Below are 72,089 nucleotides of genomic sequence, written 5' to 3' on the forward strand. Positions count from 1 at the left end.
GTAGTTCTGTTTCTTTACTTGCAGATAAATACTATTCCTGTCAATTAATAAGACTAAACCCTTCTGGGTGAGATTTCCCCCCTGCTCCAAAGAACAGATGACTCAGCTGACAAGATGGAGTATGGTTGAAACTAAGTAGAGACTAAGGTCATTAAACCTCATGGCACTGGAGTGGACAGAGGATCTTTCAAGAATTACAGTGCCTATTGTTCAAAGTTGTTTGCAATGCTGTGTTATTGTAGTAAAACCTATTTGCTTGTTTAATATTTTGTGAATGAAATCTTGCGGAAATTAGCAAGGGTTAAATTCCTCACCTGGATCAAAAAGGTGCATAACAGAGAGACCATATGTGGAAGCAGGAGCCCCAAGATCAAATTGATTTTGGGAACCTAAGTCCATGTGGAGTGCATGAGAATTTGGGGGTGGGCTCTATGCTGGCACAAGTTGTGGTATTTAGGGTTGGGGTTTAAACTGGTTTTACTGGGGTTTGGGGGTTGGAAGGTTTCTTTATGACATTTGGATTGCATGTGTTTAATCCAATGACTTTAAAGCAAATTGGCCAAATTTGCTTTAAAGTCCTAACAGTGTACTTTTATTACTAAGATGTCAGAATGTTTTTGAACATGTTTTAGTTTTCCTCTTCTAAATAGGGGGGGATCTAAACATAAATCTAAATAGAAGAAAAGATAAAATGGTGACTTGATTCTTATCATGCTACAGAAGTACAAGAATAGTAAAGAATGTCATTTATGTTAGATACTATACTTTCGCTCACTCAACCTCCATTTCTTCCAGTTGGAGAGGTTGAAAAGATAAAACTACATTTTCTAGACTCCCTTGCAGCTAGGGTTCTGAATGTTAATTTGTTTCGGCTAATTAATGCACCCAAGAGAGATCTGAAAGGTGGAAATAAGGTAGAAACCCTCTTCCTGTGGTTCTTGGCCATTGCTTCTAGCATGTAAGTTTCTGGATGTGTGAACCTTGCACACAGCAGCATTCCAAGGTCCAGTCTCCAGCTTTCTGGGTGTTTGTTTATTTTTTTAAATTTATTTTATTTATTTATTTTTGGCTGCATTGGGTCTTTGTTGCTGCACGTGGGCTTTCTCTAGTTGTGGTGAGCGGGGGCTACTCTTGGTTGTGGTGTGTGGGCTTCTCATTGCAGTGGCTTCTCGTTGCGGAGCACAGGCTCTAGGCGCCCGAGCTTCAGTAGTTGTGGCTCATGGGCTCTAGAGCGCAGGCTCAGTAGTTGAGGTGCACAGGCTTAGTTGCTCCGCGGCTTGTGGGATCTTCCTGGACCAGGGCTCGAACCCGTGTGCCCTGCGTTGGCAGGTGGATTCTTAACCACTGCGCCATCAGGGAAGTCCTTTCTGGGTGTTTAGAGGCAGATGTAACTTTAGCAAAAGTCATTCCTATTTGTGAGGCTGACGTCCTATTTCAGATATGGGCCTTTGTGGCCACTCATATTCTGTGACTCTGCCCCCTTCTGCCCATAGATGACTAGACACCAGTGCAAATGTTTAGTTAGGCCAATCAGTCTCTGTCTCCTGTGTTTTAGAATTAGAACACAGATTTCAGTTCTGTGGCCCTCAAGTTTCAGGTGCATAAGGGTCATGAAGCGCTTGTGAAGAAGAGTCCAGTTGCTCCCCTTCTGGTGGGTCCCTGAAATGTCCATATTCCACCAGCACCTCCATGAGATTCTGATGCAAATCACACTTTGAAACTTGGCCCTAGCTGCTTGCTGGACAGGTCAGCTGAGAGGCCGTGTGGAGCCAGGACTACAGCCACTGTTGTGTGCCTGCAGAAGCGGAGAAAAGTGAGTCTGTTACTCTACATAAGCTAGCATGAGGGAGAAGGAGAGAGAGAGGCAGAAGGAGGGAGGGGCAGAGCAGAAAAGAAGAGAGAAGATGCCTTGGTTCCTGACAGTCCTGGTTTGCAGATAGACCCTTCTGAGTCCTCATCTTGGATATCACGTTCTTACCTAGTTTTAAAATATCCCCTTTTCGTTTAAACTAACTGAACAGTCTTCTCTTTTTCTTATCCTTCTCAAAGATAAAATGGCGAGCCAATTCTTATGTATCTTATGACTTTGAAGACATTTTGGTTATATCGCATATTCTGAGTATGAAAAGTTATTTTTAAAGGTCAGTTTCACATGTATCTCAATTGTGAAGCCACTAGTGCCCCACTTGCTCCAGAAAATGGAGAATGAAGACTGGAATTACTCTACCTTAAAGTTTGGTGTTTCCACATGGGCTATAATGTTATATCAGAAGCTACAATGTGTTCAGCATGTATTGTTACCAGTCTTCTGATTTCTGCTTTATAGGTGAGGCCAGTTAGGCTCAGAGAGATGAAAAACTTACCCAAGATCACACAGCTAGGAGATGCTTGTTCCAAAATTTGAGCCCAGGCCACTCTCCCTATCTCCCCATGTTCCTGCTTCATAAACACAAACATTGGAGATACATAAGTGAACAAAGGAGAACAAAGTCCCTGAACTCACAGAGCTTATAGTCTAGTGAGGGGAGATGACAATAAATGAATATAAGTGCTTGGAAGAAAAGTCAGGTTGAAGAGGATACAAAGAGACTGAGCAAAGATGTGTGTGTGTGTGTGTGTGTGTGTGTTTTATGTAAGGTGGCAGATACTTTGATAAAGTATCACTTGAGCAGAGACCTGAAGGAAACGAGGGAGTGAGCAATGTGGCTATAGGAACAAGAGTGCTCAAATTAGAGGGAAAGGAAATGTTTAATATGTGGCTCTGAGAATTGACAGAGGTAATAATCTTTTTCTACATGCTAAAGTAAAAAATGTGAGCACTGTAAGAGCATATACTTTCTTAGTTATCTGATTTTACCCCCTTAATTTTATAATTCTTTCTCCCTTACTTTCTCATCTCTACTCTAACACAGTCCTAGCTTACATAGTTGAAAAAATATTTTAAGTCATTTTTACATGTATGTAAAATTTTCTGTGCACCTGTGACCTGCATTTGCATTAGCTGCCTGGTCGTCCTTTCATGGTGAAGAGAAAGCTAGTCAAAGGACTTTACAGCTAAAACCCGAATAGAGGGTGTATTAATTCCCTAGGGCTGCTGTAACAAATTACTGTCAGCAAGGTGGCTTAAAACAACAGAAATTTATTCTCTCACATTTCCAGAGGCGAAAAACGTGAAATCAAGACGTCAGCGGGGCCATTCTCGCTCTGAAGGTTCTAGGAAAGAATCTTTCCTTGCCCCTTCCTGGCTTCTTGTAGCTGTGGCAATCCTTGGCGTTCCTTGGCTATAATAGTATCACTTCAATCTATGCCTCTGATGGCACATGGCCTTCTTTTATGTGTGTCTCCGAACCTCCGTCTCCTTATAAGGATGCCAGTCACTGAATTTAGGGCCCACCCTAATCCATAATATAACCTCATCTTAACTTGATTACATCTGCAAAGACCCTATTTCCAAATAAGGTCACATTCACAGGTTCTGGATAGACATGAATTTTGGGGGGATGCTATTCAACCCCTTATGGAGGGGAAATCCTAAATATAACCTTCCCACCAATCATGTGGAATTCATCTCTTCCATCCCATCCCCAACCTCACAGATACAAATTGATTCACTTAAGTGTTTCATTTACAGTAGAAGTCAGCAAACTTTTTCGGTAAAGGATCAGATGATAAACATCTTAGTCTTTGTGGGCCATCAACTCTTCTGTTGTAGCATGAAAGCATTCACAAACAATACAAAACAAGTGATCATGACTATGTTCCAGTAAAACTTTACTTACAAAAACAGATTACAGGCTGGATTTGCTGGGGCTTATAGTTTGCCAACTCCGAATCTATAGCACTGAGAAACTGCTATCAAAAAAAAGAGAGAGAGAGAGAGAGAGAGAATATATACAGCTGCTTAAATTCCTACATTGGTAGAGATTCCAGTAACACTGGTTGAATTGTGGTTCGGAAAAAAATAACATTTTCCAAAGAATTATATCCACTTCTTTGAATAACTCCTACTTGCCCATTTGTCTCAGATACTGAAGAACATTAGAATGGGAGAAAAGGAGGAAAAAGTTTAGGTGTGCCAGGCATACTGGGGTTAAAATACTAGCTGAATATTACTGTGAAACAATGTGGTTTGTAGTATTTTGCAATAAAGTAAATGTTATTCCAGGAAATACTGTAACGGTCATACAGCTGTAGCCAAGTAGCACCAATTTAGTCAACTGAAAAATGGTGCACTAGAGTGCAATTTAATGTGTTATGGAAGATTTTTATGAACTTGGTAGTCTGGTTATGATCATGGTGACTGGACCCAAGAGAAGCCAAAGGGATTTTACTAGAAACTTGAAAATATAGACTGAGCAGATTGTCTTAGGAATAATCAGCACTCATATTTGTTGAATCTAGTCCATTACAAGAAATATTAAGACAAAACAAAGTAGAAATACTTAAACAACATTAAATGGGGACTTCCCTGGCGGTCCAGTGGTTAAGACTTCACCTTCCAGTGCAGGGGGTGAGGGTTCGATCCCTGGTCGGGGAGCTAAGATCCCGCATGCCTCGTGGCCAAAAAACATAAAACAGAAGCAATATTGTAACAAATTCAATAAAGATTTAAAAAATGGTCCTCATCAAAAAAATCTTAAAGAAAAATCATTAAATGGCAAGGGTGAGACTTATAGGGAGGGGAATTTTCCCTTTGGAGAATGACATACAACCAAACACCCTGAAGAGCTGTAGCACTAGTGGGATTTAGGGGGTGGGTGGAAGGCAATGGAAAGGGGATAAATAAATGATCTAATCCTCCTTGCCTGTGGCGCAGATTGCTATACAACTGCCTTGCCCCAAGCTTTCGGCAAGAAGTGAAATTTAGACACAGGATGGTTTTCAAGACCCAGGGCATTCTCCTCATGGCAGCAGCCACCTCAGTGAGGGGCCACCTGCCCCTTTGAGGTTGTCTCTCTGGTTTTTGGGCAGATCCTAAGATTCTCACCTCATCAGGATAAATGAGGGTGGATGGTAACTATGCGTCCTTCGTCACGTGATGCAAGCCCACACAGATGGTGTCATTGCCTCAGCTGATGTAGAAAATTTCAGTGGGGCTATTTTCCAGTGATGGATGCTACTTGTCAGTTGTAAGTGGATCTGAGTGTTCTTTTCATTCCGTGGAGTGGCCAGGCTGACCTGTGAAGATATTCTTTCTTTATCTGAGTTTCCTCCCACTGATGAGCGGGCAACGCGAGCCTAGAATTGAATATCTGTGATTAGTACTTGGGGCTCAGAGGAACGAGTGCATTCAACCTTGGAAACAGGGAAATACTGTTGCTCTCTTAGTCTAAGTTAAATTGGTAAAATAGCATTAAAAATAAAAAGGAAATATCATAGGTCAAAAGGAAGAATGGCAAGGACTGGAAATCAAATCTAGATGGAATGTGAGAGAAAGTGGTACCCTACCTAATGTTACTGTTACATCTGAAAGACTACCCTTGGAGCAAGGAGGATGAGGAAGTTAAACCGGAGACAAGAAGGACAGCCTGAAGAGTAAGAACTGTCTACGTGTCACCATATCGCTGTCTTTTAGCAAGGGTGCTCTGACCAGCTGGTGGAAACTTTCTCACCCAATCGGATGGCATTTTGATATGATTATTGTCATAGAATCTATTAATTGTGCTGAGTACTTTATGTTATGATATCATCCAATCCTGACAAAACCTTAGGTGGTTATTATCATCTCCACTTTACACCTGGGTTCACCAACGCTCAGGGAGGTTCAACAATTTACCTGCTCTCTCACACCTAGTTAGTGGCAGAGCTGGGCTCAAGCCAGGTCTGTCTGAAATGGAAGATCGTGCTCTTACCTCTCTGCTCTCCTGCTTCTCATGTATGTTTTCCTCAGGAGGTGGGGATATTAGATCATCACAGATTGATCTCACTAGCCTTTAACATCATTCAACTAACATATTTGGTGTTGAATTCTGTACTTGTCAACTGTATTGGTTGGGGTGGACCAGACTGCTGTAACAAAGAGACTGACCTCAGTATACAATGGCTCGAACGTAATTGAAGTTTATCACTCTCTCACTCACCTCCCAGAGCAAGGCTGCCCTCCACGTGTGGAATCAGCAATTCAAATCCCTTCCTGCTTGTGTCTCAGCTGTTCCCTAGAGTCTTCTTTATCTGTAAAGAGCTGGCAGAAGGGGAAGAGGAAGAGCGTGGAGGAGGTTTCAAATCAGACACCTTTGAGCTCAAATATGAGCTCTGCTATTTGCAAGCTATAGCCTAAGCATGAAACTGCCAAGCCTCAATTCCTCATCTGAGATTTAAATGAGGTGTTGCATGTTCAGTCCAGGGCTCAGCTCAATAAATGTTGGCCACTTATTATTATGTACCTGGCATCCTTTCCTAAAAACCACTCTGTGACATTAGTATCAGCCCATTTTACAGAGGAGGAAGCTGAGGCCAAACAGCAAGTAAACGGCAGAACTGGAGTGTCAAACCCATGCTCCCAACCATGGGATAACACCTTCTCATAAGTTAAGTGGGGGAATAATTGGCCTCTGGCATAAGAGAACTGAATTCCTTATGCTCTATTTAAATGTTTTCAATATTAACTAGATTTAAAATGTAACTGTCAAATCACTCTCCTTTTTTCATCTACCGTAGGTCTGAAGAAGGGCAGGCTGCCTTGAACAAATCGCACGGCACCAATAGCGTGCTGGCAAACAGCCTGTGGAAACACTTGCTGACACAGACCAAAGGTGAACTTGAAGAACTTTTTTATTTCCAAAGCAGATCTTTTAAAATACTTTCTTTTAGAGAGTAACCACAAGACAAGGTTATACTTAAAAAAAACAAGTTTGGGTGGAGAAGATAGAGTTAAAAAAAATATTTTTTTACAAGTCAGAAACCATATGGAATTTCCACTCTCACATAACTCATAATTGACTTTGCCTGGTTTTCTTGAAACTTGACCCTCCAAACTCAGCAAAGTCTGAAGATGAGTTGTTGTCTAGAACTGATACTCTAAAGGCTCGCCTGTTACACAGGATGAGTTGTTTAGGAAAGAGGGGAGACTTACAGACTGGAGGAATGAGACATCTTTTTCAGCCATCAGTTTTTGACCTGATATTACCTCTCAAAGGCCTAATAACTTCTCTATTTCTGGACTAAAAAAGTACTCTTCTTGCTGTTCTCTTTTGATGTTTTCCAAGGAAATGAGGACAATTAGTACATGACCCTATTAGCATCTCTATGCCATGATCTATACACAAAGCAGACAAGGTTGAACAAAAACAAAGAGGCTCTTTGACAACCTAATTATTTGATGACCTTAGGATTAATTTTTGAAAGACATTTGTTCAGCATTTCTTTAATGGGGTATGGTTGTGACTGAGAGGAGAAATTTTTTTTTTTTTTCATTTAAGGATATTTTCTGCTTTTGCAGAGGAGGAGCAATATACATTTTGCCAGTTACAAAAGAAAACTGTGGAAACTAGAGGTAGTTGGCATAAATTTTCAGTATATTCCTATAATGTTTGGGCAAATCTTTATGGATTGCTGGGCTATCCTGATCCTCAAGCTAGTTCCGAAGCAAGATTCCCCTTGTATCAGTTAGCATTTGCTGAGTAAAAAATCATCCCAAAATGTAATGGCTTAAAATAACCATTATTATTGTTAATCTGTGGGTCTACTTGGCAGGTCTGCTGATCTGGGACGGGTTTGACTGATATTGTCTGGATTCTTCATATGTTTCCTGTTAGCTGGTGGGTTGGTTGGGATCTGGCTAGTTTAGGAAGGTCTCTGTTGGCATGAATTATCTCTACACCAAATGGTCTCTCATCTTCCATCTGGCTAGACCAAACTGTTTCTTAATTTGGAGGCAGAAGTCCAAAGTAGAGAAAGCTGAAACACATGAAGTCTCTTATAGTTTGACTTTAAATTGGCATCTCATGATCTCTGCTTCATTCTTTTAGCCAGAGCAAGTCACTAGGCCAGTCAGATTTAAGATATGGGAAAATGGACTCTACCAACTAACAGGAGGAATTTGTAAAGCTGCATTGCAATGAGCAACGGATAAATGAGGGTGAGTGGAGAACTGGGGCCATATTTACAATGTCTACCAATGGCCTGTAACAGTGAATTCATGAAGTGAATGAAGTTTGTCTTTGGTAATTCAATGCTCCCTTTCCTATAGCATATGTTAGTTGAAAGTTTAATGGATTCAAAGTCCAAAGACCAGGTTCAAATCCCAGCTCTGCTATTTCTTTTGGCAAGTCATTTTTGCTCTCTGAACATTAACTTGCTCGTCTTTAAAATGTTCTGCTATCTGCCCTCTGAGGTGTTTTTGCTATATAAGCTCTCACTCTCCGCCTTCTGAGTTTTTTGTTTTTGTTTCTGTTTTTGTTTGCTATATAAACTCTTAATAAATAAGGTTAAAAAACCCTCTGTCTGAGATGTTCGAAGGCTTTATGCTGGTTCTTGGCAGCTGAAGCTCTTCCCCCACCCTTCCCCCAATCCCTCCCCCATGCAAATATCTTCTGCTCCACTTATGTTTGTCTTTCAAAATCCCTCCTCACACTCTGGTCTGGACCTTCCCCAGTTCTCACTTTATCCCTCCATCAAAAGTCAATTCTCCTAATTGTTTTTTTTCTTGCCTTGAGATTATTTTGCTAATTTGATAAATGACTTCAACCCAAAATGTTGTTGATTCTAGATAAAATTGGCATTTTAACATCAGCCTTCTGAGGAAATCAGAACTGTTTCTACATTTCTGTTAAGCTTCTCTGGGTTCTCAAAGAGCTTTGCATGCACCTCTTCAACATTTACGCCATTTCTTGATCACTGATAAGAGCTTGACTAGATGTGCAAAGACCCAGCCCTGCCATGGACTAGCTGTGGGATTTTGGACATATCACCTCACTTTACACTTTATTTTTCTCACCTCTGAACTGAGGAGGCCCTTCCAACTCTGAGAACTTACAATATTCTAGAATATTTACAAAGTGAAACATGGAGGGTCCAGTATTGTTTCAAATATTTCTTTATTTTGTGACTTAGTAGATCAAGTATTTTATAGGCAATGACAACTTAAAAAAGAGGAAATCATAATCATGATGAAAACAGCTAATGTTTATTGAGAAGACTTAGATTCCCGCTTGACAAAAAGTTGTTTACTATAAAAATCACCTCATCGCTACTTTACTGTTTTAATGTCAATTGAAGAGTTATCACACCACAATGAATGGTTATGTCTTATATGAGAAATATTTTCTATATAGATGAATGGATGATAGAAAGAGAAAAATAAAAGCAAGAAAGAAAGAAGGGAGGGAGAGAAGAAACTAACATTTACTCAACTCTTACTCTGTGTGTGGTTAGAAATGGTCACAGAAACATGATCCCTTGGCAGAGATTGAGATGTTCCCCAAACTCGAGGTCCTTTTCTTCTTGGGCCTTCAGCCAGCTTACATCCCCAGGCTCTTACACATGGCTGCATCTATGTGCCTGGGTTCCAGCAGATGGAATGTGACTGGAAGTGAGGTATCCCACCTCCAGTGACTTTAAAAGCCTCTCAAACTTGCTTCTCCAACTCTTCTCCTGTCTAGCTTACCTGGATGGAGCTGATGCCCAGGGTGATCTTGAAAGTCATTTACTGAAGGTAGCACAACTGCTAGCAACCTGCTACCTTGAAGGAGAGGTGTGCTGCCAAAGAGGCACGCCCGCCTTGAGCTAAAGCGAGAGTGAGAAGGAAGCTCCTGTACTGTTTGAGCTGTTACACATTTGGGAGTCCATGTGTTGCAACAGTTTAACATATCCTGCTGAACATACAACATTAATTTTCAAATCATCTCTATGCAATAGATGCTCTTTTTTTTTTTTATAGAGGAGAAACTGAGGCTCAATGTGAGGAGGTGACTTTCTCCCTTTCTCAGGTTATACGAGTGGCAAGGCAAAGTTTAAACTTGGGTTAGTTTAACTCTGCTCACACAGGGACTGAGAACATTCCATTTGTGTATAGAGAAGAGCCTGCTAGAGCTTTACTACTGAAATTCTCATCATACTTTTACATGTTGGAAAAAGTGCACCATTTTATGAATTAATGAGCTAAGATAGTAATTCCTGTCACATTCTGAACCTAATATGAGCAAGAGGCAGTGTGCCATAATGGTGTAAAAGTCAGACAGAATCTAAATCTGCCGTTTGTTGGCTCTGTGACTTAGGCAAGTCATTTAACTTCTATGGGTCTCAGCTTTCTGATCTGAAAAATGAAAATAAAAATAAAAATTAAAAAACACAGATTTGCCTAAGAATGACTGGTGAATGGTTACCTGTCAAAGTTTCCTATTCCTTCCTCCCTTTTGGCAATAGCCCTTTCTGAAAAAAAAACAATGTACCTTGCACTCAACTGAATCTTATAAAGTTACTCTGTCCAGTGTTGTAAAAACCTTCAAAAAATAGGGTTGAGTATTAAAAGAAATAATATTTTGAAGATTAAAAGAAATAATAAACGTGAAGCACTTAGCACAGTACCTGGCATATAATAGGTGCTTAATAATATCATGATTTTTAAAAATAAGACAAACTGAACCCTTATTAGCACAGTGTTTGGGTATTGTGTTCAGAGTTGCTCAAACATTCCGGGTTTCCTTTTCCTGCACTTTTCTATTGAGATGTGATTTGCTTTACTATTAGCATAAGTCATAAGCATCCTGCTCTGTTTTTCAGAAAAAGGAGGTGATTTGGGGGCTGCAGCCATGTTCTCATTAGAGAAAATGAGGGCAGTTAATGGTTAGTGTTCAAAAACAAGGAAGCTCTCTTAGTTGCTTAGCAACTGAAGCTGGGGGGTGGCCAGAGACTGTGTAAGCAGCAGGGAAGAGAAAAGCAGAGAGGAGTGTAAAAAATGAATTTAATGTCCAGGTCATTCCCGGGTGTGTGAAAAGAGATTTACTTAGCTCTGGTAGTTATAACTACAGCTTATTTGTTACATGACTGGAAAATTTAATGAAATATTTTAAAATTCAGCAGCGGTAAGTCACAGTGGACATTTTATTGTTCTAATGCTATATGTACACTGTTTATTTAACATGTTGATTGAAAATGAAATATGGGAATGATTTAGAAGTCATCTAGATTTGGAAATCCGTCCTTCTGCACAGACACTACTGCCACCATGTGGACAATGCAGGGAGCCTACTGGGAGATGAAGGGTGAAGGATGGGCATGAGAGAGGGTCCGTCTCTGGGAATATGACAGTGGTCTGTACCCCTTAGAATAATTTTGAAAAATTCAAGTACACTTTTAACTTTGTACGTAAAACTTTAAATTATAAGTTTGAATGGTTGTAAGGAATAGATTTTCCTGTGGTTGTGGAAATCGACATTTTAAAATAAAACTGCTGTAACACTCCTTTAAATGTATACAATGGAAGCTAAATGCCAAAGGGATTTGATGTACACCATCAGCCATTGTAATATTACATGAGCAAGAAATTTTAAATGAATAATTTTCACACAATTCTTTTTCTCCTTAAACTTGTATTTGAATTTTACTTCCCCAAAAGATTTATATTGTAATGTTTTATGCATATATATCTTATATATAAGATACAATGTTATATATATAAAATGCTATATATATAAAGTTTTATATATGTTCTCTGTAAAAAAATAAGTATGTAAATTAGATTTTAAATTACAAAATATTTCTGTGACTGTAGGTTTTAGTTATCTATATTTTTTACATGTACATTTGATTAAAAACAAATATAAATGTTGATCAACAATTATAAAAAATTATAAAGTAGTGTTTTACTTGGAAATTTACGTCTTAGTGAGGGATATAGGGATTTAAAAAAATTAGTTCAATTATCTATGATGAATATTCATTATTGCTAGCATCAGAGACGGGTCAGCATCCATATTCTCTGTTTTTATCATTTTTTCTAGTTTTAAACCTCAAGAAACTTTCATTCACAGCAGTAAGTAATGGGACTGGAAGAACTTTTATTAGGCAATGTAACTCAATTTTTTGAATGATTTCTAAGTTACTTGCTAAATATAACCTAATACTCTTTCAAGATATATTTTTTAATGATCAGTGGGCAACTGGCTAAGTTTGGTTCAATGCTATTAAGTAAGAGCAAAAGAATTGGAAGCTACCTGACCCACAAAAGGATTAGAAACCCAGTCATTAGAATCATTTACTTTCTCAGGACAGATACCAGTATTTAAAATTGTTCCTGTGATGGATGTCCCATAGATACCTGTATCCCAAACAGTGTACCTTTGTAAACTTTGGTTGTGTGGGAATTAAGCTTTTTTTTTTTTTTTTTTTTGGCCACACCATTGAGTTCTAACCACTGGGCCTCCAGGGAACTCCCCAAGCTCTTCTCCTTTTTTTAAAAAAATTTATTTATTTTTATTTATTTATTATTTTTGGCTGTGTTGGGTCTTCCTTGCTGCCCACGGGCTTTCTCTAGTTACGGCGAGCAGGGGCTACTCTTCGTTGCGGTGCACGGGCTTCTCATTGCGGTGGCTTCTCGTTGCGGAGCACAGGCTCTAGAGCGCATGTGGGTTCAGTAGTTGTGGCTCGTGGGCTCTAGAGCACAGGATCAGTAGTTTTGGCGCATGGGCTTAGTTGCTCCGCGGCATGTGGGATCTTCCCGGACTAGGGCTCAAACCCATGTCCCCTGCATTGGCAGGCAGATTCTTAACCACTGCGCCACCAGGGGAGCCCCCCTCCCCCCAAGCTCTTCTTTTTTAATGGGAAAAAGGGGAGACGGGAACAGAGAACTATAACAATACAACACAGAACAACATGACACAGCATCACAGTTATACCAGCATAACAGCTGGCCAGAGATTACCAGGGCTATCAAGTTTATCAGTTTTAGAAATTACCAAGATTATCAAATTTGGAAACAAATACAAATGGAATTTGAAGATACAAGGGAAATGTATTCCCTTTAAATTATTTATATATATATATATCTTGCAAAGTCTTTGCACATCCCAGGTTGAAATCACTGGTTTATCCCAAAAGCCAGTCTATGATGAAGCTTTCCATAAGTCTGATGCCAAATAGGACCGTGGTGGTAGGGGCAGAGGGGGGCATTGTTAAGTTTTCAAAGTGTTAAATTTGCTGACTTTAAATAACTCTTCCTTATTTTGCTGTAATGTCTTCTGCACTGAAAAAAAAAAAAAAGAAATATGGTGCTAAGAGATGTCAGTATTGATTTTGAAAGCCCATGCCATGTTGGTGTCTCACTTACAGTGCTTTTTAAATTGTGCCAGTTAGAATAGCCTGAATAGGCTGAGGTAGTAAACAAGCCCAAATCTCAGTGATCTGAGAACAAGTTTTATTTCTGCTCACGCTCTATGTTCATTGCAGGTCGGCTTAAGACCATGACAGAGCAGCCCCACTCTCGGACAGCTGGATCGTGGCACAGAAAATCATGAGCATTCTCTTAAAACTCCTGCTTCCAGGGACACGCATCACTTCCATCTACATTTCTGGAAAAAGTAAGTTCATGGGCTTCCCTGGTGGCGCAGTGGTTGGGAGTCCACCTGCCGATGCAAGGAACGCGAGTTCGTGCCCTGGTCCGGGAGGATCCCGCATGCCGCGGAGCGGCTGGGCCCGTGAGCCATGGCCTCTGAGCCTGCGCGTTCAGAGCCTGTTCTCTGCAACGGGACAGGCCGCAGCAGTGAGAGGCCCGCGTACCGCAAAAAAAAAAAAAAAAAAAAAAAGAAAAGTAAGTTCATGGCCTCTGCTGAGTTCAACACGGTGAGGAAGTACAGACTTGGTCCAGGAAGAGGCAACAGATGTTCTGACAGATAGTACAAGCCCCCCACAGCCATAAAAACCCCAACTCTAGGAACCATTGATTTACAGTCAACAGATGGTAATCATTTTCTAAAATTATTAAATTAAAATAGCTATTTTAATTCTAGAATTATAAAATATTTCCAACATAAAGAAAAGTATAGAGATTAATATCACAAAGATGTGAGTATTTATATCCCCAAATTACCAGCTGTTAACGTTTGCCATATTCCCTCAGATCCCTTTGTCACAAAGAGAAATAAAACATTGTAGGTGCAGGTGAAGCACCTCCAGTAATCCCATCTCATTCCCCTTCTAAACCCCTAACTTTTTAGAATTAACCCTATTCTGATGTTAGTATATTTTCTTTGTGCCTATTCTTTTATATATTTGTTACAAAGTGCTTTAAAAATATACGTGATGTAAAATGTATATATCTTTCTACAACTTTTTCCACTCAACATTATATGTTTTAGTTGTATCCGTGTTGATGCATATAGATCTGGTTGTTCATTTATTCAGCAGTAGCATGACATAATGTATAGATCACACTTTATCCATGCTGTTGGAACTTTAGTTCATTTATAGCTTTTTGCTGTTGCAATGGAATGATAAACACCTATATATGTATCTCTGTGTATAAGACAAGATTTATGCCCTCTAATTGAAACACTTCACCAGAATGGCCTTGCAGGGTCGAAAAGCTAATTGCTTTTGCATACCAAGTTGAAGCTTCACAAATGGTGGCTCCAAAGGGGCAGACTCAACAAAAAGTGACACTGTGGCCCAGTCTTCCTGAAACTATCTGGGCAGAGAGAATCAGAGACAGCTTCACAAGACTCTCCTGGGCCTCTGAATTGTGCTCAAAGCAGATGAAAGATTATCATCCTAGAAAACTAGGTTTTCCTGGGGGCTGTGAGTGGTGTGGTGAACATGGGATTGAGAACCAGCAGATTTGGAGATGCCTTGGGGTTGGATGAAAATGGCCCAGCGGGGAATGCCGGGGCTGGGAGTGGACTTAGTATCAAAAGGGTAATCAGGACCAAAGATTGGAAGGAAAAATGTACAGCTGAGCTGATGTCAATTTGAACAGATAAGGACTGAGAACCCATATATCCTTCCTGGTGCCCTGATGCCATGGGCTGTAGTGAAATTGCAATTGCTACTTCCTGCTCTTCCCATTCTACTAGAACCCAATTTTGTTCAGGTGTCAACCCTTCCCCTACAGAGCCCATATGTTTCAGTTCCAAATATGGGTGTAAATGGAATAAAGATAATCCTACATCCCTTGCCAGTAATTGGTCTAAAAATGGACTTGTAATAAAATTTGAGCCAATAAGAACTGAGGAGAGATTTTTCTGGGGGAACTCTGAGAAAGTTTTTTCTTACTCCTTTGGAAGAACTTCCCACACGTTGTTTTTCTCTTCCTTTGAACTTGGCTTGAGTGGAAATGTAATTGCTGAAGCCTGTGGATAACACTGGCATGTGGAGTAAGGCAGAACCAAAGGAGCTGAAGTGAAACTGAGCTTGAATCATGGTCCTACCTCTGTGCTTTTAATGATGTAAGCAAACCAGGCCCTTTATTGTTTAAGCCTGTTTGAATTATGTTTTTAAATACTTGTCACTACAAGTACTGCTTCTAGAGAGTGGCAGGAAGTGTAAGTTGAGGAATGGGGAGTGTGCTGAATTGAATGATATTATTCCAAATTGACTGAGATTAATTTCTGCCATAAGGTAGAATGAGAGATTAAAATAGAAATTAATTTTTTATTGAAGTATAGTTGATTTACAATGTTGTGTTAATTTTTGCTGTACAACAAAGTGATTCAGTTATACGTGTATACACATTCTTTTTTATATTCTTTTCCATTGTGGTTTATCTCAGGATATTGAATATAGTTCCTTGTGCTATACAGTAGGACCTTGTTGTTTATCCATCCCATATATAATAGTTTGCATCTGCTAACCCCAAACTCCCAGTCCATCCCTGTCACACTCTCCCTCCCCCTTGGCAACCACAAGTCTACTCTATGTCTGTGAGTCTGTTTCTATTTCGTAGATAAGTTCATTTGTATCGTATTTTAGATTCCACATATAAGTGATATCATATGGTATTTGTCTTTCTCTTTCTGACTTACTTCACTTAGTGTGATAATCTCTAGTTCCATCCATGTTGCTGCAAATGGCATTATTTCGGTTTATATTTTTAATGGCTGAGTGGTATTCCATTGTATATATATACACCATATCTTTATCCATTCATCTGTTGATGGACATTTAGGTTGTTTCCAGGTCTTGGCTATTGTGAATAGTGCTGCTATGAACATAGGGATGCATGTATCTTTTTGAATTATAGTTTTGTCTAGATATATTGCCCAGGAGTGGGATTGCTGGATCATATGGTAATTCTATTTTTAGTTTTTCGAGGAACTGCCATACTGTTTTCCATAGTGGCTGCACCAACTTACATTCCCACCAACAGTGTAGGAGGGTTCCCTTTTCTCCACATCCTCTCCAGCATTTGCTATTTGTAGACTTTTTAATGATGGCCACTCTGACCATTGTGAAGTGATACGTCGTTGTTTTGATTTGTGTTTCTCTAATAATTAGTGATGTTGAGCATCTTTTCATATGCCTGTTTGGCCTTCTGTATGTCTACTTTGGAGAAATGTCTGTTTAGGTCTTCTGCCCGTTTTTTGATTGGGTTTTTGTTTTTTGTTGTTGCGTTGTATGAGCTGTTTGTGTATTTTGGAAATTAAGCCTTTGTCAGTTGCATCGTTTGCAAATATTTTCTCCCATTCCATAGGTTGTCTCTTTGTTTTGTTTATGGTTTCCTTTGCCGTGCAAAAGATTTTAAGTTTCATTAGGTCCCATTTGTTTATTTTTGTTTTTATGTCTATTGCCTTGGGAGACCTAAGAAAACGTTGGTACAATTTATGTCAGAGAATGACATATCAGTCATATGTTTTAAATTACATATGATCAGTCAGATCAGTAGTCTATGATCTCTTCTAGGAGTTTTATGGTGTGATGTCTTATGTTTAAGTCTTTAAGCCTTCAAATAGATATTAATTTTAATCACAGAATATATACAAGCAGTCCTTGCTTTGCACAGTTCTGATATGCACGCATGTCAGTTACCATGGTTTAGTTACATAAACATGGTTCAAATTCCAGTTACTCTGGTGTGATATATTAACTGTGTATAACTGGATAAAAGTATCAACTTCACTGTTTCAGTCCACAAATCACTACATAAATAACAGATCCCGTTGTGATCAATGACCAATCACGTCAGTTCTTTCAAAGTCTGTTGTTCATGCACAAAGTCTGTTCATGCAGACAGAAAGGCATGTAGTCATGTTGCCTCTGGGTTTCCCAGTGATGCAAACACATGATATTTTAATAAAATCAACACTGGAAAGAAAGAATTGGCCAAAAAAGATGAAAGTGAAGCAAAGAAAGAAAAAAAGTGATAATGCTGGAGGTGAAATTTGAACTGAATATAAATGTAGTTAGAAAGAAAAAATTGATAGTGAGGATGTAGACTCTGCCACCATTTGAGAGACTATCGATATACAGTTAGAAGAACTTAATGAAGGTGAATTTATCAGTGTAAGCAAGGAAAGCGATTGGGATGAAAAGGATATAGATGCCCCCCAGAGAGAGTGATGCCTGCAAAAACGTCACATTAAATGACCTCATAGAGATATTTCATCAAATTGAAAGTGCAAAGGATAAAATTTGGAAGCTGACTCAAACTTAGGAAGGAGTATAATAATCCGTCAAGACATAGAAAAGATGATCAGTACTCACTGTAATTTATAGGATGAGAAGTTAGGCGCTATTCAAGCTATTCTTTTTGTTTTAAATATAAATTTATTTATTTATTTTTGGCTGTGTTGGGTCTTCATTGCTGCGAGTGGGCTTTCTCTAGTTGCGGCCAGCGGGCGCTACTCTTAGTTGCGGTGCACGGGCTTCTCATTGTGGTGGCTTCTCTTGTTGCAGAACACAGACTTGAGACACGTGGGCTCAGTAGTTGTGGCACACAGACTTAGTTGCTCCGTGGCATGTGGGATCTTCCCGGACCAGAGCTTGAACCCATGTCCCCTGCATTGGCAGGCGGATTCTTAACCACTGTGCCACCAGGGAAGTCCCCAAACTATTCTTGATAAGTTTTTTTTATAAAGAAATAAAACACTTTAATTCTCAATGTTTCTAATGTTTTAAATTACATACTAAATCAATATTAGTTTTACTACTTTTTCATTTCCCTAAATATTTATAGTCAACAGTAAGAAAGTTTTTAATGTTTTGATTAAAATGTTTAAAGATCACAGAACAACTGTAATTATGCATCCATGCCTTTGCACCAGCCATTCCTTCTGTCCCTCCTCCCACCTCTGTTTCTCTACCTGACAATCTCATATGCATTTCTCAAAACCCAGGTCAGATGTTAAGATTGCTTTGCACAGTTTCAGCTTGCTGTGTAAAGAGAGGACTGCCTGGGAAATAAAGTCACAGCTTTCTGCACACCCAAGTTTGTGAGTCTATAAAATTCATACATCCTGAAAATTTGATAGATTTGTATGGATGTCTCCTTCAACATCTTGTTAGAAGATTTTGCTTTCGCCTGATAACTGGCATGGCATAGGACAAGGGTGCTGGACTAGGTTATTGGGAGGCTTGTGTTCTGGTCCAGCTTTGTGGTTAAGTAGCAGTGTAATCCAGGCCAAGTCACTTAAGCCCCTTCCATTTCCCCTCTGTAAAATACAGTGAATATGAATTTTCAAGGTACTTTTGAACTCTACTTTTCTGTAATTCTCTACCATTATCAAAGAGAGATAAAGGAAGGGAGAGAAAAATGCACCCCCCCAAAGACTATTGCCATTTTCATAGTAACAATAAATGTTTATGGAGTGAATAAATGATTAGCATGATTTTGGTGAGGTAGGTGGAGCTATGCAAATATTGATGCTGGTAAGAAGCTGCTGTTTACTAGCAGCTATAGCTGCTAGTAGCTATAGCCACCTTGATAACTTAGGGTACCCTATTATGTATTCTTCAGCTTGGTTGACCATTTATTCACATACTCATTGGGCACAGTGCTAGGCACTAGATGAGAAAAACTCAAGTCCTGCTTTGGAGGATCTCCCACCGTGGTGGGGAAAACAATTCATGCTTCCCAAGGTAGGGGCATTTAAACTGGATTTTGGAAAATGCATATGAGATAGCCCAATAGAGAAAGAGAAATGGGGTTGGGAGGAGGGCATTTTAGGAAGAGAGGATGGCTGGTGCAAAGGCATGGATGCAGAAAATAATATGAAGAGCACTGAGAGTGGAGTGATCAACAGAGGATAGGTGGTGGGAGGATTTAGAAAACACTCTAGGTATTTCTAGTAGGAAGGTTTTAACGGAGAGAATTAGGTGCTTACAAAATTGCTGGAAGGGATGGAAATGAAGTAGGGGGTTGTTGTGCAATGTTTACATCATGTCACCACGGCTGCTACCCAGAGGTTGGGGGATGCTGTTTCCTCACAATGGCTGGGAACAGTGTGAAACCACTGCCAATATCACAGCTGGTACATAGTCTTTGACTGGACAGTAGAATAAAGTATGGCTGGTAAAAAACTCAGCCTGATGCCATCTGTTACTATAGTGTAAGAGGAAGAACAACTTCAGCTTCCTTTCTCTCCACCAAATCCTGCATGAGTGTATAACTGACAGGATCACATCTAGAACCTGGTAGCAAGGGGATCTGGGAAATGTAGTTCCCAGCCTCCCAGACCCTGTGATAAAGAGCTCAGAAAGGGATTGGGAATGAATGCTGAGGGTCAATAGACAATATCTAGCATAGCTGGGAAGCCAAGTTGGGACCAGACTGTGAGGGGACTGGAAAGGCATGCTAAAAGTATCAGAAAATGCTGCATGGGATGCCACTGAAAGTTAAAAGCAGGATTTTCACAATTCAATCGGTTTTATAAGCATTGATGGCATAGTAGATGCCATTCTTCTAAACGAAGAAAACCCCAAGCTCTATACCACAATAATTTATTAAATAAATAATATATGTATAACCATGCAATGAAAAACTCCTCTAAAGGTTTTTTAAAAATTATGTACAGTCAACCCTTAACACAGGTTTGAACTGTGCAGATCCACTTTTACAATTTTTTTTTTTTCAAAAATAAATACTAGAGGGCTTCCCTGGTGGCACAGTGGTTGAGAGTCAGCCTGACGATGCGGGGGACACGGGTTCGTGCCCCGGTCCGGGAAGATCCCACATGCCGCAGAGCGGCTGGGCCCATGAGCCATGGCCGCTGAGCCTGCGCGTCCAGAGCCTGTGCTCCGCAACGGGAGAGGCCACAACGGTGAGAGGCCCGCATACCGCAAACATACATGCATACATACATACATACATACATACATACTAGAGTACTACAACACAATCTGGGGTTGGTTGAATCTGTGGATGCAGAGCCAGGATGTGGAAGAGCATCAAATATGGAGGGCAAGGGGCAGACTGTAAGTTATACATGGGTTTTCAACTGCAAGGAGTGTCAGCGTGCCTAATGCCCACGTCATTCAAGCGTTAACTGTATTTGTGCTAACTCATCACCCATTTATTTATTGGGCGCACATTTTGTGGCAGGCATTGTGAATACAGATATAAAGCACCCATGGTCTCTGACATTAAGAAGCTAATGTCCTTTTTCTTTTCGGTAAAGACTAAGAAAGTTTTAGAGGGTTATTTGGTAGGTTAATTCATTGATTCTCTTTTAGAGGGTTATTTGGTAGGTTAATTCATTGATTCTCAAAGTACCTTCGGCTGAACCTTGTAAGAGGAACATCTTGTAAGATGCTAAGAAAAAAAATGGTCCCGCTATCAAACCAGGTTTAAAGAATTTGTATTTTATTTCCTCTTGCAAATTTCAACCTCTAATAAATCCTGTAGTAAAACATTAACTATTTAATTTTGTTTTACCAAAATTACCCACTGTTGACTCCTAATATGTATCAGCAGTTGAGTTCTTCAGAGCACAGTTGGGGAAAGACCAGCTGCTTGTATAGAAGAGCCAATCAAACTGAAGGCTACCACTGTGCTATTTACAAAAAAAGGGTTTAGATATGAGAGAATGAAAAAGAAAATTATTGTAGCTTCAGGTGTGATTTCATTTCAGAAGCATTTGCAGGACAGAAAGGACATTGAACTAATCAAACCAATCTTAATACTAAAAACATTAATAGCTATCAAAAATTAATTTCTTAAGGATGAGCTATTAAGTGCCATAACAATCATCTAGGAAGATGCAAATCTTGGACAGTGGAAGGTTATAGCTATTTTAACAGGATGTTAAATGGTGAGCTTGGCCACAGCAGCAAATTATAGTTGCATTCCAAAAAATTGATCAAGGAGGTTTTGCAAACCAGTTACACACTATGGAACCCCTTAACCTACAAGGCCTTGAAAGAGCCTTGAAAGGGTGGAGCAAATGGAAATAGAAATAGATTTTGTGGAGAGTTATGCTGTGGTCCTTCACCTGTGGCTCTAGGGAGGCCTCCCTAGAGCCACTAAGGGGAGCTGTGGGGTGTTGCTCGCCTCACGTCTTGCCTGCAGTTGAGACGCTTTCTCTTATATGACTCTGGCCTGGGGGATCTGGGTGGGATCGCAGCTTTGGCAGAGAGCGGGGAGGCCGCGTGAGTTTGGCTGGGCCTTCTCTCCAAGAATCAGACAAAGAGCACTGGATGTGGGCTAAGACGGCAGATAGAGGCAGCCTGGGGCTGTTCTAAATCCTGCCCAGTAGGCTATCTGGAGTGGATGCAGGAAAATCAGAGACTGGGGGAGAATATCAGCTGGAGGAAAATGAATTGCCTGCAGCACAGAAAGTTCAGGCAAGTGTTCCCAAGCTGAGGCTTCTGAGGAACTGTCCACACAAAACAGCTCCAACCTCTGCCAGTCCCACCGTATGAGAAGCCTGCTTACGACAGCGCCTGTTAAACCGTTGATATGCTGCGGCCTTTACCTCTCCCACTGCCCCTGCTTTGACCTTGCTGGGCACAGAAATCTAGGCCAGCTCACTGGGAGAGGAGAGATGCCCAGCAGAGAAAAGACAAAGGACCATCATCGGTGACCAGGCTACAGCGAGCCCCAGTGGCAGAAGTTTTAAATGCTCATTCTGCATCGTGAACCGAGACTGTCTTAACTTAAAATGACTATAGAACTTCTATTATTTACAGTAACAAGGAGGTCACAGCACCTGACCTCGTGTTCCTACAAGGGTTAGTGCATTACCCCCACTGACCAGGCTTAAAGGGACACTGGGAGACAAAACTAACTTGCTTCCACGATTACCCCATGAGTTCTGCTTGTTCAATGTACCCTTTACACCGTTAAAGACAACCGACACAGGCATGTGTGAGAAGATATTGGTAGATGCCTGCAATACAGCAGGGCCTTGTTATAACGTAACATGCCACTAAATACAGGCTGGTAAAATCCTAATCCTGTCGTGTGTGTAGAAGCAAATCTATTCTGGGTTATTTTAGACACATCTGTAAGATGAAGGCTAAAGACTGGGACAAGAAGTGATGTGTTGAATCTAACTGAAGGCTGGCAGAGGGGCGAGACCTGTTGCAGCAGGTCCTACGGTCCCTCCTTTCACCATTTTGGGGGTTTCCGGAGTCCCAAGTGCCAGGCTTGACGCTGGGGTTTCAAAGCTGTTTCCCCAGCACCTGACAATTTAGCAGGGGAGACTGACAACAGCGCAACCACTAACGGACTCCGGAGATCATACGAGCTAAGGAAAGTCAGAGTAGGTCAGCGTGGAGGTTCATTTACAAGTGAGGGTTAACAATAGAATTTGGCTTTGAACTACAGGTGGGCATTTGCTAGACTGAGAAGCATTTAACCTTGCAGGTAACATGAGAAATCAGGAGGTAGTCTCACCTGTGATTCTTACATTGGTGAAGCTTCAGAGTCATTTGGAAGCTCCAAACCCCCAGTGATTCTATCTCTGGTAGAAATCAAAAGCTCAATAGTATAGTCCCACAACCCTCCCAAGCTCCCACATGATTCTGATACAGTAAATTTTGGCATTTGGGAACCACTGGAAGGGCTCAGCAAAAGGATCTGACTTGGGTGTATGAAGGTCTGGTTGGCTGTTCTGCAACGGTGAATGGTTTTACTGAAATCGGTACCCACAGAAAGCCCAACAAACACAACCAACAACTCTTGTTAAAATGAATTAACTTTTATTGCTATTTTATAAAGCTTAATACTTTGCTAAAGGAAAAAATTATATAGATAATATAGCCATTAGAAGAAAGAGCAGAGCTAAGTGATACAAAAAAAGCAGTAAGCAGCAATAAAATTAATACCTACACAAAACTAGCAGTGCAATAGATAAAGCAGAAAGCAGCTTTACACTGGGAAAAAAGTTATTTAAATACAGAAATAGCACCTTACAAAAAGGAACTGAGAAATGTAAACTTGGTAGGTAGATTCAAGTATAAAAGTTATACCCCCAACTCTTGTACCAGAATGAAAGGGTTTCACAAACCCTGGACAGTGTAGGGCACACACACACCTCCCTCAGTGCTGACTCAAAGCTGCATTTCCTTAGCAGGATCACTGACAATCTTTTTTTTTTTTTTCTTCTTTTACGAAATTATACAATGATAGACTCAAGATTGCCACGGCTTCTTCACCACCCCTAATATCCAAGTCTAGCTCAGCTGCTCCACTACCATCAGTTGCTCTGTAACAAACAAATTCATATTCCCGACGGAAACAACCACTGCATTATTATTTCTACACATCACAAAGACACATGAAGAAGTGGGTACTGAAAACAAAAGGAACCTGCTCTTGGTTTTCTATTGCTAAGTATGGTCACAGAATCATAATCTCATTTATGGGTTTGTTTCTTAACATCCCTCAAGAACTGTGGATCCTCTGAGGTTTATGTGGTCATATCATGAACAGAATTACAAAAAAAAAAAGGATAGCAGAGAAGTTAAAGTGGTGGGCATCCAAGAACAGTGAGGGGAAAATCGGTCTGTGTTTTCATCTAAATATAGACCTCTCAAGAGAAAATATTTTGTGGAAGGTCTGAAGCATTGATATATTTAAAATGCATGTATCCTGTGCAGATTTATATGCCACGTGTCTCATAATCTACTTGAAAAAGGCATATTTTTATTTCGATAGGGAACCCATCATATTAGTTCAGGGTAATCGTTACCATGCAATTAGATTAGCTGATGATGAGAATCACATTGTTTATCAGTTTAACTCTAGAGAATTAAACTCTAGAGCGTTCACAGTCTTGTGAACAAGGCGGAAAGAATATCATCTTGTAAACTTTAAAAGTTTAGTGTTGATAAAAATTTTATATAATAGCAAATTTATTTAATCTTGCTACCTGCCTCAAGTTTTCAAAAATCCTGTGGGGGTGATAAGGCTAATATTATCCTGTAGTTAATATAAAGCTACTTTATTCAGACTCCCAGAGTCTCTTAAATTAATATCTTTATTCTTTCATATAACATTTTCTTGGGTCCAAAAAATAAAAATAAAATCCTACACCAAGATTCCACAGCTAAGAAGTATAAAAAAGGAGAGAGGAATAAAGAAAGGAAGGAATGAAGGAAAGGAGGGAAAAATGAAGGGAGGGAGGAGGGAGGGAGGGAGGGAAGGAGGAAGCCATTTACTCTGAAGAGACAATGAGGTAAATAATACATCTAGGCATACAAAGATCTAGTTTGGCTACTTAATGAAACCCTAAAGTAATATGGTTTAACAAAGGGATACTGGTAAGTTTCCAGAATTATATTTATGCTAGAACAACGATCCCCTGCACTCTCTGTTCTTATTTTGCAGTTCTAGGAAAAATAACTCTGATTTGAATATTCTTGGATTCTGAACATCAATGTGTCCGTTTTCCCTCTTATTCTTCCCAACATGAAGAAAAAAAAGTAAAAGAAAATAAAATAAAGTATCACCTATTGTCCTACATCAATTTCTACGCTGTCACTCTTCAGAATTCTACTAAAAGGTCCCAACTAGGTTCCAATTTTCCATATAATTCCTTTCTACCATCCTGATTTATTCAATAAACAGCAATTGCTAGAAGACATCCCATACCTGACGTTCTACAGTTAACATTTAAATTAAAACACGAGGGCATGTAGTGAAGGAAACTGAACATAGTAGGATTTTTTTTTTTTTTTTTTTTTTTACAAACCAACAGTAAAACCTCACTGTTCACACAGTTATTGAGAAGCAGCTATCTGGCTGCTAGAGTTCATCTTAATTCTCAGGCCCAGCTCAGGTTAGCACAGTTCATTATAGCAAGGTGTGTCTTCACAGTTATTTTGGTCTTGACATTCCGTCATGTATATACACTTATCCACATTATTACTAGGTTGTAAAGTAAGTGCAGGGCAAATTATAGGAAAAAAGTACAAACATTCAAGTCGTCATACCCTGAAAAACATGTGTTTTGCTGTCGTTGTAAACTTTTTGCACTAAATCCCACTTCAGGAAAAAAATAAATAATACCATAGGATTCAAACTGAAGTTGGCTTCCTGATGAAGCCGAAGGAAGCAGTAGCTTTTTCAAACTGCAGAAAGGAAGTTTCTCTCACCACAGATCTACTCGGGGTGAGTGGGAATACACGTCAAGAACGCTCAACCCAGTTAAGTGCTAGACGGGCCTCCCCCACTTTAGAAAAACCACAAGGCTCCAGGAGGCTGTTCAGATCTCCTTCCAGCAACAAGATGATTCTTGAATGAAAACCACAACAGTCAGTTGGTGCTTCCACTGTGACACCACGAACAGAGTCTGGACTCTAACTGGTAAGAAATGCACGATTAGGAACAATTACTTTCAGGAAAATAGATGCTTCCTGAAGATGGATAGTTAACATTAGAACCAGGGGATGCAGGAGAGAGGAAGGATGCATGCTGAAGACCAGATGGTTTGCATTCTAGTTTCTGTTCACCATTAGGACATGACCTGTAACACAGGGAAATTCAGGCACCTCCATCCCACCCCTGCTGGGCAAAGCGTCAGGTTAGTCGGCCCCGCCGCTGGGGATTTCGAGCCTCCTCTGTGCTGAGCTGGTGTTTCGTGACTGATTCCTTTCTCTTCTCCTAAGGACAGGGTCCCCGAGGCTGCCAGGCGTCTTGAAAAATGTCTCTCGATGTGTGCGTCGGATGCTCTTGGGGGTCACTGGAACTGGTGACTAAAATAGAGAAGGAGCAAAAAAGAGTACATAAAAACAGAAGTGAAGTCAAATTGTACCCAGTCTCTGAACTGGAAGCCCCCTCTTTTTTTAATTGAAGTAGAGTTGATTTACAATATTGTGCCAACCTCTGCTGTAGAGCAAAGTGACTCAGTTATACACATAGATGTTCGTTTTTTATATTGTTTTCCATTATGGTTTATCGCAGGATATTGAATATAATTCCCTGTGCTCTACAGTAGGACCTTGTTGTTTATCTATCCTACATATAACAGTTTACATCCACTGATTCCACACTCCCAGTCCTGCCTCCCCCTTGGCAACCACCAGTCTGTTCTCTATGTCTGTGAGTCTGTTTCTATTTTGTAGATAGGTTCATTTGTGCCATATTTTAGATTCCACATATAAGTGATATCATATGGTATTTGTCTTTCTCTTTCTGACTTACTTCACTTAGTATGATCATCTCTAGTTAAATCCACGTTGCTGTAAATGGCATTATTTCATTCTTTTTTTATGGCTGAGTAGTATTCCACTGTATATATGTACCACATCTTCTTATCCATGGACATTTAGGTTGTTTCCAGGTCTTGGCTATTGTGAATAGTGCTGCTATGAACATAGGGGTGCACGTATCTTTCTGAATTATAGTTTTGTCTGGATATATGCCCAGGAGTGGGATTGCAGGATCCTATGGCAACTCTATTTTTAGTTTTCTGAGGAATCTCCACACTGTCTTCCATAGTGGCTACACCAACTTACATTCCCACTAACAGTGTAGGAGCCCCCTCTTGACCTGTGTCGCTGTGATCCCCAACGCAGGTATTCCATCCTCTTTGCTTTTCTGTCACACTCCTCCAATGTATCTCCTTCACAACACTTACCACAGTTGGAAATTAGCTGATTTATTCTGTGTGCAGAAAGGCAGCCTAGCGAAGAGGTCACAAGTGTGGCACTGACACCTGCAGCCAGGGTTTGGGCTCTGCCATAACTAGCTGTGTGACCTCGGGCAAATTACTTAACCAGTCTGTCCCTCAGTTTCTTCATCCGTAAATGGGGATGATAAAAGTACCAACTTAGCAGGGTTGCAACAATTAAAGGAGATGAGATTAATAAAGCACTTTAGATCGTGCCAGGCAAGTAGTATGTGCATGTGTCTTTGCTCTTTGTGTTTACTTGCTAATATTTATCCTCTCACGTTACATATTTATCCCTTTAATGTGCCCTAAAAGGGCAGGGACCATTATCCTGTTTACTGTTACATCTTTACTGCCTAGGTCAGTGCCTTGCACGTAACTGGTGATCAAGAAGAATATGCTATATTATAATCGCCTTGTTTAAAAACTAACATGTATCTTTCAATGTCTAACAAACTTTTGAGCCCCTGAATTACTTATCTAAAATACTTTTGGTCACAACGTAACTCTTTCTCTGGGAGAGAAATAATTACTCTGAACGATGCCTATTGAATAACAGGAATTCAACAAATGCTCACTGACTGAACTACAGATGGAGTTGGGGGAGGCAAATAAAGTACTGATTAATTTATATCGATTACAGACATTTATCTATGTACATCTGTATCTATTTTGAATATGTATATATATACACATCAAGGAAACAATGGATATATTAACATATAGCCATTGCCTCCTAAACAATGCATTTTATGAAATGATAGACGCTAAAAATCTTTGAGCTAGTATCAAGACTTTCGTTTCCCTGGATTGTTTCTATAGCTGCACAATTAAAATTCAGGACGGTCTCCGTTATTGACCTAATGAAATAAGAGCTTGGAGAAATCACCTGAATATTCAGCATGCGTCACAAATCCCCATGACTATGCTTCAAATAAGTTCCTCCTGAGTCTAAGAAACAGAGTGACACCTAAAACGAGTTTTGCCTCTAAAGCACAGGATCTCCCACCTTCTGTCTCCATGCTTTATGAAATAAGCAGATACCTCTGGGTCTACAATGGAAGCCAGGTAGAATCTGATGTAGCACCCCTGTCCTACGGTTGTTTGACTAAAATCTGATTAAACGCAGGCAAATGCTATCACGGAGTGATGCTCCTTCTTGTGCGGAGCTGAAATGAACCTTCGGGGCTCACCTGTTGTAATTGTACCACAGAGGCTGGATGTCCTCCATAAACGGGGGACTCGGGCTGGATGATGCTGTGTGATCTTGACATCACCGGACTCAGGTTAAGTGAGTGTGGACCCTGAAGCTGAGCATCTGTGGAGGGGAGTGTCGATGACTTTGGATTAACCAGGGCAGCAGGGCCGATGAGGAGGTGAGCTGTTGATCCAAGGCCAGGCAAGCCGAGATTCACAGGTCCCGTGCTTGGGAGAGCACTGGAAGCAGAGGACACCGGCCCGGGCATCGTGGGTGAATAGAGAACAGGAAAAGGGCCCAGCGTCGGCGATGGCAAGACCATGCATGGAACACTGAGCGGCGGCAGCTGACCTGAAGACGGTCCCACAGCACGGGGGGTCTGATTGCCAGATAAGAGCACACTGAAACCATTTAGTCCTGGAACAGAAGCAGAACAAGGTGAAAGTCAGGGCAATGTGAAGACACCATCCAAGCTCCCACCCCTCAGGGCCCTTTCAAACGGGAGCCCACTGTCAATCAACCCTCATGCCGCAGCCTGGCCACCCGCTCTGTGCTCTCCCAGCCCCGCACCGCCTCCTTGCCACAGTGGCCACCGCTGAATTCCCACAGTTACCTATGTGACAGTTTGGTGGATGCTTGAGTCTCCTGAGAGACTTTATTAACATGAGCTCCACTGAATCCAAATTGAGGAGGAAAGTGAACTTGGTTGGGAACAATGATAGCTTCCTTTTTACAAAACTTCTAACAGAAATTTATATTTCCCTCAATTAAGACCACAGGCAACAAATCACAACAGAATGAACGGTACCTTGAATTTATCACTAGTAAAAAGCACAGATGTATTCATGTAATGTTACCACGATGGCAGATGTCTTAAGAGTCTAACGGTCCCCACAACTTTGAAGTTATGAGAGGCTTGCACTTGCTGTCAGATCTTTTTATTACTATAATTTAAAAAAATTCCTTTTCTAACTGGATTTCAATATAATTGGCTTCCTCTGTAATCCTATGTATTTAATTCTCTGCATTTGTAAACATCCTGAGGAGGAATCCACAGCCTTCACCATAGAGTCCAAGGGCCCATGGCCCAGAAAAAGCTACTGATCCCTATGCTGGGCTGTCATTTTCATTCTGAAGAAGCCGGGTCTGTTTTTTTTATTTATTAAGGTATCAGCAACACTGAGTAGCGTGCTTAGACGAAGCCCTAACAAAATATTTGCTAAAGGAATAAAGAATGTTTTCTAGATAAATGAGAAATAACAAACACCTACCTAACCTGTGACAGGAACAAGGGATTGAAGAAAATCACTTTAAGTCTCTTTGCAAGAAAGCAGCCTCATGTACACAATGCATATTTTAAAAATTAGGTATCTGTTATATTTCAGCTTTATTTCAAGAGTAAGAGCATTTATTGAGTCTTACTAAGTGTCAGGCACTGTTATTCTAAGTGCTTTAGATGTATTATCTTGTTAAATTTCATCCAATTTTCATGGCACCCCCATGAAGCAGGTGCTCTTATTATTGCTGTTTTACCAATGAGGAGGGCTGAATACTTAAGTTCACGCGGATAGTAAGTGGTTTTAATGTCCAGCCCTCTCACTCCAGCCCTGCGTTCGACCACAAGGACATGTCAGCACCTCTGAATATTGAAGAGATCAGCATGTGAGCTGCACATGGTGGCCAGGACGTTCACACTGTTAAACTGAACCACTGCCAGATTCAGCTGAATTATAAAAACAGAATCACCTTTTGAATACGTTGTGCTTTTTACCAAGTAAAGTTGAATGCGTTAAAAATAAATTACCCGCCCTGTTTTCTCCTTATCCGTGAGGTTGGTGAAACTGAAAGCAGCCTCTGCCTTCCTTTCGTCGATGGAGAAAGCAAGGGGCTAGGACTGAAATGACTCAGAGGCAGCTCATCAATGCACCAGCTTGGTCGGGTGACATGAACAAACATTCAAACATCAAATTTATGACCCGAGTACCCCAAGGGACTCGAAGACATGACACCCCTTACCTGCTGGCGACTGCACGTAAAGATACTGCAGCAAAGAGGGCTCTTTGGTGCTTTCATTTTCTTTCGAAGGCTTTTCTATCTCTGTACTCCTAGAAGGATTTCCCCACTCAGAAGAAATGAAGCAGTCTGCTGTAGCCTTCCCCGAAACCTCCTTTGCAGCAGAAAGTTGTCCATTCATGTGAATGTCTTCATGGGGTGCAGGTCCCCTTTTATCCACGGTCTTGGAAGAGGCAATGTCCGTGGAATCTGAGGGTTTCTAAGCACAACCCAACCAGGAACCAGAAAAGCAAGTCAAAATCCCAGCAGTAAATTATAATAACAGCTTTCTCCAAATAGCTAACAAATAAACAAAAAGGTCAGACACAGCTGTGTGCCACCCTGATTTGTGTATGTCAGTTGTTTCTGTCATATTTATAGGAACGGCCTGAAGATCACTGTCACGTCATGCGCTTCTGTAGGCTTACGATTTCTTAAGCACAGAAACGACGGAGATTTTAATAATGGGAAACTGGGTATGGTGTTTAGACTGCGAAATAAATTTCTGAGCTGGAACACATAAAGGGTGTTGATGCTGCAGGCTTTTAGGGCTTGATAAGAATTGCAGGGCTGACCCAAAGCTGTCTTGGTTATCTAAGACACGTATATATAGATATACCAGTCAGTCTTTTCCTTCCGTTTTGCAACCCCAGGCTAGATACAAAATTAGAAAAATTCATTCTGGCAGGAGGAAGGCATAGAGGAGGAAGGGTCTTAATTAATGGACTGATTTCCATGAGGTGTGCCTCCCTGACCCTCTACAAACAGCGGCAGGGAGAGTGCTTCTGCTTCCTGGGAGTTTGACCAGTCATATCTCATTAACCTCCGAAAGGCTACTGTGGACAGCTCAGAGTTTTGTTCTTTTCATTTTGTGGCTAGGGAAACGGGCCCTCTGAGCAGTGACCCGAGCACTGACATAGACACTGAGGGCCAAACGGCACCTACATTCTTGACTGTGGACCCCAGGTGCACCCTGGATTAAGATGATTATTTCATCAACGTGTTAAAAAAAAAAAAAAAGTATAGCAAAAAAGACTGGGAAAGAATATACAAACATGTTGACAGTGATTGCCTCTATGTGGGGGGATCATGGGTAGGTTTTTTTCCCTTTATACTTTTTAGCGTTTTATGCAAAGTGTGATTTTTATAAAAATCACTTTTGTTACAGTACTGCTTCATGGCAAGATTATTTGGGGCGGCCAGTCCTGGGCTTAATTATACAAGTGACACATGCACCGCTTCCTATTCCAGACTCAGTAGCTTATCTGCGTGTCTCTATTGGGAAGGAACTACGGGTCGACGGGCCAATCAGCTAGCACGTCCACCGGAACCCCTTACCTTGGGCATGACGAGGGAGAGGGGGCCGTCTTCGTAGTCCCTGCTTTGTCTCTTCGTGGCCGGCTCTTCCTCCTCCTGGGGCTTCCTCTCCTCCCCTAGGCGCTTCTGAACTGAGGGCGTGGCTGAGCGCTCTGCTGTGCCTTCCGAGCCCCTGCTGTCCCTCTCTGACCCTGACCCCGGGGACGGCGGCTCTTGCAGGCTCCCACACAGCATGAACAGTGAGGTGGAGGGCACGTACACCAGGGGCTGGCCGGCCAGCAGAGCTGGCTTCAGGCTCTCCGCGTCCAAGGCGGCAGAGGCGAGGGAGACACCTCCTTGTCCGTTCAGACCATTCTGGGCAGAGAAGGCCTGCAAGTCCGTTGGAGCCACGGAAAGTACTGGGTGGGCCAAGGCATTAACACAGTATTCTGAGTCAACAGAGAGGCCGGGGAAAGGAGCAGCGGCCTCCAGGCTGCTTGACGGAGGTATCGCTCTCTGATTGGCAAAAGCTTCTGCCCTGGAATAAAAGAAACAGAGTGGGACCCATCCAGTTACCACATTCTACCAACTCCCGACTCTTGCTTTCCTAAAGAGAGATGTACCAAAGCAGGAGTGAGAGAATACTGCTCAGGATGCCATTAAAGCGCACTCTCTGAGCCCGTGAGCTGACTCCAGAGGCAGATGACCATATCACCTGGATGGATGGTTAGGGGTGGGGTAGGGGGATCTCAGGTGAGGGCTAATAGAGGCTCCTCCCCTGCCTCTCCCACAGCCAGTAGCCATCAGCTACCCAGCACATACCCCTTCCCAGGCACACAGATGCTACGATGACTAGCATAATAGGGTAATAATTTCACATAATTATTATAACACTAGGTACTCTCATCCATCCCCCCTGCCCCCATTTACTAGGGAGGAAAACAAGCTCAGAGGCTAATCCACCCACTGAAGGTCACCCAGTGGGGCCTCACAGTCACTGTGAGAGATCCTGGGTAGATAACAGAGTCTAGGCCAGACATTGATTTAAAGGACATACCTAGTTTGTCTCAAATCCTCTGTGAGATAAATGAAGTGGGCAGTGAGTGAGGAAATAAATTTATCTACAAAATTATTTTCTGTCATTCTTGTCCCATTCTGCTCCATATTACTACAGAATTTTTAGGCAGCACACATTCAAAATTAAGTCCCCTCAATCTAGATTATAAACGATGTCTGGGCCTTTCATAAAGAAAAATTTCCAAATACTAGAAAGCATGTTTATATTTTTAGTATTATTTTGCAAGTAGATGAGGAAGACTCTTTTGAGACTCCTTTAAGGACTAGTAAATAGAGAACAGGGATTTCCCTAAACCTCTGTGAGGGAATCACTGAGAGCAATTTTGCCCACGTTCTCGCCCCCTCTGGTGCTGGGAATAAGCGGAGTGCACGGGGCTGCAGAGGTGAGTAAAACTCTCCAACCACAGCCTCCCGGAACAAGTGATGGCTATCACTCAGCTCCATGAAACAACGTGCCCACGCTGATGGTCGCACCCACTGCCCTACCTCTGGCCGTTCACCTTCAACCTCCCCATCTCCACCAGTAAGATCACCGTCACCTGAGACCCAGGCGTTCTTTGTGATGCCTCTTTTCTACTTCAGTGACTCTTGCCGACTCACTGTCTTATACTGCTTTCCATTTCTTTCCATCCCCAGCTGACACGGCTCAGACCAGCACCACAGCAGACCAGAATGACTAGGAATGCTCTATTCTATGAGCTCCTAATCTGAAGCCCTTCTCTATTCCAAGCCCACCTGCTTAAAGCAGCCAGAATGGTCTTCTCCAGTGAACCTACAATAACTCTTTACCCTCCATCTAATAAATCCAAACTCTTCAACTGGGCTTTCAAAGCTTTCTGCCAACTTGACCTACTTACCTCCAATATCCCAAGCTCTTCTTATAAATACTTCCTTTCATGATCCTATTTGGACAAATCATTAAGGCCAGACTAACCAGTTTATTTCCCCTCCACTCCCTGATCCTGGCTCAACAATCTGTTTCTTCCCATGTCTGGCATTATAAACCCCCCCTGTCTTCGCTTTAGCATTTCCTCTGCTTCCTCTGCTAATACATGATTTCCTTGAAAATCAGACCCCAAATCTGATTCAGCTCTGTCACTTAATAGCATTGCGACCTTGGGCAAGTTACTTAACCTCTCTGGATTTCAGTTTCCTCTCTGTAAAGTGAGGATAATAGTACCAACCTCAAAAGGTTGTTTTTGTGATATTAGATGAGATCATACACATAAAACTTCAGGAATAGTACCTGGTAGTTCATAAACAACGTTAGCTACGATGATGACAAAGTGATTCATGGGACTATGATGTGTCATTTCTCAGTGTCACATTAGTAGTGACTTGTCTTTTCTCATTGTATTTGTCTTTTTATTTATCTTTTTCCTTGTAAGCTTTCATGGCCTAGGGGAATAAATTTTTCATACTTTTGTGTCCCTGATGCCATATCCTGCACAGTGTTGGGCACAAGGGGGAAACTTACAAAATTCTTAATAAACAAACGGCTGACTTTTGAGCAGGACTGTTAAATTTTACCTTTTGATGGGTGGCATTTCAATTTAGTCAAAGTTAAGACTAGGAAATGGAAAAAAATACACTTGGAGTTTTTAAGACTACTTACTGTGAATTGTCTTCTAGTTTCTGTCTGTAGACAGCTGCCAGACTTCCGATTTCTAAGGAGTAGCCACCTGACCCTAAAAAGGAAAATGAAGGTCTAGTGAATATAGCAAGGGACTTATACACCAATTATATACAGCAGGATTCATTATTCACAGCTCAGGGATTATAAGACTATCTCAAATGCATTCTGGTTTTGATTCAAATAGAGAAATGTCCAGAAGCTAGCTGTCAATGGTGAATGCAGGTCTCATCAAAGATTAGTAAGAAAACAAAACAAAGCAAGTATTGCTTTGTAAGTCTGATGAATTGCTGAGATGCATCAAACAGGCCAACCATGGCAAACCAAATGATCTTCAATCTTTTAAGGCCGGCTAGAATAATTTCAGGCATGGGGCTATGTTTATAACCTTGAAGTCACCAACTCTTTTACCCGCCCCCAAATCATTTCACTTGAGGTAAGTGAATAAAACAGGCACAGCCTAGAGTCAGCTCACTTTAAAATGACAGTGCATGGCTCGGGCTGCAATTACATGGTGACTGATGGATTCCATGGATTAAGTAAAGGCAGATACCTTGTTTTTCTCTGTAAGGGCTGCTGGGTTCTGAGTTCACTTTCCTCTGGATCCTCTCAGAAGCCTGATCTGAGTTAAAGGAGCCATGTCGAGCAAGCTTCTGTTTTGCACATAATTGAACGTGGCCGTATGTTTCTCTTTTCAATTCTGGTAGGACAGATGCAGAAACATCCACTATTTCTTCATCTAAATAAATAAGAGAATTGGTAGTGTTGTTATACAGCTATAATTCAGGATAATTTTAGCCTTTTTAAGATATGGCTTTGAGGACCTATCATTGTAATGGAGCTACCCTATAAATTAAAAGCTAAGACAATCAAAGGAATTTTATGAGCCTTGTGTCAAACCCTAATTTCTTTCAATGTATTGTACTAGTCCTTTTTAAAAGTTAGTGGATGACTTTAAAGTAAGACTGAATCCATATATATTCTAAAATTATCTAAACTGCAACAAAAGTAGAACAGGATGTTCTATAACCCAAATTAGAATGGACCTGACATTTTAGATGCTTTCTTTGGGCAGAGATATCCAAGAAAAACCCAATCATACTTAGCCCAACGTGCAGATTTAGAGATTTTAACATTAATTGAGCTCAGCCTCTTATGCCACAGCCCTAGGGCAATGAGTATAAGAACCTCTGTTTTCTATTATTATGCTTTATTATTTCTTTCTTATGCAGTAGGAGGCTCAGTTACTAAGTGACCAAAGGAATAAGGTCAGCAGAAACTTCACGGCTGAAATGCTGCAGAACAGTGAGGATAATAGAAGGCTGGGCCTCGGAGGCACATTTTATGCTTAAATAAGCCTGTGTGAAATCAGGACAGAAATTTCTATACAGAACCAGGCCTATATTCTACAAAGAAATGACCCCTGTTGTTCAGATAGTCATTCCTACCCTGCTCATCTGTGCTATTTTTTTGTAAGTTCAAAGCATGTACATTCAAATTATAAGACTGATTTAATAAACTGAAAGGCCCAGCTAGACTTACATTTTCTAAAACACACAAATATTGAAAAAGAAAATCACCTTACAGTTTTCTTTTTCTTATAACAAAACCCCAACAGATGTTCTGTTTAGAAAATCCGAAGTTAAAAAAAAAAAATCAGAAGTTATAGAATCAAAAAGAAGAAAATGGGTCAAGATAGTAATGGATCATATCTACCCTCCTTCCTGAAACAAATAAAATATTGGACAAAATATATAAAACAATGGCTCTCAAGACACTGGACATCAGGACAGTGATCCCTTAGAGATCACTGGGAAGAACTTAACCCATATCCTCTCTGAATTCCTACCGAGCCAGTACTGCCATGTGTAGTGCTTAAGAGTTATCTAATTTTCAAATGTGTGCTAATTATACACCTTCAGTAGACGCTCATTAACCAACTGAAGTGCATAAAGCACTGATTTGGGTACCAGGGTGTAATCAAAGGCGAATAAAAACTGTGTCTGCCCTCAAAATTGTACAGCGGGGACAAAGCATAATATCACCAAGTACAATAGCATGATGCTAAACTGCAATCATTTAGATGAGACACTCTGCTCTGGGTGATCAGAGAAAACTTCATGCAAGAGCTGATGTTTGAGTGACATCTTGAAGGTTGAGTAGAATATTTTTATGTTGAAAGGGGGAAGAGAGCTTCACAGGTGAAAAGACCGGGAGAAGCCAGAAGCAGAGGAATAGAAAGTGGCAAAGTTGTACACTTCACGCTGGCAGGGGCTGTATCACATACGTCTTTGAATCTCTCACGGCATTAGAACAGGCAAACCTCGGAGATATTGCGGGTTTGGTTCTAGACCACTGCAATAAAGCGAGTCACATGAATTTTTTGGTTCCCCAGTACATATAAAAGTTAGGTTTACACTATATTGTAGTGTGCAATAGCATCACATCTAAACAAACAATGTACATACCTTAGTTAAAAAAATACTTTATTGCTAAAAATGCTAAGCATCACCTGACAACGCAGGGTTGCCACAAACGTTCAATTTGTGAAAAACACAGTATCTGCACAGTGCGATAAAATGAAGTATGCCTGTATAGTCCACATGCAGTAAGTACTTGCTGGGTTGAATTAATTAGACTTGATTTTAAGTGGTTTCATCTAGTTCCTAAGTGAATAATGTGTTACAAATGAGGTAGAGAGCTATATCTTTTATAAGCCTGGGTTAAGTGCCGGAATTTATACTAAGACTAAAATTGGAAAGGTAACTTAAAAATAACTTTAATGGCTTTTTTCCAGGCAGCATAGCCATACATAAAGTAGCTGGCGCAGAAGGATCCAGTCCCCGGTTGTGCAAATATTACTTTTGAAGTAAGCAGAAGACAATACCCTCTTTTGCTCTAATTTAGTAAAATTATGACATTAGCAACTTTTTAAATAAATTACAAAAAAGGTGTTCATTACATTTATACTATATTTAGAAGCCATCTTACCACATATTAGTTTTGGGATAGTAATTGATATAATTTTTACATTATCTGGAATTTCAAAGAAAAACAATGTTTTATTCTGCTAATGCAGAAACAACCAGAGTTCAAAAGAAGTGTCATTTAAAAAAATTGAAAAAATTTTTCTTTTTTGAAGTATCATTTTTAATCCTCAGTCCCAAACTTCCAGGAACTTTGGACTAAAATAAAAAATGCAAAAGAGCTGTGATTTAATAGTTCCAGAAACTGCCAGGTTCTAAGTTATCTATGTGTAAGCCAACCAGCATAACCATTTGTAGACTAAGGCTCATTGTTCCAAGACTGGTGTCACTAGTCTAATTTTGAATGTGATGTGGGTGATGGGAAATGAAGGTGAAGATCAATCTCACTGTGTGGTGGGTGTATGATTTGGAAAAGGAACTGGGGATTATACGTAAAATGGTCCCTAGCAAAACCATGCCTTACCAGTGGAACTGAAATCCACAGGCCCAATCCACTTGAAGGCGGGTTTCCGGCCTCGCTCTTCTGTTACATGCACTTTCTTTATCAGTGCCAAGCTGGTCAGAACATTGGCTATGTCATAGAGGCGTCGTACCTTTGCTAGAAGATATAAAGACAGTTGCAGTCACGCCATACATTGGTCAGCAACACCATTACGTTTTAGTTTATGTGACAGGTCACTTTCTAGCCACCATATATAAGCCTCTAGCAGAGAGCAATGGGGTAGCGTGAAGAGACCAGTGGCTCCGGCGTGAAATCACCCAGGATTTATGTATCTGATGACACTACTAAGGGAAGGTCACTGTGTTCTCCCATTTCCACAACTTCACACCTCGTACAAGAGGAACCTGGTGACAGGCCAGGATCGCTGTGATTGCAAACGTACCAAGAGAGGGAAATGGGCTGTAATGAAAGGCTTAGGAAATGTAATTCTGATCTGTGGCTCGTCAAAAGCTTGCCTGGAGTTTCTTCCAGCAGGAGGTGGTGGCACCTGCTCCATCAGGCAGCTAGGCTGTGAAAATGACAGGGATTCCCCAGAGCTTCCTGAGAGGCTGCACTGCTGGGCACACAGACTGTCTAGGGCTCAAGGTTACGACGTATGACTGTGCTGAAGACAGGCAGCGCCTCACCTTTAATCCCAGTGTTCTGGCCACCCAGCGGGGGAGGGGTGGGATGGGCATTCCCTGAGCCTGAAGAGGTTTTGTGAGAGACATGTGAAAGTACAGGGATTGGGGGAGAAATTCAGAGGGGTGGTAACACATTAAACAGGCAGGATGATGCCCACAAAGTAAGTTCTACTAAAGAAATCAACGTATAGGTCGGAAACCTACTTGAACTTAGGGCTAGGATCAAGCAAAGGGCTTTGATTACCGACCAGAAACATCAAGCATTCACCCCAGATGCCATAGTCTTCCCAATCCTGATAGAGCTGGATTTTATCTAGTCATTTCTCCCACAGGGTGGCTATACTTCTAGCTGGAAACAAACAAAAAAAAGCTAGAGAATGTTCAGCTCATGGTTTCTCAGGGCTTGAATGAGCTACCAGGAGCCAGGGGCCTTTGGCTCAGGACCCAGGTTTGATGGAAAAGGAAGATGCACGGGGTGTGAAACTTGGAAACACTTTCCTCGTCCAGCAGCCATGTCCCACCACCCCTATACCCTACCCTGCTCATTCCTCTGGTTCTTACCTGTAGACAACTTTCATGTCCACCCATCAGAAGAGTATGCAGGGGGCAAGGAAAGAAGGGAAAGAAAACTCAGACATTCCGTCTTGGATGCAGCGATACTAAAGAGAAATGCAAAGCCTCTTACATCCTCCCTGACCTGCATTTGTGGGATGCCATTCTGCTTCTACCATCCACTCTGCCGGGGAAAAGGCATCGGACAGAACTTTCACAGGAATTCTGGTATGTGACCAGCTTACCTCTCACAGCACCAAGAACCTTTATGAAGGCAGGAAGGAGTGCACGTCTCAAAAAAATAATAATTTTTTAAATCTCTGAGGCAGCAAACATCAGCATATGACATCCCACTCTTTCTGTGCTAATAAGTGGATTTAGGTGAAGATGCTTACTTTTAAATTTACTGTGATCCGGCGTATCTTGGCTTTCTTCTATCAGTATTTTGGCAGCCACGTCAAGAGTAACAATCTTGGTTTTGGAGACCAGAAACAGCATGACAAACTTCTGGCTCATAATTCTCAGAGACTTATCTTTTCTACTGTTTGCAGATGCTACAAAGGGAATAAAACAAAAGCGTCAAAACGTAATTTACCACAAGAGAGACTGTACTTCTAGTTTGCCAGACCTATCTAACTGTATCAGCAGATGGAAACATCACTCTTGTTACAGTGATCAGCGGAAGTCTGTTGGACACACATCATAAAAAGATGGTTCACAAAGAAATAAGACAGATTTTCTTGTGGGTCATAAAGCTACAGTAGGTATAAATTCTGAAATGCTTTATATTCATACTTCATTGAATAGAAGCCATGAAGTAGTTTTCCTGAAGCAGTTTTGGAAAAGATCAAAGTAGAGGGATAAAAGGATAGAGTTAGGGACCAGGAGCTATTTTCAGAACATCAACTCTTCCCTCAATGGCAAGGTCTCCACTTTTATGTCTCTGAGCCCACAATAGCTAGACTGTACCCTCCACATAGTAGGCATCCACCTCTTCCATTGCTCTTCAGAAATAAGTGAAGAAATAAACAATAAGTAAATAGGAGACACTGATTAGATGTGTGTTGCCATAGATGGCAGGCAAAACATCGCCGACAGATGGCTGTCTCCTCTGGTTATGAGGATAAGAACTGGCTCATAGGGTGGAATTAAAAGGCATGAGGTAGTAAATGGAACGAAAGCCAGGCCCACCCTTCCATTCCTATTGCTTATAAATGCAAGTGAAATGTTAGGGATACCTGCACTTTATTATCTTAGCAAGGAGCAGCAGGGTGAGAATGCAGATCAATGGTTAAAGGAGGGACAGCATAAATATAAGTTGGAAGGGGAAGAACAATGTAATATAAGTAAAAAAAAAAATCTGCATCAAATAAAGGTTGTCCATCTTTCTAATCAGTATTTTCTGCTAATGGGGTTCTTTTCTAAGTCATCTACTCCAGTATATAATTAAACAAATAGGATCCTTTGGAGAGAGAAATTCTTTCCAAGTAAATTTTCCTTAAAGGCTCACAAGCAGGAATCAGCATGGGGCTGTCAATCTGAAATGGGAGCGCTGTTCGAGATCTACGGTCCAAACACACCAAATACCAAGTGAAACTGCTACTAGACAGTTTTTCAGTGAGGTTGAGTGGGCAGCCCAGCCGGGAAGCCATCTGTCTCCCTGTCTTCAGGAGAGAGAATAAGAGGACATCTCCCTCCAGGGTGGTCCATTTGGTTCCTCCCATCTTAGCAGTGACTCTCTTCAGAAGACACCATTGCCCTCTCCCTGCCATTACTCGTGTGGGTACCGTGGACTCACAAGAGGGATAGTCCGGTTCAGAGAAATCCAGTAACTGTGGATCCTGGGAATCTGGACAGCCATCTCTTTTGCGTTCCCCAAATTTATAATCCATCAGGTCGAGCTCTTTCTGTTGGAGGTGGGCCATCTGCTCTTCGTATTTCTGCTCCTCTCCTAGCCTCTGGAGGTTCCTCAGGGTTTTGGGCAGGCTGTGCCGTCCGTGCCAGCCGTACTGATTCTTGGCCACCCGGCTGACCAGATGCAGCGACTCCAGCACATTCACAATGTCATAGATGCGTCTCCTTTCAACGCCTGTTTGAAAAAGAGAAGCCAGCCATCATCATGCCGACCAACATTTTTGAGTATAAAGTCCTTGAAGGCTTGGACCTTGTCTGTGGACTATTTTGTGTGATACTCTGCCCAGCAAATATAATTGCTCAACAAATTCATACTATATGAATGCAAGCAAAAGAAATTTTTTTCTTCTTGGGATCCAACTCTCGATAAGATCTAGGATAAACATCCACCTTGAGATGGATGACAGTTCCATCTGTATTACATAAATAGTAGAGTAACTTTCTTTGGACCTGTTAGGCAAACCACATGAACATTTCAGTGCGTTAAAACTGGTGGGCTTCAGCAACACACGTCACAGTAATAAATGCTTGATGAATGTTGGATGGTTGATTTTGACTTGTAATCCTAGTTATACAGACTATAGAACTGTGTCCAGTAACTGTTAACTCATTATTGGACCATATTCTCCTTTCCTGGAGTTTGAATGATGTGAAAAAATTACTTGTTAATTCTCTTAATGGCCAGTAAGGAAAACAGATGGTAAATATTTTGTTTCCCATTTTGCACTGGCAACTCAGGAGTCAAGGGCTTGGGCACCCTTCTCAAGTTGCTGGAGGAAGCTAGTGCCAGGGCTGGAACAACGTACAGGCCGCCCTCTGCTCATCACACCTGTGGACAACTCTCCCTGGGCTCCCATTCACTGTATCCTGCCAAACAGCCCATTAATAAAGCACAGAAACTCTAGCAGAGGCTGACCATCCAGTTCATCAATTCCCTACCCACTTTCCCAACACTCCCTAAATAGCCAGGATTACGAGCAGTCTATTGAATTTACTAAAAATATTTACGCTGGTTAAGTGCGGGGGCTTCAGGGTCAGACTGCATGAATTGAAATCCCTGCGTTATCCCTTACTGGTCGGGTGAGCCTGGGAATTTACTTAATCTCTCTGTGCCTTAGTATTTATCTCATAAAATGATGAGCATTAAATGTGATCATAAACTTAAAGGGTTTCTGACAGGTGTTAATTTATCTACTCTTTGTTATGTTATTTGGTAAATATCAGAACTTCCTGCGTGGCACTGGAGATACCTAAAATTCCTGCTAGCATAAGAGGTGACAGTAGAAACAGATTTTTAAATCTTCCATCTTGACTCATCCTGTTATGCAATAGGCCCTTAGGCTTTGGGGACTCAACTGGCCCTTTGTGCTCTCACCTAAGTATCCGTAACAAAAGCCTCCAGGCATCTCTCAGAAGACTGGCCCAGCTACAAAAATGCCTTCTTTCTCTTCACTTGCCAAGAGCTGTTCTATAATCAGGGCAGACTTGGTGCACATAGCTCTTGGCCTTTCAAAGATTTAACACAAGAAATAAACCAGGTTACAATGAAAACTGTGGAGCTGAGAGGAAATTCTACCCCATGCATGAAGAGGCATTTTGCAGTCAGAACATTTCGGCTCATGACCTGGAAAGGCTCTTCACTCTCAAAAGCTCAGGCTTTGGTGCCAGATGCCTGCTGGAAGGTGTTGGCCAGAGCAGTCAGTAGCCCCTTGTCCGGATCTGCCTGGCTCCTCATTCCAGTCTGTTTTCATATATTAACACATCTTGTTGAGAGTGGAACGTTACAAACCTTCCCATTAGAAATGTCATGTGAATGCAACTGAGACAGCCCAGGGCCAGCCATATGTCTGGCTGTTTTGTTATTCTGTATTAGACACAAGCTGCTAAGTCTCCATCTAGTGGCTAGACATCTCAAGAAATAAAGGAAGATTTGGACAACTAAGAGAGGAAGATGATGCTTGCTATGCACCGTAAGTGTTCAGAAGGTGGTGCTGGCAAAAGCCCATAGGCAGCTACTTGCCTGAATAATCACTCACCTTTGCAATCTGGACTAACTGTCCACTGGCTGGGTGCACCTAAACTTCCCACGTCACAGGTCTCAAGTCCTGCAGGTAACTCTGGGGCTTGCTCTGCCAGGAAAGTCTTCCCTGGCATTGAGCCTTCTTTTTCTTTTGTATTCAAGGCAATCCGATTAATCGTAGGCATGGCATTAGTTATGCCCTTGAGGATTTACCAATTGTTACCATGCTTCCCTTATGCCCCATAGAGCTTATCAAGAGCATCTCAGCCCAATAAGTAGTTTCCCAGGCTGTGTAACTTTCCATTTACTGAAGTCACTCCCAGTTCTTTAACCTCTTATCTATAATACCAGTATCGAATCTACATGAGACCAGAAACTGGGAATGAATGCAATTTGAATGCTTTGCACATCGTTGGTTAAAATATGGTCTTAAAGCTTGTGACCTGGGATAGAGCAGGAGTTTAGACTCAATCCCAGGAGATGGTTACCCCTGAAACAGCTTCTAGGAAGGGACTCCATTTTTACGATCTCACGTGAAGAGAGATGGCAGGTTCATCTGGCAGGTCTTGGAAATTGTGAGACAGCAGGAAGCTGTTGCAAAAATCTTTGGCATTCTGTTCCAGGCGGTTATAACATGGGGATTTACAGCCCATATGAGAGTAGGATCCCACTCTTCTGTCCTCCCTGGGACCTGTAATGTAGCTTTCCAACATCTAATCTTTTGTCTTCTGCACTGATATCAGTGCAAGGACTCTTGATGTGGCCTGGGTATATGGAGGAAGGTGGCTTCGTGAACCCCAATGAGAAAGACATCGTACAATTTGTTGTTTTACCCTCATCTTCTTTTTTTAAATTTCTTTTTGGCCGTGTTGGGTCTTTGTTGCTGAGCGCAGGCTTTCTCTAGTTGCGGCGAGCGGGGGCTACTCTTCGTTGCGGTGCATGGGTTTCTCACTGCAGTGGCTTCTCTTGTTGGGGAGCACGGGCTCGAGGCGCGCGGGCTGCAGTAGTCGTGGCACGAGGGCTCAATAGTTGTGGCTCGCGGCTCTAGGGCGCAGGCTCAGTAGTTGTGGCGCACGGGCTTAGTTGCTCCACGACATGTGGGATCTTCCCGGACCAGGGCTCGAACCCGTGTCCCCTGCATTGGCAGGCGGATTCTTAACCACTGCGCCACCAGGGAAGTCCCTACCCTCATCTTCTTAAGACTAGTTTCCAGACCCGGTTCCTCAGCTATGTCTACACCAAGCCTCTGTCCAGCTGGCTCACCTTCCCCTTCTTGGTTCATTGCTACCAATGCCAGAATACTGTATTCTACTTCCGGGTTCTAAAATGGCTCCCCGTCAAAGCCCTCTGCTTCCTCCTAGCTGTAGAGGATCACAGGATGGCTTGAAGATGGTGGAGGGGGTGGGGGGAGTACCTCTAATGAGAGCTGAGTAGAAACTGTTCCATGTAGCAATAAGAGTAAGCCAGGCTCTGAGTTGGGCATGTTACTGACATCATCCCCAACTTTTCTAAGTTTCTGCAAGGTAGGTGCTATGGCCCCTAGGCTGTAGTTGAGAAAAGAATAATTAACTTTTTAAAGCTCTGACAGTCTATAAATTAGAGAGCCGGGCTTGAAATCCAGCTCTGTCTTACTCAAAGTACAGCCCATGGTCTTCCCATCACAACACACTGGTTCCTCATTACCTCAATTTCCAGCAAATAAAATCTTTTTAGCCATCAGTTTGAATAATTCAGAGTGATAATCATCTACTGGGTCACATTCTTTGGGCTACGGGAAGATATAGAACTAATAAACAAACTAAAAATATACTCTATCATAAAGCCTACTGGGCTGATTTCTTCGAGCCTTTTTTTCCCCTGTATGCAAACCCTCCTAATCTTTTAAGGGGACACTCTGACATCTTCAAATCATGTGATTTCTACTTATTTATTGTCAACAGTATGTTCATTGTGAAACCAACTGCAATCCACATCCACTAGGAGTCTCTATTCTGAATCGGCAGTCTGCATATTTATAGTCCAGACACCACTGCACATTACACACACCCACGCCATGTGAACGCGTGTATTCCTCTTTGTTATAAGGCTTAGCTGTTTGAGTTATATCCAGATGTGCTTTTACTAGTTGGGCAGACTTGCTGTGAAGGTCACAGTATAGGGCTTCAAACATAATGCTCTTGCTTTCAAATCGTGCTTTATAACAAAAATAACACCAGTTCTGAACTCTTTGAAGCATTTTAAAAAATAAACAGAAGGATATTTCTAAATATCTTTTGAGTCTATCTGAAATAACATGGGATTAAGATATTAGATATTAATTTGTAATGTGAGTCTTCTGTAAACATATTTTTTAAGCTTAAAAAAACCAAATATTTGTTTGACCCTCAGGCCTAAAAGGCTCCCTGGAATTCTATGCATAATGATGATGACAGAAGAAAAGCTCTACCTGCTCCTCTGTCCTCACTCTTTTTTTTTTTTTTTTTTTGCGGTACGCAGGCCTCTCACTGCTGTGGCCTCTCCCGTTGCGGAACACAGGCTCCGGACGCGCAGGCTCAGCGGCCATGGCTCACGGGCCCAGCCGCTCCGTGGCATGTGGGATCTTCCCGGACCGGGGCACGAACCCATGCCCCCTGCATCGGCAGGCAGACTCTCAACCACTGCGCCACCAGGGAAGCCCCTGTCCTCACTCTTTTGAGGGTCAGCTCTTTACTTAGTAAAGGAGGTGCTCTGAAGCCCCTTTGGCTTGCCGAGGAATCAACTTCTCACCGTAACTGGAGACAGGCCTCCAGGTGATCCCACGATACATACCGAGACTGACAGCAACTTCATCTAGGGAGATGGTAGTTTTCTCAGTTGACAGTGGATAACTTGGATAGCGAGCTAGAAACTTCTGGCACAGGAGTCCTAAACTTTTCTGTTTTCTGCTTGGCCTTTGCTTTTCAAATTCGTCCACAGCACTGTCCCCAACAACATCAAGCTACAGAGGGCAGACAGAGGGAGGGGGGAAATGTCACAGTTAACATCTTAACAGAGAAATTGCAATGGGTGGTATTGGCGAGTGGAGGGGAACATCTAAATCCATACCATCCTAGATTCTGGTTAAAATGCATTTCCTAATCTAATTTTCTTAACATTTTACCTATTGCTTTCTCTGAACTGAACTTTTCCTCCTTTGTGATTTGAGGCTGAGTCTACTGTTTAAAATAAAAAATGAACAATGCAGTCATTTATAGGTTGCTACAGCCTTGATTTATAGGTTGCTACACCCTTGCTACTAGCGTGCTTGTTAGACTGAGATCAGCGTCACCAGGAGCATGTTAAGAGGTGTAAAACCTCAGGCCTCACCTCAGACCTGATGTATCAGAATCTGTCTCTTCCTAAGATCCTGTGTAATTCCTATTAACGTGAAAGTTTGAGATGTACTTGCCTGCAGTGTGTCACCAAACTCTTTATTTTTCACAATTTACCAAGGGTTGATGGAACTGAACGGGGGAGCTAAATCTTATTCTTCCTTATTCTTTCTTATTGTAAGTACATTAAACTAGTGTCCTTGTCTTATCAACTCACATTTGAAAAAGGCTCAGTTCAAGCCCTAAGAAAAACTTTTTTTTTAAAGTATAGATATGCTGCTTATTCAGTAGCTCTGGTTCCCTACAGGACAGGTAATTTAAAGATGATTTAACTTTAAAGCCCCAAACCAACGAACTGAACATACGTGAGAATGATAAAAGTCCCCAAGTCAAAAACATTTAGATTAATATTACCCTTAAAATCAAAGCAAAAATTATAATTCATGGCAGCATTAAAAAAAATCCAAATTTCTTCATTAAATCAAAATTATTAAATATCATTGCTTAAAAAAATTATCATTTAAAAATGTGTACTGGTGAAGACAGTATCATACAGAAGAAAAGAAAGCATTCATTATGAAAAATGAGATATAGAATAAGAGTTCCACTTCAGCTGTAAATAAATAAAAAGATTAAGTGGAGTACTGCTTTTGACTCAATAGTAACCGAAAAACTGAGAATTCTGTGACTTTTTAATAATCAGGTAAACATTTTAAAATTCTATGAAAGGTCTTAGGAGCACAGCCTGTTTACCTGCAGACAGTCTGTAAATGCATCATCCTTGTTCTCAATGGGCCTGAACAGTCCTTTTTTCTTCTCTCGGTCTCTTATGTCTGGGCTGGCAGCACTAATGAGCATCTTCAGGTTAGCGGTGGGTGTCCATGGTTCTGCTTGCTGTCTGTCGACAAGCTTAACAGGAGTGATGGGATTTCTTTCTGGAGTGAAGATTTTTTGTTTCGATAAGTCAATTGGTTCATTTTTTATTGGCGTCTTTGGGGCCATCCTTGAGCGATCAACAAATATATTTTCCTATTTTAAAAAAGAGACCTTTTAGCGAAAATGAGAAAGGGCAGGTATCAGCTAACAGTACACTTTATTCCCATTATTCACTAAGTCATGAAAATACAAACAGACCTATACGTTCAGGGCTGAAAAGTATCAGGATAGGTAGGACTAATGAAAATAAACAGAAGGATCCATGGGAACCGACGAGTGGCTGCTACTCCCTTTAAGCATGTTTTTCACGGCACCTCTGTGAAAGAAGTCATGAGTGTTATGCGTCGCTGGTGGATGCTTGGAATAGGCGGGGATGATAATAAGAGCAAATGTGGGTTGAGCCCATATTGCTTCTAAGTGACATATTTTTTTAAACACTACTTACGAGTTTGCACTAGTGAAGAGCAATTATGCTTTTGTTCAATGTTCACCAGGGCTAATAGAGCAATTACCAGGACAGAATAATGGAAGGGCATCCAACAAAATGCCACGTTTCAAACCACCCAGCTATCTAATGTCACTCCCCCAGAGCAGTGCTTCTCAAACTACCCCTGGTTAAGGACCAGGGTTTTTCACAGACTGAAAACTCCCAGAGACTGATACATGGTCTTACTTCATAGGACTCATGCAACTCCCATCACATGTGACTCTCTTGAGTTTGCCACTCAACTTGACCTACAGCTTGTTCGACAAGAAGAGACCACTGAGCACAGGTTTAGATGTCACAGGGGCCAGATCGACTGAATGACTGTAGAGGTTTCTAAGTGCTGAACTCTCAAGTTCTGTTCGTAATGTGTTGCAGCTTGGTAATAGTTTGTGGCCTAGCACCTTCCCCCAGACTCTTTGAGTAGATTATCTTAGATAATTAAAAGAAAAGATTAATGATGGGTTCATTAATCCATTAAGAAAAAGGACTAAGTACACACAACTCGCGTTTGGAATTACTAAATTACCGAAACAAATTTCTTTCCCCTAAAATAACTTTTTGCCATTCAAACCCAGAAAGATTCTGCTCTTCCCATAGTTGAACTCACCTCCAGGTAATAGTGCCTTTACGTAATTAGGAAGGTGGATGAATTACATATTTGTCACTCCCTTTCCTGCACACAATATCACTCTATAGATTATTGCATGCTTGGATTTTGGCTGAACAGTGGTTTAAAAAAAAGTGTTTTCCTATAAACGAGCAACATATGAAGAAGGAAAAAGAATTGTTTGGGATGGACTTCCCTGGTGGCGCAGTGGTTAAGAATCTGCCTGCCAATGCAGGGGACACAGGTTCGAGCCCTGGTCCGGGAAGATCCCACATGCTGCGGAGCAACTAAGCCCGTGCACCACAATTACTGAGCCTTCGCTCTAGAGCCTGCGCGCCTAGAGCCTGTGCTCCACAACAAGAGAAGCCACTGAAATGGGAAGCCCGCACACCACAAGGAAGAGTAGCCCCCGCTCGCCGCAACTAGAGAAAGCCCGCGCGCAGCAACGAAGACCCAACGCAGCCAAAAATAAATGAATAAAATAAATAAATTTAAAAAAATTGTTTGGGAGAAACTGGAGTTTGCGGTAGCAGGCCAACTCTTGTTTTCTGGATCAGCAGAAGCTGCAGCTAGCCATGGTGAGGTTCTGTCCTAGGGTAGCATAGCAGGAAAGGGGTGGAGATGGGGGTGACGATTTCTCACGCCACTGCCGCAGTAAGCATCCAGCCTGAGGCAGTGCATCTATTCACATCTCTGAACAAATCCCTACTAGTATACAATTCTGATGAAGTCTTCTACAAGGGAACTCTCAAGGGAAAGTCCTGAGTGCATATTATGTGCTACACATGATACCTGTTTCATGCACTTTACACCTATTAACTCCTCATCCAATCCTGTAACCGAGGTAGTAGTATTTTTCTAGCCTGCAGATGAAGAAACTGAGGCACACAGAGGGTGCCTTGCCCAAGGTCACATACAACCTCATTCAGTATAAAAGTCATTGGTAAGGCAAGAAATAGCTGACAGCAGAAGTTTCCAAAATTCTGCATCTAGAAGTAAGCTTGTCCTGGGTGTGAATTGGGAGGAAGTTATCTTTTTCGCAGCTCCAACAAAAGGTGTCCAGCAGGCCACAGGTCCCCACTAGCCTCTATGGAGAGGCAGCATGGGAAGCAGTTCTGCGTGTGGGCTGGTAGGGCCAGCTTACCGGCCTCTGCTACTTATCAGCAGGGTGAGAGCAGGCAATTCCCTTCTCACTTTAATTCTCTCAACTGAAAATGAAGTTCATAAAAACACTGATCTCCAGAGTTATGAGAATAGTTCCAGGCATATAGTGAACACTCAATAAAACTTAGCTATTCTCTCTCCCCCCGCTCCATTTCCTGTTCTTTATTACCATCCATCCTGGCCCTCAGAGCTAATATAACATAGCACACTGTACTGCTATTTAACTCCCTGGGCATGTGTCTTGTCTCATTGACGAGACTGTGCACTTCTGGAGGTCAGGGAGCTAGTTCCACACGTCCCATTCCTCACAGTTTTTGGCACAATGCCTTCCCCTTCGCATGTGCTCAAGGAACACAGGACCTTGATTATCTAGTTATTTCAAAAGGTATCCCAACGGTGGAGGGCGTGTCCTAGGCTTGTTGAGGTGCAGAGATTCATCCTTCTTCTCCACGGCCCTCATGGTACCTGTCCTCCCAGGAACACTGAGCTCCTACTTTTTCCCTACCAAGGAGCAATTCAGATGAATTATTTCCTCCAGCACTTTGACATATTTTCACTACAGTTTAAGTAATACTTAAAGTAGGAGGGGAGTTACGTCACATGGTAGGTTACGATCGTTATCACACCTCTACTCAACAGAAAAAAATGCCAAGCAAATTGTTTTCTGAGGTTTCAGGTGGGCAGAAAGTCAGCTGCAATCTAATCACATCCTGATCCATCCGTCTGTCTGTCCTGCAATCCTGACACTGTAGAAGGCAAAGGAAAGGGGATTGGAATGAGAATTCAGAAATAGAGCGGTTTTTGACTCCACTCTATATCTTTCTGATACTGCACAAATTGTTCGTTTTGTCTGGGCCCAAGTTTCCAGATCTTTGAAATAAGGGGTTCAGACCAAATTATATATCTCCAAGGCTTTCCAGCAAGGCTACCCAGCCATGTGGTGGACACTGGGATGCACCTGGCTCACTTCTGGAATGAATGACTCATTTCCCCAGCTGCTGGAGTAATGCCAATAGTAAGCTTCTTCACGCTTTGGCTGAAGAGGGCTGACTCATCCGGGATCACACGCCTTCCCGAGAGGCCGGTACTGTCCTCAGTGGCTGGGAGAGGCAGCACTGACCTGTAACAGCTTGGTCCCCTTACCCCGACTCAGGACTCCTCCGAGGGGTCGTCCCAGGACTCCCTATGGGGTAAACCCAACTTCCACTGAGACTGTTCTGCAGCTCTGCTTCTCCCGCTGTCTAATTCTGCTGCCTTCCCTTCCCTTAAATGGGCTCCCATCCCCAGGACGCTCCCTAATAAACCACCTGCATACTAATCTCCACGTCAGATCTGCTTGCCGGGAAGTCAAGCTGCAACACCCTGGAAACCACCTCTTCAGTTAGAGGGGACCTGGAGAGAGTCCCCAGGAAACGGGTTCTCCAGTTCTCATGTGCAAATGGAGGTGATGCACCTTGGCTTACCTGCCATGCAGCTGCTGTGAGGATTAGATCAGATAATGAGAGCGAAAGCAGTTTGTAGTCTGTGAAGTGCTGTGCAAACGTTCATCACCACCATCATCATTATTATTTATTATACCAGCATTATGACTGAGCTGTAAGCTGACATGGAAAGGACCTGGTAATTAGAAGATCTTGGTTCTAGTCTTGCTTCTGTCTCAGATACAGCTTTAATCATGGTGCCTCAAATAGTACATAGACGTCAGCCTGTTCAAGGCCCTTGGTGACATTTTGCCAACCTCTTTTCCGGTCCCATCTCACGCACGTCCCACATTTTGTCCAAACAGTCCATCGTTCTTCTTCAAACCTGCCCCAAATTTTATCACACCTGAGCCGTTGCTCACACCATCACGTTGACTCTAAAGCCGTGGGCTAAGCTTTGCCCACTGAAACCCGACCTGCTGTTTAAGACTCATTGCAAACATGACAGGCACGTCAGGAGGCGTCTCCTTCTAGCTATTGACTAACAACTCTCCTTCCCTTCAGAGCACACTTTCCAGAATTAGTAATCCACACGGAGGGCTTTCCCCTGCCTGTCTCCCAGGGGTTTCCTCAAACCACCAGTCTGCTCTGATCCACTGCTCTCACTTCGGTCATCTGTCAGTCGACAAGTCAATGGCAAAATATTGCACTTGACCTCACTGCAACGGTTAAGACTGTTGACTATTTGCTTTATAAAACTCTCAGTCCTTCTGAGCTACCACTTTTTGCTCTCTTGGTTCTCTTCTGACTGTTCCTTCTCAGCCTCCTTCACGGGCTCCTCTTTTTCCACTCTTAGAAACTCAGCCCTCCACACCTCCCTGTTTGCTCTCTCCAGGGCAGCTCACCCACTCATGTACAAGGCTTTAAAACCAACCTGTATGTTGTTAATTCCCAAGTTTGTATCTGGCTAGGACTTTCTGTGAATTCCCAGATCAGGCAACCAACTGCCTCTTGTACATATTTATTTACCTGTAATCACACAGGTACAAATATATGCTTCAAGTTGAACTCACCTTCTTTTTTAACCACTCCCAAAAGATGAATGACCTTCAAAGAAAACCCATGCCCGCTAAGTCTAGGCGTGTCCCCAAATTTACCATGCTGATTTACTTCTTTACTAGTTTCCTTCCTCTCTACTTGCCTAAGTCTTAGCACTCATCCCTTCAAGCCCTAGCTCAAGTGTTATCTCCTTCACAAAGCCCTCCCAACAGCTCAATCCTTGTTGTCCACCGCTTCATCCCAAACCATCCTTTTTCTACTTTTGTCATTCCTAAATGCACTGTAGACAACTGAAGAGGAGAGTCTTGCTTATAATCTCACAACTTGGGCACAGTAAGATTGGGTAATGGCGTTGAAAACTCCTCTATGTTTTAAAGAAAAGTTTCTCCGTGAGTGGTAAGAAGATGCATGCCTACCTGTAGGCCTTGAGCAATGAAGATCAGACAGTCAAGAAAGATAAGTCCTCTAAATGCCGACTGACTGGTAGGATACTGTTCCAGGCACCCACCAGAGGGTTTCAAGAAGTACCACTAGCTTCTTGCCACTCTGGAAACTTTGAACATTTCTTGAATGTCCACAGCACATATACTCATATAGATTCTGCCTATAATGACCGTCTTACTCCTTCTTGTTTCCTTATAGTTGAAGTCCTCAGCCCAGATATTACCTCTGTGAAGCTTTCCAACTTTCCCTAGACTCCCCATGAATTTCTTTCTTAATCTTCTGTTCTGCTGGGGCACTTGGTTCCCACTCCTATAGCTCTTACCAAATCACAGTCTAGTTGGTTAGTTTTACCTCTCAGTCCCTGAAAGTGTCTCAGGTAACCGAGGGCCAGGCCTGCATCATATTCATCTTTGGGCTGTCAGTTCAAATGAGTAAGGTGTGGGGCTTCCCTGGTGGCGCAGTGGTTGAGAGTCCACCTGCCGATGCAGGGGACACGGGTTCGTGCCCCGGTCCGGGAAGATCCCACATGACGCGGAGCGGCTGGGCCCGTGAGCCATGGCCGCTGACCCTGCGCGTCCGGAGCCTGTGCTCCGCAACGGGAGAGGCCACAACAGTGAGAGGCCCACGTACCGCAAAAAAAAAAAAAAAAAAAAAAAAAGAGTAAGGTGTGAACAGTATGGGTTGCTGGGTGCTTTACAGACACCCAAAGAGGAGAGGCTACTTATTAATTTCAATTTATGGAAGAAAAAAATAGGCTTAGGGAAGCTAGGAGACTTATTAAACCGCTGTACCCCCAGCCCCTGAAACATAAATATTTGTTGAAACACTGAATAAATATATTTATTTGAGGTTATGAAGCTAACAAATGGTAAAGCAGGAAATCAAACCCAGATCTCTCTGACTCCAAATCCCACGTTCTCGGCAGCCCTAGAAATCCTCCTTCCTTTACTTCACAGCAATGTGAAAAGAGAGACAAAAGCCCAGCCTAGCATTTCGCAGGAGCGCTCTGTTCTCTTCCTTTGCCATCTCTTTGACAGGTGAAATAAGCCCTGCTCGTGTATTCTATTTCAAACATTTTAACCACTTTCCCAAACCTCTATGGCGTCATTTGAGGTTTTCTCTACATCCACTAAAATATGAAAGCTCAGCTTGGCACAGCACTTTACTGGGCTAACTAGAGGAGGAGAAGTAACCTTGTTGAAGGCACGATAAAAAGTCATTGACCCAGAAGGAAAGAGGTGGACACTTTGACTTTATATAAAAGTATACACATTCTTTCAAGGCTGTCCCATCCAAATTACAAAGGAAAACAAAAAGTTTTGCTCTGAAACTCCCAAAGCCAAAACTCTGAATATATACTTTAAAGTCTGGGCATTGCCACTCTCAGATGGCATAGCGAATTCTTTAAAAATGCTCTTTAAAAGAATAATGTTTTGGTATACTTCTTTTCCTAACAAAAATAAATCAAATGGTGGAGGGAAAAAAACCCCTACATGAAAAAGCATACAGTTTCACACCTACCCAAAATTAACGGTTGTCAAGTATTCTTCAAAGGCCCATGTAACAGGTGCTTTGCAACCAGGCAATTTCATTGTGGGTGCTAAGCCTAAAATTAAGCCCAGGAACCAGAGAAGTTCAATGCCTATGGAAGTTGCTATGCTCAGACTGATATTTAAACTTTGTAAACCCAGGTTTGTCATATCTACTTGCCTCTGCCCAAAAATGCTTAGATGTTCGCTACTAACAAGCTATTACACCTTTTCGGTAGGGCACCGGCTGGTGAGGGCATTGTGCTGACATGGGTCCTGTTTAGAGATTGCTATGGCCGGTTCACTTTGTAACGTTTCTTGAAGACGCTACTATTGTCTTACAAATCACAAGGCATGCAAAAACCACAAGGGAAAGCTCAGTGCAAAACCAGAAGTAACACTGTAAAATATTCAAAGAGTCCTTGGTGAGCTAAGTCACTTTATCTCCCTATATGGGAGACACTGGTCATGTTCTTGGGAGAATGGAACCACCTCTAGGAGCTGGTCCATCAGGATGAAGAACATTTCACGGCACTTTAATAATCTAGCATTTAGAGTGAAAAAGTCTATTTTCCTGGGAACTGAGGCTTAATATTCCTGCCCAGCATTAGCTAATTCTACTCTTGATAACTACAGTTATTACAAACCTTTGATTGCAGTGTCTAGCATATCTTTGATTCATATAAGTCAGTTTCAACATTACATCTAACCACTGCACAATGACTGAGAAATTCAACAATAATGGTTGGATGCCTCCTCCATTAAAAAAAAAGAAAAAAAAAGAAAAGCATAGTCCTAAAATGTTCATCAAGATTATTATGTTTTTAAGACAAATACAAGTGGCATTTTGGAATCCTGAATTGCATTAGACATCACCATCGTCAATATGATAGAACTTAAGGTATTTAAGTTCACTTACCTTTTGGGCATTTTCCCCATCTTCAATTGCAAAATCTAGTCTGGGGTTGATCAGGTCTTTTAGTGTTAAACAATTTACCTCCATCTGTAATGCACAGTTACATTAGAAAATGACTTTAAATTGGATATTCTTTCCTTCAACAAAAATATCTATTACTTGCTCATGAACATGAACTTCCGCTCCCTAAACTCATCCTGGGAATTTTCAGGATTGTGGCCACTCCAACTCTCCGAAACGCACACGAACGAGCACAAACACTTAAGTGTGCTTAGTAATTACTGAAATTGGGAAGAAAAAACCCCAGATAAAAATAATACTTTTTAATGAAAAGCAACAGGACAAAATTAAGTTTCAAGTCAGGAGAGTGTAGGGCAAATCTGTCAGAAAGCACAGGGTCTCCTAGGTCAGTTAATTTTGGCGCAAAGAACGGGGAGGAATTCGGCTTTGAGGGGTTTTGAATCAGGGGGGAAGGAAACCTGATCGCTAGACCAAACCCACTCAGCGCTCAGCGCAGCCCTTTCCCAGGCCTCCGAGCAGACCCCAAATATAAACTTTTCCAATGAAAACCCCAGATCGTGAGGAAGGGCAAGTTCCCTACTGCCCGGCCGGAGGGAGAGCTGGAGCCCAGACACCCCTCGCACGCCTGGTCCTGCGGCAGCCGGGGAGGGGAAGGGTGGCAGGCTGGCAGCCGGGGCGGGAGGGTCCCCTTTCGCCCCAATTCCCGCCTCCCCGCCGGCGCCGGGGCCGCACGCTACTTACTCCCCCTTTGCGAAGGAGCCTTCCTGCCTCTACCGGGACCTCCACGACCCCACAGCAGCGCGGGATCAGCTGGGCGAGTCGATCAGCAGCCGGGCGGCGACATCGGGCGGGGAAAGCGAGGCGCGCAGTTCCCCGCTCCGAGTGCCCTGCGCTAGCGGGGACCCCGCGGCGTCCGGGAAGCGCCAGCGCTCCGACACGCCGAGCGCGACTCCAGCCCCGGATCGCAGTCCCCGCTAAAACACCTCCTCTGGCGCCTTGAGACCGAATTTGAGAATCCACCAATCAGCGGCGGCCGGCGAGGCTGCGCCGGCCAATCGCGCGGCGGCACGGCCCGGGCTCGCCGCCCCTCGGAGTCTTGGCGCTCCTGGGCGCGCGTTTCGACCTCACCCGCCCAATGGTTGCCGCCTCGCCCCCTCCCCCTTCCGGGTACCTGGAAACCTCGGGCCCGGGAGCCAATTCTTGCCGGGGACGCGGGCCCGGGCGGCCGCGGGAAGCCAAGGTGGGGGCGGCGCGGGGCGGCGGGAGGAGGAGGAGGAGGACTCTTTTGTTATGCGTAAAAGACCCGCCGGTCCAGCGGCTTGCGGCGCGGGGAGACCGCGGGCACAGCCTGAGGAGAGGAGAGCAGATGGAGTTTGGAAAAACGATATACACGCTCTGGATGCTGCCGCCGCCACCCCTCCCCCCAGCAACCTGCGCGGAAGCGAAGTTGTCCAGGCTTGTTGGGGCAAACTTCTTAACACGAACGCTGGTGTGACACGTGAACCATGGTTACCACTCTATGCTGCGAGCAGATGGCACACCAGTTAGCTGTGGAAACTCGACTGCCAGCAGAACCAGCTGTTTTTTCTTTGCAAGTCCAGAAAAGTTTATTGGTGTTGTTACCTTTTCAGAACATCGCCAATAATTAGCCTTATTAAATAACTCTCTGCAGTATGGACTAGCATTCTGGGAAAGTCGAGAAAATTTCCTCAACATTGCTGATTTGTATGAAATGTTTCACTTCCCTCAACCTTAGTTTCTTACTTAAAATAGGAATGTTGATAGAGACAGCCGTGTGTGTGTGTGTGTGTGTGTGTGTGTGTGTGTGTGTGTTTTAATAGACGTTAAGAACAGCTTTAAATTTACAGAAAAATTGAGACGATAGCACAGGGAGCCCCCGCATATCTGGCACCCAGTTTCACCTATTCATGAACATCTTTACTGTGTAGTGCGTTTGTTAAATGAACCGATATTGCTATATTATTCTTAACGAAAGTCATTATTCAGATTTCCGTAATTTTTATCCAATGTCCTTTTTTCTGTTCCAGGATACAGCATTACATTTAGTCTTCATGTCTCCATAGGCTCCTCTTGGCTGTGACAATTTCTCATACTTTCCTCATTTTTGATGACCTCGACAATGTTGAGGAGTACTGACTGGTAAGTTCTTTTGTAGGATGTTCCACTATTGGAATTTGCCAGCCTTCTTTAAAGCATGTCTGCAGACATTTCCCTACAAACTGTATCCTTTCTAGCAAGGATATCATTCTCCTTATTATCTTTTCTGTACCAAGTGCTTCACTTTCCACCCCTTACCTCCCGAATTTATATATTAAACATATAAACGTACTTAAACAAACTTTCTGCAGAATTCAGAATGTTCAGTCAAGTGCTTCACTTTGTACTCTATTTAGGTTGCTGATAAATACAGCCTAAAAATCACTGCTAGATCGTACATTAAAAAGCCCCCCCAAAACAGCATGGGAAATATTAAACTTAAAGAAAAATAACAATAGTTATAAAAAGTTGACACTTTTATAATAGAAATGATATTTTAAGCTGAAATCTGTCTTGTAAGTAGAAGCATAAGGAGACAACTATAAAGAATAAAATTGCAATTTATTAAATTTTGCACTTGTGTAGAAGCAGAAAATTAGATGAAGATTTTTTTTTCCCAACTGTATTGATTTCCTGTGGCTATTGTAACTAATTACCACAGACTGGTTGGTAAGCCAGAAATTTATTCTCTCACAATTATGGAGACCAGAAGTCTGAAATCAAGATGTTGGCGGGGCCACACTCCCTCTGGTGCGCTGGAAGAGAATCTTTTCCTCGTCTCTTCCAGCTTCTGGTGGCTGTAAGCAGTCCTGACGAATGTATGGCTGTCTCACTCAGATCTCTGCCTTGGTGGTCACATTGCCTCCTCTTGGTGGGTCTTAAAGCTCTCCTCTGTGCCACTTGAAAGGATACCTGTCATTGGATCTAGGTCCCATCTATACAACCTAGAATGATCTCATCTCAAGAGCCTTAATTACATCTGTAAAGACCTTTCCGAATAAGGTAGCATTCACCGGTTCCAGGGATTAGGACATGGATGTGCCTTTTTTGGGGACCTCCATTCAGCCTTCTAGATCACCATTTCAATGATTAAAGTCCATTCATTTCTCTAATATTTCAAAATAATATTGGTTGTTTCTTTGAAGTTAGGCAGTTTTATGTTACAGACCTTTTCCTAGCATTTTCAGAGTATTTTTTCCATCTATTTCAATTAAAATGTAGCCTCTATCTATTCAAAACACGAAAAACAATATGGAGCCTCAAACACTTGTAATTTCATTGATTGCTTAAAGCAAGAGTGATCTTAGATTTGGAGGAAAACTAGAAAATGTGGGCTTCCCTGGTGGCGCAGTGGTTGAGAGTCTGCCTGCCGATGTAGGGGACACGGGTTCGTGCCCCGGTCCAGGAGGATCCCGCATGCTGCGGAGCGGCTAGGCCTGTGAGCCATGGCCACTGAGCCTGTGCGTCCGGAGCCTGTGCTCCGCAACGGGAGAGGCCACAACAGTGAGAGGCCTGCATACCGCAAAAAAAAAAAAAAGAAAACAAAAAGTAGAAAATGCATGTTTGTTGGGCAAATTCAGAGACAGTACTCCATTTATATTGTACCACTTATTTATACTGATGTTTTCAAGTCCCAGAATTTGTAAATAATCTGTCAGTTTCTCAGTTGAAGCTGATGGTGGCTGGGAGCTCAGCTCGGACATCGAGAAAATGTGCCTTCTCCATGCGACTTGATTTTCCTCACAGCGTGGTGATTCAAGTTGGTTGGACATACATGGTGGCTCAGGGCTCCAAAAAGAGTCTCCTAGCCCACAAAGTGGAAATTTTACTTTGTGCACTTTTGTGATGTAACCGCAGAACTAAGATAGCATCAATTCTGCTGTACTTTTTAAAACAAAGCAGTCAAAGATCCATTCATATTTAAGAGGTGAGGACACATACCCTACTTCTCAATGGGAGAAGTGACAAAGAATTTGGGGCCATATTTTAAAATTGCCACACCACGTTTCATGCTATTTGAAGTATTTTACAGTTCTACCTCGATAATCTTTGCCTGAAAGATCATTGACTTTGGAACAGTATAATATTACCTACGTGGCCACAGTCCCCAGGGTTCTGTATTGTGCTAAGCCCGTGGTTCTCAATCCTGTCCGTGCTTTAAAATCACCTGGAGAGATTTTTTAAAAATTCCTATACCTGAACTGCACACTCAGAGATTTCTAATGGACTTGATCTGGAATTGGACTTGGGTATTGAGTTTTTTTCAATTCCTAGTGTCTTGTTCCTTTGCACATGCTAATTGAATGGTTATTCATCGACTCCTTTGGATGCCTCTGACTCAGTGGTTTCAGCAATGGATCCTCAGGTCCCATCAGTGAGGACAGGAAGAGTTGGGCAGGTGTATTGCTCTCTGGAATAGGTGCAGAGGTTCCAAAGGGCTGGGTCTTCCTGGTTTATGGCCATGTCATCACTGGTTTTCGGAAGGAGATGAGGTTGTAAATGAGAAATCTGATGGGCAGGTGGAGGTTAACAGAAGAATGAACAGCAAGGGCTGTGATCAGAATATACACAGATGATGACTGACATTCCTCTGTATACAAGACGTACTGCATGCCTTCTCAAACTTGGACATAGTCTTTTGCCCTTTTGGGGTTCTGAATCTCAAGATTTATCACACTTTACAGAAAGAATAAATGTAGTGAAATACGATCCATGTCATTTAGCCTGAGTTGTCCAGTTAATGTATCAGCTTCCTCTGATATTTTCCTTTCTTTCTACACTGCAAGCACAGTCATCTTGGTGTAACATCTGTTCGCAAGAGTTCAGTCACAGAAGGGAATTAGAAACTGATTTTTCACCACATGGGTAACAGAAGGACCTTGACTTCACATCCTGGCAGTTCTGAGGTCTCTGAGTGGATCGGTTTAACAGTTCTTCTTAAACTGAGGGCTGCCATTTAAAATGGCCTTTGTCTTCAGCTATTCCTGGGTCTGAGAATGTGATATATTTGCTTCTCTAACTGTTTGCAGGGTCAGAGAAGGCAGAAAATTTATTCTTGGCTGACCATAAGCAATGTCAGAAGGAGAATGAGTTCATGATTGGTTCCTCCTCATGGCCTTAGCAACAATTAAAAAAAAAAGATATTAATACCAAAGGGCAGTTATGGCTCCCATCTCAAATGACATCCAGATGTCCAGCTGTTCAAAGAGAGCTGCTTAAGCTGTGGTTATGTGTCCCAGAGGGAACAGAGGGAATTCATTCTTTATCTTTACAGACTCCTTGTCATCCTGGGCACTGTTGAGCAAGGTCAGTTTCCTTAATGATTGTGTGATTTGCGCCCTCACTTAATGAAAAGATAGCATATTTTGTGTGCATGTTTGCATGTGTGTACTTATGTGTGCATGTTATAGGCAAGGATGCAGGGAGTGGGTTGTGCTGTAACATTTCAGACCACAACAGATAGGATGGATTTTGAGCTGGGTTAGGTGTTTCCGGAAATAATGTGATAACGGAGAGTGTATAGTGGGACACCCCTTTACATGATGCTACATTTATGCTGCAGGTTTGGGCGTGGTTGTTTGGAGAGACCACAATGTTTGGAGGGTAAAAATGGAGATTGACCACTGCCCTGGAACCGAGATTCTGGATAAAATGGGGGACAGGCGTCCCGTTAATCTCCAGAGCCTTATCTAGAAGGGAAGGAATTCACTTTGAGTAGTGGAGAGACATAGGTTCTAGATCAAGGTTGGCCGTGGAACATAAGGTATTGCCTGCCTAGGCCTCAGTTTTTTTCTTTAAAATGGTTTGTGTGATTTGGAGGACCTTTGAAGAACCTTCCATTTCTGTCATTCTAAGTGTTTATTGGACACTTAGGATATCCTCTTAAAACTATTTGCTGCTGGCGCCTAATCACGTAGTGTGGATGTGTAAGATGTTTGCTGAAGTCACTTTTTAATTTCCATATTTGGTGAAACTGGACACATCTCTACTAATCATATTACATTATGTACATACATACATTAATAATGAGAATGTTAAAAAACATCAGGCCGAAGACTGACATTTATCATCTCTATTTTTCTAAGGTTAGAATTAAATGGCTGCAGGTAACTTTTTATACCTTCCTAATAGCATTATTTTAATAGCATTTTTTCATTATAATGCTTTGTAGGACCAAATGAAAATGTTTTCATTGTGAAGTGGAAAGAAGAGTTTGGGGTTAGGGGCTCAGGGACTGGAAACTTAACTTTAAATACTTCACATATTATCTTTTCCTAACCTAGAGCCATCTCATCATATGCAGGGGCCTTCAGCCTTGGAAAAACTGGACGAGTAGAGTATTGAGCCCAAATGGAGATACATTAGCCCACAACTTCACTAAACAGTTGGGGGAAGTGTTGATATACAAAGGTTAAGGTATTGTCTCCAAGAAGTCCCTCTTAAAATGCAAACTGTTCCTGGAAAGAGTAATCACTTAACCAACATCATCTATGTAGCATGTTAAGACATTTATCCTCAGACCACACCTGGGGGTAAAAATTGGGTTAACCTTAAAGTACAAAACATTGTTTCTCTGTAATACCTCCTATAAAGCACTGGACCTTCTAGCCTTGTTCAGAGACTCACTCCTGCCTCTCCCGTGAATTCTGGGCGCCCCCAGTCACACATACTCTGAAACAAGTCCCTTCAACCTCCCTGATACCCAAGGCCTCCACTGCAATATGTTGGTTTCTTTCTACCGCTACTGGGGATGCATGACATCAGATATCTCCACGTAGCCTGGCTACTCCTGCCGATGAAGCTGTTGTCACTCCGAAAGTCAGGGATGTTCTGTGATGCCACTGTGTCCTCTGTCAAGGGCGCCAGCTGCTGCTGCTGCCGCCATCAAATGAAGCCAGATCTAGATCTTCGCTGGTGCTGCTGCTGGAGAGTATGGGAGATGGCCTTGGCCCCCATCTGCACCCTCCTCTCGCCCCCAGCAAAGTCTTATCAGGTCAGTTCCTTTCTGTGCTGAAATAGGCAGTCAGAACAATCCCTCCTGGTGGTGGTTTTTCACTTATTATCCTTATTCCTAAGCATTCAGGCTGGGGACCACATCTGGGTAGTAGGCACTGTGTTATACTCATAATTCCTCCCCACCCACCATGGTTGAGACATTGTAATTGGACCAAATTTTGGTCTCTTTGGTTGAATTATTTCCCCAAATGCTCCTCTCTCCTCCTCTAGTTGCAGACTAAGAGGGCCAATTCTTAGATGTGTATTAATGTCCTCGTTATACTTAGATAAGTTTATCAACGTGTCTGTAGACAATAGGACCTACAAGGAGAGAGAGCTCAGGGCAGGCATAGTTGAGTGGGCCAGATGGAAGTGGAATCAGGTAAGATTGGGGGCAGGAGGAAAGCTTGAATGGAGGTGACTATGTTCCTAGTGGGGTAGGACGAGAAAGAATCTCCTGAGAAAAGGAGAAAGATACAGAAAGGAGTGTGAGAAAATGGAGGCTTGCTTGACCAACTTAATGGAATTGTTTGGGATCCCTGGATTATTATTCTTGTCAAAGATTTAAGATATGAATAAAATCTGCAGTGGATAAAATCTCTAGATACAGTATGCCTGTCCAATAAACTGCCATGTCCATGTTGGTACAACAGAGACTTTTGTTCTTATAGTTGGCTGCACTTATAAAGAATGATACCATCTAGCATGGGGACCTGTAAGCCCTTGCAAATTAGGACATAGTCTTTTGGTCTACATTTTAATGATGCCATAATTACTTTAATTAAGTTCTCTTTCTCTCCTCTCCACATGTTGTCTGTTATAAAAGCCCCATCAAAAGTGATTGTGTTTTGTGCAAAAGAGTGCCGAAACTTTATTTCTTTTGTTTAATGTTATTTTTTAAAGTTGTAAGTCCTTATTTGTAAGACAGCATAGTTTATTTTATCTTACGCTTTATGTAGGTTAAGTAAAGTGAGAATATTTTCTTTTAAGTTTTTTTGGTTTTGTTTTTGGTTTTTGATTTTTGATGTGGACCATTTTTAAAGTCTTTATTGAATTTGTTACAATACTGCTTCTGTTTTATGTTTTGGTTTTTTTGGCCCCAAGGCATGTGGGATCTTAGCTTCCTGACCAGGGGTGGAACCCACACCCCAGGCATTGGAAGGTGAAGTCTTAACCACTGGACTGCCAGTGAAGTCCCGAGAATATTTTCTTATTCCTTATGTGTTTTGCTTTTTGCAAATAATGTCTAATATTTGTTGCATTTATTTCTCCCCTCTTAGGCCTTACACCTCTTTAGTAAACTGGTCTAATATCCTTTGTGAGTGTGTATGTGTCTAATTCCTCTTTGTTTCAGTTTTCAACATGCTTTTAGCTGATGATGTTAAATTCTGCCTATCCTTTTGACTCAAGGAAGACTTCTTCCTGTTTCCAGCACCCAGTTTACTGGATTTCTTACTGTTTAATTATGTTCCCATGTTGCCACTTTTATTATTTTCTTAAGCTTGCTGAAATTTACTCTGGAATTGGTTTTTCCATTTTACTGATTTCTTGTCTCATGGTTAAATATTTTATTGATGTTTGCAATTACAGTGACATGATGCTAGAGTATCCTCAGGGTACTTTGTGTTTTATCTTTTCCTAAACCTTTTGTAATCTTGTGATTTTTAAAAAACAATTACAGATTTCAAGAAGTTTCCACCTTAGTCAGTGTCAGCCTAAACCAGGCAAAGTTGCTAGTTGGAGAAAAATACAGTTATGTAAATGGATTCCTTTTTTTTTCAGTGACTCTTCTAAACTAGTTAAAAATTGCAAACTCAGCTGAGGCATAACTGAGAACATATTATAAAGAGAGGAAAGCAGACAGTATTGCCAGAGAGGAATACCACATGTTGTAACGATAGGACTAAAATTTTAAAAGGAAAAGCAAGAGATGGATTAAAATTTGTACAATAGAAAGAAATTAATTCTGCTCTCACCATTATCTAATAATTCTCTTGTTAAATATGCAATTAGAAGTAAGAGAGGTAACCCTCCATGCAGCCTGTGAGTCAAGCTTCACTGACTTTCATGGCTATAAAACTGACATCTTGATCGTTTTCCTGTTTAAAGTGGTAGCCTGCCATTTTTGTTTGTTTTAGAACAATCACAGTTGACTGTTTGAAAGAACCCAAAGCAATCTTGTCTCTCAGGCTAATGGCAGTTTCATGGTTAATATTAATGACAGCACTGAGGATGAATATATTTAATAGTATTAAACCTCAATGAAAAGTTGTTATGGGCTGGGTAGCTCAGAAAGCATTCATGAGACCTTCAGTTAGTTTTGTTTACTTTTTACACATCAATTATTTATTTATTTATTTATTTAAGATGTTGGGGGTAGGAGTTTAGTAATTTATTTATTTATTTTTGCTGAGTTGGGTCTTCTTTTCTGTGCAAGGGCTTTCTCTAGTTGTGGCAAGCGGGGGCCACTCTTCATCGCGTTGCACCGGCCTCTCACTATCGCGGCCTCTCACTATCGCGGCCTCTCACTATCGCGGCCTCTCTTGTTGCGGAGCACAGGCTCCAGACGCGCAGGCTCAGTAGTTGTGGCTCACGGGCCCAGTTGCTCCGCGGCATGTGGGATCCTCCCAGACCAGGGCTCGAACCCATGTCCCCTGCATTAGCAGGCAGATTCTCAACCACTGCGCCACCAGGGAAGCCCAATTATTTATTTTTTTAATAAATTTATTTTTTTATTTTATTTATTTTTGGCTGCGTTGGGTCTTCGTTGCTGTGCGCGGGCTTTCTCTAGTTGTGGCAAGCGGGGGCTACTCTTTGTTGCGGTGCGCGGGCTTCTCATTGTGGTGGCTTCTATTGTTGCAGAGCACAGGCTCTAGGCACGCGGGCTTCAGCAGTTGTAGCTCGCAGGCTCAATAGTTGTGGCACGCAGGCTCTAGAGCACAGGCTCAGTAGTTGTGGCTCATGGGCTTAGTGGCTTTGTGGCATGCGGGATCTTCCTGGACCAGGGCTCGAACCCGTGTCCCCTGCATTGGTAGGCGGATTCTTAACCACTGAGCCATCAGGGAAGTCCCTACACATCAATTATTTATACCTGTAATGAAACAATAATGCTGTTATGCATTGGCAGAGCCCTTTTCACTATTGAGGACACCAAGTACTTTATGAGCTGCTGGGAGCCAATTTCTGCTCTTGATGCATATATAGTTGTCTGTCGTGAGCCAACCAGAAGCATAGATAGCATTTATGCCTGAATTTCCGACAAGAAGCCTTTGGCACTACCTTAAAGACATACCCAGAATCCAAACACAGCTCCCTGCCTCCACCATCACCTCCTGATTCCAAGCCACCTTCACCTCCTCCTTGGATTGTTTTAACAGATCTCTCTATTTGTTGTCCCTCTGTAATTTACCCCTAAGCACTGGCTACAGTGGTCCAACTTAAAAGGTCATGTTCTCATTCTCCAGACACTTCAATGGCTCCCCAACTAATTCAAAGTAAAAGCCAAAGTCCTTACAATGGCCAGCAAGGTCTTAAGGACTTGACCTCTTTTTACACCTCTGATCTTATCATCTTCAGCTTTTCCCCTTGTTTGCTTGGCTTTGGCCACACTCTGCTCCTTGCTGACCCCTGGGCACACTTACTCTGTTGCCTGAGGGCTGTGTATTGACTGTTCCCTCTGCCTGGAATGCGCTTTGTCCAGAGAGCTGCTTACCTCTCTCCTTCACTTCTTTCAGGAGCATTAATTCAGGTGCTGTTCGCTTCTGTAGCAAAGAAACCTTAAATTTACAGTGCGTTTAACAAAGCAGAAGTGTACCTCTCACTCCTATAACAGCTGATAATGGTGTACCTGGATGGCAGGTGGCTTTCCTGTAAGTGGCAACTCTTTGGCAACCCAGGCTCCTTCTCTTTGTGACTCTGCAGTCTCTTTGGCCAGGCCCCCAGGGCCTCTGTTTCTTGTTAGTGGAAGGGAAATCAGACAGTGGACATGGCATACGTCACTTGTACTCACATCCTCTTGAGAGAACAATTAGTCACAGGGCCACGCTGGATTCAAGGGGGAGCTGTGATCGTAGTCACTGGCTCTGTAGCATGTCCTAGCAAAACTTTAACACTATGAACAGGGAGTAAGGACTCCTGGGGCAGCTAGTCATTTCTGTCACAGACTGCCTCCTGGCCACCCAATATCTATGTGACCTCCTCCCTAAAGGAAACAACCCAAAGTACCACCCAGGTGCCTCATCCATGACAAAGTCCAGGCACTCTGGGTAATGTGTTCCTTTGGTCCAGAGACCTATGAATTCAAAAACAAAGTGCGGGCTTCCCTGGTGGCGCAGTGGTTGAGAGTCCGCCTGCCGATGCAGGGAACGCGGGTTCGTGCCCCGGTCCGGGTAGATCCCACATGCCGCGGAGCAGCTGGGCCTGTGAGCCATGGCCGCTGAGCCTGCGCGTCTGGAGCCTGTGCTCCGCAAAGGGAGAGGCCACAACAGTGAGAGGCCCGCGTATCGGAAAAAAAAAATATATATATATATATATATATGGATGAGGAACAGGATAACCACAACAGAAACTTGTGTTTGTGAAAGGGCAGACTGGGAGATCCTTGGCGGTAACTGGTCCATAACTATGAGGAATCCGACTGGGCAGGTGCTGTGAAGGCTCCCTGCCCGGGACGTGGTGCAGATTCTTCCTTAGACCATGCTCCTGCTCAGTGGGCGGAACTTGCTTGTTCACTCTTCTCTGTGGTCCTTGGCTCTGGCCTCTGGGATGTTCTTCTTGTCCACTATCCTTTCTGGGATACCTAAGATGAGCATTAAGGAATATGACCTCCTTGGAGCTCGCACAGTTTTTACAGCCTGCTTCCTGCTGGTAGATATTGAGGTCCTTGGGAGGATGTTTTACAGCCACAGGCTTTGTAAGGCCCAGACCACTATTCTTCAGAAACATTATTCCCTTGATTTCTAGTTAGTTCCATGTGCAGTAATCATATCCCAAGTTCTTTCCTAGAAGTGATTCTTACACCTGCTCTCTTTCTTTCCTTTCTTGCCCCTATACTTCCCTTAATTTAATGGGACTTACTGGAGTTCCCTTGAAGCAATAGGCTTGATGAGAAGAGAATAAGTTCCCATGATCTGTGTTTCAGCTTTGCACACCTCTGCTTAATGAAAGCAACTTAATGGGTGCTTCTGCTCAAAACACTTCAGGTCTTATCTCCTACTGCTTGGTGTCTAGAAGCAGTCAACTTTCTAAGCCTGCAAGGCCTCAAACCCACCTTAATTCCTAGATTTTCTTTATTCTGTTCCATTTCTGTTTGCAAGCTAGCCAGTTCTTTCCTGAGCACATTTCTTTCTTGAACTCTTTGTTCAGTGCAGAGAGGAGCATTCAGCATCTTTTTTGGACAGAATTTTGCCCCCTCAAATTCATATGTTGAAGCCCTAACCCTCAATGTGACTGTTTTTGAAGATAGGGCCTTTACAGAGGTAATTAAGGTTAAACAATGTAATAATGGTGGGACTCTAATCCAATAGGACTGGTGTCCGTATAAGAAGAGGAACACGCACCAGGAGTACATATGCACAGAAAAAAGGCCATGTGAAGACACAGCAAGAAGGCAGCCATCTGAAAGCCCAGGAGAGAGGGCTAACCAGAAACCAACCCTGCTGGTACCTTGATCTTGGACTTCCAGCCTCCAGAACTGTGAGAAAATAAACTTCTGCTGTGTAAGCCGCCCAGTCTGTGGTATTTTATTATGGCAACCCTAGTAGACTAATACAGCATCTTTTGGCATTCTGGATCTTTCAAACTACTTATTCTAATGCTACAGGATCACTAAGTACTTGTTTTGTCTTACAAGTGTGCACACATAATAGTTTTAACATTACATGGGTTTCTGATTTCCAGCTTCTAATGTCTATTTTGTGCCATCTCCTACCTGATTGCTAAGTCAGTGCTCTATATTTTAGTTTTTTGGGTTTTTTTTTAAGACACCACTTCAAGGAATCAGTTTCTGTAACAAATGGACCTCAAAACTTTAGAAGATTAACATAAAAGAAGTTTATTTTTCTCTCATATAACACTAAAAATTATTATATCCTGTTGGTGGGTGGCTGTCTTCCACATGGAGATTCAGGGACCCACCTCCCTGGGTGGCTTGGCTCCCTTGGCTCCAGCATATTCTAAACCTGCAGTGTCCAATGTGGTGCCACCTGTGGCTACTGAGTACTTGAAAAGTGGCCATCAGTACTGGAAATATGCTGTAAGTGCAAAACACATAACTAGATTTTGAAAAAAAGAATATAAAGTGTTCATGAATATTTTATATTGAATGTATACTGGAATATATTCTGGAGATATTGGGCTCAAAAATGCATTATTGAAATGAATTTAACCCATTTCTGCTAGCAATAATCACATCTTGGATGAACTCCCTTGGCTACAGTACTGCCACTACACAAAGCTATAATATATATATATTTTTTTTTACACAAAGTAATAATACATATGTTAGTGTGGCTACTAGAAAACTTAAAATTACATATATGGCTCACATTGTATTTCTCTTGGACAGCCCTGTTCTAAAGCCTCAGAGCCTTCTGCTTCAGTTGGCAGAACGGGAAAGAGACAGTGGAGGAGCCACTTCATATTCATAAAAACCCCAGCTTAGAGGTAAGAGAAAGCTCATCTGCTCAAATTCCATTGTGAGAATTAGTTACATGGCTATGTCCAGATGTGAGAGGGCTTGGGAAATGTCATCCTGGCTCAGAGGCCACCTCGTAGCGACAGTTCTAATCTAAGAAGGGGAATGCAAATGTTTGTGGACAGCTAGCCCTCTCCAACACAAGGTCTGTGCTCAAGCATCGTCTCCTTGAAGTCTTCCCTGACTACTGCAGCCACCTGCAGGCCACCCCTAGCATTCCCTGTCTTCCTTCCTTGTTTTATTTTTCTTTAGAACATTCCACGATTTGACACATCACATGTTTTGTGTATTTGTTCATTTTCTTTCTTTCTCACTATATGTAAACTCCTTGAAATAATTTTTTAAAAATTTCTTTATTGTGGTAAAATATACACAACATAAAATTTACTGTCTTAACCATTTTTATGTATGACATTCAGTGGTATTAAAAACATTCATATTTTTATGCAGCCATCAGCACCATCCATATCCAGAACTCTTTTCATCTTGCAAAACTGAAACTCTATACCCATTAGACAATAGCTTCCCATTTCCCTCTTCCTTCATCTCCTAGCAACCACCATTCTACTTTCTGTCCCTGTGATTTTGACTACTGTAAGTATCTCATATAACTAGAATGAAACAGTATTTGTCTTTTTGTGACTGGCATATTTCACTTAGCATAATGTCCTCAAGATTAATCCATGTTGTGGCCTATGTCAAAATTTCCTTCTTTTTTAAGGCTGAATAATATTCCATTATATGTATATATCACCTTTTGCTTATTCAGTCATCTGTCTATGGACACTTGGATGACTTCTGCATTTTAGCTATTGTGAATAATGCTTCTATGAATATGGGTATACATATATCCCTGATATCCCAAATATCCCACAGAGACCCTGATTTCAATTCAATTGAATATGTACCCAAAATTGGAATTGCTGGATCACATGGTAGTTCTATTTTGAACTTTTTGGGAAATGTCCATACTGTTTTTCACAGTGACTACAGCATTTTACATTCCAAACAATGCACGGGATTCCAATTTCCTAACATCCTTGCCAACATTTGTTATCTTCTGTTTTGTTTTGCTTTATAGTAGCCATCTTAATGGGTGTGAGGAAGTATCTCATTGTGATTTTGATTTGCATTTCCCTCATGATTAGTGATATCGAGCATTTTTTCATGTGCTTATTGGCTATTTGTATGTCTTTGGAGGAATGTTTAATAATATCTGAAGGCATTGATTTTCATCTGTGGATTCAGTGCTGTGTTACTCATGCCTGGAACTGTGCTGCCATGTACCAGACACTCAAGGATTATATGCTGACCAAATAAACAATTGAACCTTACTGGCCTGCTAAGGCACAGATAAAGCATTGAGGAAGGAAATTAGGTACTGAGTTCAGAACTCATTACTACAGTCAAGATAAATGATATATTCTATCAGTTTGTAAATATGAGCAAACCAGAGTTAGACAGAGTGGTGATGTCAACTTAACATCACAGATTTTTAAACTTGAGCAGAAATTTGCTACCCTGGTGTTTTGTTTGCTCTGCACAGTATTGATTTTTTTTTGAGAATTTTAACTTTTTAATTTATTTTTTATTAGTGGCTAAAAATATCTGGATACTTTTACAGTTTTTTTTAAATCAAGATTTTTTTGTCTTCTGTTTATTTTTTAAGTCTTACTCTACTTATACTCTTTCAGTGGTATTATTTAACTTGTATCGTATCAGCATACCAGTAATAATAATTATAATGATGATAATAAATAATTTATGAGGTTAAAAAGAAGACAAACCTAATTCTAGACAACAAATATATGTAGGCCAAGAGGAAGGATATCAGAGTTAAGTTTCTAAACTCCTTGTATTGTATGGAGGGGGTTAAAATATTAACTATAGACTGTTAGTTATTATGAATGCAAGATATTGGGTTGGCCAAAAAGATCGTTTGGGTTTTTCCGTAATGTCTTACGGAAAAACCCGAACGAACTTTTTGGCCAACCCAATATTATTTAAAAGATAATCAGTAAAGAGTAGACACAGAGTCTGTGATCTTCAGCCAGTAGAAGGAAAAAATCAAACAAGAAAGCAAACCACAATTCCATTCCTAGGTATATACCCAAAATAGTTGAAAGCAGGGACTTGAGCAGATATTTGCATACCCATTTTTACCGCACAGTTATTCAGAATATAGAAAAGATGGAAACAAGTCAAATGTTCATCAGCAGGTGAATGGATAAGCAAATTATGGTATGTACATACAATAGAATATTATTCAGACGTAAAAAGGAATGAAGTTACAATACATGCTACAACATGGATGAATTTTGACAATTTTATGCTACGTGAAATAAGCCAGACACAAAAGAACAAAGACTGCATGAGTGTACTTATGTGAAATATCAAGAATAGGCAAATTGGGGCTTCCCTGGTGGCACAGTGGTTGAGAGTCCGCCTGCCGATGCAGGGGACACGGGTTTGTGCCCCGGTCTGGGAAGATCCCACATGCCGCAGAGCGACTAGGCCTGTGAGCCATGGCCGCTGAGCCTGCGCATCCGGAGCCTGTGCTCCGCAACGGGAGAGGCCACAACAGTGAGAGGCCCGCGTACCACAAAAAAAAAAAAAAAAAAAAAAGAATAGGTAAATTCATAGAGACAGCAGTAGATTAAAGGTACCAGGGGCTGGGGGATGGGAAGAATAAGGGAATTATTGTTTAATTGTTACAGAGTTTGTTTGGGGTGATGAAAAACTTTTGGAAATAGTGGTGATGGTTGCACAACATTGTGAATGTAACTAATGCCACTAAATTGTACACTTAAAAATGATTAAAATGGCAAATTTATGTTATTTGTATTTCACCGTAAAAATTATTTTTTAAATGAGAGCAAACCAACAATTTGCTCAAAGAAAGAATAAAAAAAAAATTAAAAGTACAGTAAAGAGAAAGAGCAAGATGATAGGAACAAGTCCAGCTAACAGTATCTGTAAATCATCTGAACTTATCAGCTAAAAGACAGAGGTTGTTAGATATAAAAATGCAAAATCCATTTGCATGTTTATAAGAAACACACCTGAAACATAGGGACTAAGAAAGGTTGAAAGTGAAGGAAAAGTAAAAGAATTAAAAGAATTTTAAAAAGACATACCAGGAAAATACTAACCAAAAGAAAGTTCAAGTTTCTGTAGTTATATTAAAGTAGACTTTAAGACAAAACATATTGTTATGGATAAGAGAGTCATAAAAATGATAAAAGGTTTATTTCAACAGGAAGTTCTAGTAATTCTAAATTTACAGAACTCAATAAAATATCTAAAATACAATGTAAAATTTATAAACCCTCAAAATATATAGAACAAAATTGATAAAACTATATGAGAAGTGGACAAATGAAATACTCGAATGGAATATTTCAACACATGACTGTCAATTATTGATGGTCATGTAGACCAAATATATAATGAATATATGGAAGATGAATCACACATTTAACAGCTGTGAGTTAATAGATATGTATAGAACCATGTTTCTAGAACCACTGATTAAAGAATGTATATTATACTGGAGAATATGAGGAACATTAA

At 41.8% G+C, this 72,089-nt stretch overlaps 1 protein-coding gene across 1 annotated transcript; it reads right to left on the bottom strand.

Annotated features, from left to right (window-relative positions):
• Positions 1–22,885: 22,885 nt before the first annotated feature.
• E2F7 (E2F transcription factor 7) lies at positions 22,886–55,777 on the bottom strand. The gene is made up of 13 exons (XM_022559914.3): positions 55,511–55,777; positions 54,752–54,835; positions 46,939–47,214; positions 45,644–45,812; positions 40,700–40,990; positions 39,297–39,455; positions 37,688–37,822; positions 34,791–34,976; positions 34,220–34,292; positions 31,570–32,065; positions 30,196–30,451; positions 28,175–28,596; positions 22,886–26,064 (listed from the first exon to the last, which is right to left on the bottom strand). Exons 2-13 carry the CDS (start codon positions 54,833–54,835, stop codon positions 25,894–25,896), a joined length of 2,718 nt encoding a protein of 905 aa, XP_022415622.2. The 5' UTR covers positions 55,511–55,777; the 3' UTR covers positions 22,886–25,893.
• Between the last annotated feature and the right edge of the window lie 16,312 nt (positions 55,778–72,089).

The sequence above is a fragment of the Delphinapterus leucas genome, chromosome 11 (genome assembly GCF_059928025.1).
Source record: "Delphinapterus leucas isolate spDelLeu-1000000601 "Yukka" chromosome 11, BTC_Dleu_Yukka2, whole genome shotgun sequence".
Lineage (NCBI taxonomy): Eukaryota > Metazoa > Chordata > Mammalia > Artiodactyla > Monodontidae > Delphinapterus > Delphinapterus leucas.

Bases quoted from the DNA above. Each gene is read 5' to 3' on its own strand.
- E2F7 (XM_022559914.3), bottom strand. From the start codon at position 54,835: ATGGAGGTAAATTGTTTAACACTAAAAGACCTGATCAACCCCAGACTA. The intron at 34,977-37,687 runs GTAAGGCATGGT...TTATTTATTTAG, and splicing joins TGTGGATTTCAGTTCCACTG to ATGAAGAAATAGTGGATGTT. The intron at 28,597-30,195 runs GTAAGGGGTGTC...CTTCTGTTCCAG, and splicing joins TTACGTGCAGTCGCCAGCAG to GACTAAATGGTTTCAGTGTG.